This window comes from Azolla caroliniana, unplaced genomic scaffold, assembly GCF_043228905.1.
Source record: "Azolla caroliniana isolate FFs.n. ecotype wild unplaced genomic scaffold, voAzoCaro1.0.p SCAF_2, whole genome shotgun sequence".
Lineage (NCBI taxonomy): Eukaryota > Viridiplantae > Streptophyta > Polypodiopsida > Salviniales > Salviniaceae > Azolla > Azolla caroliniana.
The window spans coordinates 4,780,248-4,837,705 of NW_028230437.1; the positions used below are offsets into that span (position 1 = coordinate 4,780,248).

The window sequence follows — 57,458 nt, forward strand, 5'->3', positions numbered from 1 at the left end:
ATCACCAACCGAGTAAATCGACCTTCCGGCGAAGGCCTCCGCGAACTCGTCTATGGTCGGTCCGATCCCTGCGTTCCGAATGGTCACCCTATTGACCGGTTGCAGGTCCTGAATGAAGCGCAATGATCCGTTTTTCTTTGGTACGGTAAACCACCGGTTTGAATACGGGGCGCTCGACGGCTCGAGAATGCCCATATCAACTTTCTGCTTCAACAGCTCCATCAACTTCGGGATGTGAGCTCTCGGAACCGAAATTGGCTTGAGATTCCACGGTACATGCGGTACCGTGAATATCACCATTGGCTCTACGATCGTCGGGTCTACGCACCCGATTTCCTCCGGTGAGAATGCGAAGGCTTTCCCGTGCCTTCCGAGCATTCTCCGGAACCGGTCTTCCTCCGCCGGCAGTAGGAACCCGCCCCCACCGATCTTCAGCTCGCGGAGCGTCTCGTTGGTGAAGGTGTGCCCTATGCAGGCCCGATCTCGTAAGCTGGGGTCCGATGCACCCCCTTTGATTCGGGATTCGCTGCCCTCCGGTAAGGGCACCGCAACTGGCCTCACCTTCCGGTCCACCGTCTTGTACTTTGTGCTCACTCGGGCCGTCCGTTCCGACTCGAGCCCTCGACCGAAGTCCGCGATGACTTCGTACATTTCTTCGGAACATACCGGTATCGTCCGGTCTTCGTTAAGGTATTCTTCGACTACCTTCCCCAGCATCCCCAAGGTGTCGTCGAAGGAGACTGCCTCCACGGCTCCGTTGATTCCTTCGTCAGGGCCGAGAACTCCGCACGCCCGAAGTCTCCCCTCCGTCTTTGTTTTCTCTCGGCCGGTGATGCCGACCATCGTACATGCTCCGCTGTCGGAGAAGCAAAATTTCCTACCTATTGTACACGGTTTTATCGTACAGATGTGGGGTTTTTCCGGAGCATCCGGACTGTCGCGGCCCCACGCCTTGGCAGTCCTCTCTAAAAATCCTCTCGGTTTTCGGAACCGAGGGAATCGCGGTTACGTTCGTGGTTCGGCCGTACCGTCAGAAACTGGACCGAATGGCGCCCGTCTTGGCTTTTGACCCTTGCGTAGGCCGAACCATTGTCCAGCACTTTGGTCTCCATTCGCGCCGCCGTGATGTACGGCTCTCCCAGAATGACCGGATGCGAAGACGTCTCCTGCACGAAGAAGTGCTGGTCAATCTCGACGTCGCCGATCTTGACTCGCACATTCGGACAGGCCCCGTGCAGTTCCTCGGTGGCGCGCGTTGCTGCCCTTATTTTCCACCCGTGCTTGGTGTTGATCGGCCATTTGCCCTTCTTATAGAAGTCCATGGACATCAAATTGATCTCCGATCCGTGGTCCACCAAAGCTATCACCGGTTCCTGGACATCGCCGATCTTCACCGGGGTTTCCGTGGTCGCTCGGGCCCAGTGTGGTCTCGAATAGTGGCTTTCCGCCCACTCGTCTCCCAGCGCCATGTCGTCTAGGTGCGTCGTCCGCACTTCCACCGGTCTTTCCGGTTCTGTCTCCGTCGACAGCCTCTTCCGTTTCACCAAGTCCACGATGGAGTCGTGGAACTCCTTCTTGGCAATTCCCAGCACCTCTCGTAACGACAGCTCCACCTTGCTGTCGAGGATCCGTTCCTCCAGGACCTTTCGTAAGTCCGTGGTCCTTTCTATCTCCGTCCCCAGACGGTACCCGCCCTTCTGGGGTTTATCTTGCGTACCGGCCCCGCCGGCTTCGTCCCGTCGTGGCCCGGACCGGGTCTCGTATCGTTGTGAGGGCCCGGTCGTCCCGGGTCTCCCCACCCGCTTTTCTTCTACCAGAGCCTCGTAGTTCTGGCAAGCGGCTTCCACGAAGCCCGTCCTTTCCTCGACCGGGTCGCTCCACCCGGTCATCTCCCGTACCCGTTTCTCCGCACGGTCCGATTCCTCCCCTTTAAGCCTTGCACCGGCAAGGCCTTCCAGCATCGTCGGCCAGAATCCGGCTTTGCTTTCCCTTCGGGCCTCGCCGCCCCCGACTCGAATGCCGGCCGACGCCGAGTAGTGAACGGTTTCCGCGTGTCGGGCCGCCGCCTCTTCCATCAACCTTTTCATACCACCTTTTCCGTCGTTTCGGCTTAGGGCCCTTCGGGTGTCGCTGGCATGCACCCGTCCTTCCCACAGGTACACCACCCTGTTCCTCAACGCCTCCGCGAAGTCGCCGCAGTCCTTCCGAATGTGGCCGACCTCATCGCACCACATGCACCTGTTTCCTGCCGCCGGCCGTCGGTCACGAGCCGGTTCGCCTTCTTCCCTTCGGGCCTGCGCGATTTGGAGGTCCTTTATCGCCTTCGTCAATTCCTCCAGCGCCGCTCCTCCGGTTGAGCCTCTGACTACGCCGGTCGAAGCCGAACCGGTATCCAACCACTCTCGGGTCTCTTCCTTTCGCACCTGTGGCGCTGGTTCGAGCTTCCTTGCTGCGACCGAGCCCGACCCGGTTGCACCGTTATCCGCCCATTCTCGCCGTTTGTCGAAACGGCCACAGACCTTCCTGACAGCCGCCCAGTCGGTAGTGAGCCCGTCTTCGGTTTCCAGCAAGAGGCCCACGTGCTCCCGATCCCGTTCGTCGACCGACTTGACAAACAACAAGACCCGGCTCGTGTCCAGGATGGTTCGGTCGAGCGCCGAAAGGCGCGCAAAGTTTTCCTCGAACTCCCGGAGGAGCGCCGACGCGTTTCTTCCCTTCCCCGGGGACTCCACCCATTCCATGAACCTTCGCTTCGAAAGCCGGAGCGCGTCGTCCAGCCCGTATTTCTCTAGGAGCCGACCTTCGAACTCCTCCCAGGTACGGCTCTCCGTCCGCACCTCGAGCACCTCCGCATGGATGCTCGGCATCGCCACTCGGGGAAATCCGGCAAGACGCCTTTCTTCCGGAATGTCCCGCATCAGCATCTCTGCACCGTAGGACGCCAAATACTTCGTGGCATCCTTCCCATCGAACCGGCCGATCGTGCCGACGACCGCCTCAATAGCTCTGTCGAGGGCACCGGTGATCTCGCGCGCGTTTACAATCCGATCCACGGCCGAAGCCATGGCCTCTGCGAGATCCGACCCCCTCATCTTCTGCTCTTCTGCCGCCTCTTTCACGTCGGGTTCACCAAAGATGTCGAGATATTATGCAAGTGCGTGTGGAATCGAGGCGGGACCGCGGGGGTCTCGAACCAAAGAGCAAGCGAGGGAGGAGAAAGAGAGAGTACCGGCTACGCAGGACCGGGGATACACGGGGACACGGCCCTTCAGCACGGAGAACGCGAACAGACACCGACACAGACAGATGCGAATGACTAAATATGTGTATTAACAAAAATGGCTAACACGACTACAACCCTCGATGGGGCACAGGTTGGTTACAACCGAACAGGCCGGCGAACAGATGCCGATGCCTGTTCGCTTCGACGCACAAACGGGGTAGCAGGTCGGAGGTGCTGCCGGAAGCACTCGGGCGTTCCTCGAAACAGCGCGAGCCTCCTCGGAACCCTGCACAGAAAGCTATGGAGCTCAAGAAGGAAGGAAACAGAGAGAGAAGCGTCCAGAAACGGTCCGACAGCACTTCGTCCTCTCCGCGCGAGATCCCTCCAACAGCTCTTTCCTGCTCCTTATATAGCCCGTTGAGCAGGCCGTCTTGTCAGCTTTATTCCCTGTCCCTTTCGAACAGGGATCCGCTCCGTTCTTCACGCATCCGCGTAGTTACGCCGCCGACTCGTACAGTTCCTTCGCTCGCGCGCGCGACCGAAAAGACTGTTCGCGCGGTCTTTGTCTCCACTCGTGTTAGGGCCCGTTCCTGCCGATTATCCTCCTAATTCGCTTCTATGTACAACTTGGAGCGTGCGCGCGTGAAGAACCGGTTCCCACGCCTTGGCGCGCCGATTCCGCCTATGGACGGTTTTCTTCACGACAACGTAACGTTGTAAAGAGATATCACTTGATCATCCTGTACATTGAGTCTCAGAGAGAGAGACAGAGATAGAGAATGTAATAGAGCTTCCATTAAAGCTTCAAATTGTGTATATCTTTGCTTCTTTTTCTCTATTGTGTTCTGAGTACGAACTGAGACAGATCCTCATACATTTCTGCATACACTTACGTTTCAACTGGTATTAGAGTGATTTGTTGCTTGGCGGCAATAGACAACAGTAAAGGCTGAAAGAAAAGACCAGTTTAGTAAATCTCACTTCCGAAAGAATCATGGCATCAACATCCGGTACAGGAGTTGAGATCCGAAAATTCGACGGCAAAAACTTCTCCCTATGGAAGGAGATGATGCAGGATGTATTGATTGTTTGAAGAGAAGCTGAGGCCATTCGACACTCTGAAAAGCCTGCTTCAATGTCAGCCGATGAGTGGAGATCAATAGACGAAATTGCACGCTCCACCATTCGAAGGCACCTAGCTGAAAACATCTACTTCAACATGGCAAAAGAGATGACAATGTTCTCATTATGGGAGAAGCTACAAGCTGTGTATGAGAAAAAATCCTCATCTTCAAAACTAATCTTGATCAAACAACTATTCAACATGAAGATGAGAGAGACCGATCCGGTTACCTCTCACATCAACACCTTCAGTCGGGTGCTTTCAGAACTCTCCTCACAAGGGATCAACTTCGAAGAAGAAGTAAAAGCCCTTGCCCTCCTATTGAGCTTGTTGGCAAGTTGGCAGGTATTCTGCACGACATACGCTAATAGTCGACCGATCCTAAAACTGGATGAGACAATCGGCCAAGTCCTCACCGAGGACATTAGTGAAAATCAATGGGACACACCATCAATCACTTGACTCAGTCGTTCGACTGACAGAGTCGAACGAGAGAACAAGCCGATAGAACTGGTCAGAATACCAATCGATCAAAAACGAGGGGACACTGACAACGGTCGAAGTCAAGAACAGGCCGATCAAGCGAATTCTGCACACATTGCAGAAAAGTTGGCCACAACATTTCCGACTGTTGGTTGATCAAGAGGAAAAAGAGTGGTTGGCAATCCGAGCGAAATCGAGGACAACCCGACACGCACCACTCTCCAGTAGGCAACCAAATCAACGTTGCTAACTCCCGGTTAGGAGAAATCCTTTCTTTAGAGGACTCGATGATCGGAGAAGTCCTCTACACTGCAAAGGATGCACACACATGGTTACTGGATTCCGGTGCCACATTCCACGTGACCCCCAACATTGAGTTGTTTTCGAACTATTCAGCCGACGCCAACGACACAGTTCGATTAGGCAACGGATAGGACTGCACAATCGCAGGGACCAGAGAAGTTTTCATTCGATTTCCAAATTGCAACTTGATCACCCTCCACTGAGTTCGGCACGTACCTAATCTGAAAAGGAGTCTGGTCTCCATCGGCATGCTAGCCAAAGACGGGTACAAAAAGACTCTAAGTGAGTCGGTATGGATGATCAACTGAGGAAACCTGAAGATAGGAGGTGGGAACATGTACAATAACTTGTACCCAATGATGGCGATCAATCCAGAAGGGGCTGTGAACGTAGCCGAAAAGACCGACCCAAACCTATGGCATGGCAGACTTGGCCATATATCTCAAGCCGGACTTGATCGGCTGATGGCGGTCGGCTACATCCCTAAAATCTGAGCAAAGATGGACTTCTACGACCATTGTCGATATGGGAAACAAACCTGAAGTCCGCACGCTCTTCACTACGAGATGATACGAAAGCCCCTAGAGCTCGTGCACACAAATCTTGACGGGAACTGCACGCTCCCTATACGCAACGCTCGCCCACAACCGAGCTTAGAATCATACACAGAAAACGGGAAATAAAGAACGACACGAAGAAGAGACAAGTACGCAGGATGTTTACGTGGAAAACCCAAACTAAGGGAAAAACCACGGCAGCCCACAGGCTGCAAACTATCACTATGTTAGAATGTACAACAGTGAGTTCACGGAGGCAACGACCTCGTGCTCACGATCCTCGCCACAGGCGGCGGTTACAACAGAGACAACGACCTCTTTCTCTCTCTCTCTCTCTCTCTCTCTATACACAGTTACGCACTCTCTCTCTCCTTGCACCAACAAGAATGACAACAACTATATCAAAAGGTTTGCCCTAAGTCATATTTATACTAATATGAATTTTTGGCTATTTACAAATATAGCCACGATGGACTCTTAGAGACATATTTACAAATATGTCTCTTCATCCGAAGAGCACTCCTCACCGGGTCTTCACCATCCGGCTCTTCGTAGCCGGGTAGTCCTCATTCGGTTCTCATCAGGTCTTCACCATCCGGCTCTCCGTAGCCGGGTACTCCTCATCCGGTTCTCATCGGGTCTGCACCATCCGGTCCTTCGTAGCCGGGTACTCCTCATCCGGTTCTCACCGGGTCTGTACCATCCGGCTCTCCGTAGCTGGGTACTCCTCATCCGATTCTCACCGGGTCTGTACCATCCGGCTCTCCGTAGCCGGGTACTCCTCATCCGGTTCTCACCGGGTCTGTACCATCCGGTTCTCCGTAGCCGGGTACTCCTCATCCGGTTCTCACCGGGTCTACACCATCCGGCTCTCCGTAGTCGGGTACTGCTCATCCGGTTTCGGCCTCCGTCTATCGGCCTCGGCCGAGTTTGTTCATCGGCACTGTTCTTCTCACTTCCCATCCGGAGGGACCTGTCTCCCAACAAACTCCCCCTTCACTTCGGCATGGGGTGTCTTACCTGTCCGATTCTCTTCTGGCATGCCTCCAACTTGTCGGGTATCAGCACTTTAGTCAGCATATCTGACTCATTCTCGGCCATGTGGATCTTCATCCACGCGAACTCCTGGTCATCTACTCTTTCCCGGATCCAGTGATACCTTCGCTGGATATGCTTCGTCCGGGAATGGTAGGCCGCATTCTTAGCAAGGTGGATGGCACTTTGACTGTCGCAATAGAGCCGGTATTCATCTTGCCGGATACCGAGCTCTCCGATGAAGTCCTTCATCCATAATATTTCCTTGTTGGCTTCCACAACCGCCATGTACTCCGCCTCCGTGGTTGACAATGCAACTGTCTTCTGCAGCCTCGACTGCCACGAAACAGCTCCCCCTACATATGTCATTACGTACCCGGATGTAGACCGGCTGGTATCCACATCAACCGACATGTCCGAATCGGTGTAACCGTCAAGTTGAGGTTTTCCGGAGCCGAATCGGAGACACATATTTGAAGTGCCCTTCAAGTACCGGAGTATCCATTTGACCGCGTTCCAGTGCTCCTTGTCGGGATTGCTCATAAACAGGCTCACCACTCCGACTGCGTATCCTATATCCGGTCGGGTACAAACCATTGCGTACATTAAGCTCCCGACGGTAGAGGCATATGGAATCTTCATCATATCCGCCTTCTCTACTTTCGTCTTCGGGCTTTGCTTACCGGATAACCTGCAGTTTGCCGGAAGTGTCGATCCGACCGGTTTCGCATCTGACATGTTGAACCGGTGAAGCACCTTTGTCACGTACTTCTCCTGTGACAACCATAATTGCTTCATTGACCGGTTTCGGATAATATGCATCCCCAACATCTGTCTTGCCGGACCCAAATCTTTCATTGAGAAGGTCCAGTTGAGGGCCTTCTTCAGCATCCGTATTTTGACTTGGTCCCGTCCGACGATCATCATGTCGTCCACGTACAGAAGGAGTATCAGGAAGTCGCCTCCTTCGAACTTCTTCACAAACACGCTGTGATCAGCCTGCGTCTTGTGGTACCCTTGATCGGTCATGAAGGAGTCAATCTTCCGGTACCATTGCCGGGGAGCCTGCTTCAGTCCGTACAGGCTCTTCTTCAACCGGCAAACCAAGTGCTCCTTCCCTTTCTCCACGAATCCTTCCGGTTGCTGCATGTAGATCTCCTCTACGAGGTCACCGTGAAGTAATGTCGTCTTCACATCTAGCTGCTCTACCTTGAGGTCCATGCTTGCCGCTATACTCAGCACCGTCCGGATGGAGGTCATCTTTACTACCGGGGCAAATATCTCGTCGAAGTCCACGCCCTTCTTCTGTTGGAACCCCTTCACCACGATCCTGGCTTTATATCTCGAGGGGTTGTTGGCATCTCTCGGTTTCAAATTGTACACCCACTTGTTTTAGAGTGCCCGCTTTCCTTCCGGCAACTTCACCAATTCGTACGTATGGTTCTCATGTAGGGAATCCATCTCATCCTATATGGCACTTAACCATTTGCGGTTGTGGGTGTCATCCTTCACTTCTTTAAAGCTTTCTGGCTCCCCCTCATCGGTTAGCAGCACATGCTCTGCATCCGGAAATCTCCGGGGGGGCCTTCTCTCTCTTAGAGGATATCTCCGTCTCTGGGCTTCAGTAACCGGCTCCTCTATTTGCTCTTTATCCGAATCTGATTCGGGGTATTGGCCGGTTCCGGTTTCAGCTTCCTCTACTTCTTCTTCTGCCGGTTCAATATCCTCACCGTAATCGGCTAGCTCCTCAAATCCTAAACGGTCTCTTACCGGTTGGGTCTGTTCATTGTAGAGTCGATCCTTACCGATCGACTCGGAGTTCATTATCTTCTTCTCCGACTCCCAGTCGGCGAGCGTCTTATCCTCCATGAAGATAATATCTCGACTCCGGAATACCTTCTTGTTGACCAAGTCCCACACTTGGTAGCCGAACTCATCGTCACCGTAACCAAGGAATATGCATGGTCGGGTCTTTGGATCTAACTTTCCTCTCCGGTCCTTAGCTACATGCACGTACGCGAGACACCTGAATATCTTCAGATGCCGGTAGGACACTTCCTTACCGGTCCAGAATCTCTGTGGCGTGTCTCCGTCGAAGGGTACTGAGGGTGATCTGTTTATCACATATGTCGCCGTCGACAGTGCCTCAGCCCAGAACTTCTTGGGTAGTTTTGCATGCGCCAGCATACTCCGGACCCTCTCCATTATGGTCTGGTTCATCCTCACGACCAGCCCGTTTAGCTCTGGCGTCTTCGGCACGGTAAATTCGAGTTGGATTCCCTTCGAGCGGCAGTACTCCTCGAACTGCCCCCGGTATTCTCCTCCGTTATCTGCTCGAACCGCCTTCAGCTTCCGGCCGGTTTCTCTTTCCACTCTCGCGTGGAGCTCTTTGAAGATGGATAGCACCTGATCCTTCGTCTTCAACGGTGTGGCCCACAACTTCCGGCTGTGGTCATCTATGAATGTCACGAAGTACTGCGCTCCGGCATGTGACTTCTTGTCTACTTGACACACATCCGTATGCACCAACTCCAGTGGTGCATTACGTCTCATCGGTGGCCTTGGTCGGAAGGAGGTCCGGTTTTTCTTACCGACCAGACAATCAATGCACTTCTCCAAGTGCACATTCTTCACTGGAATGAGGTTGTCGTCTGCAAGCCTCTTCGTCCCCTTCTCGCTCATATGACACAGCCTCTTGTGCCACAGCTCACCGGCAGTGTCGGATGCCACGTTCACTTCTTCCGGACATAACCGGGCATTCGTCAGGTACAGTGTGTTGCTACATGACATGACACCGTTCCAGATGCTACCCGTGTAGCCTTCATCATCTAGCCGACCGGCTGATATCAGGTTCAGACGAACCTCTAGAACGTGTCGGACATCCTTCAGCAGCAACTTGCATTCGGTTGGTGTTGTCAGCCACACGTCTCCTATGCCGACAATTCGGCATGTACCTTCATTCCCCATCCGGACACAGCCGTGATCACCGGCTGCGTAGAATGAGAAGCATTTCCGGTCCGGGGTAAGGTGGAACGACGCTCCGGAGTCTACCACCCAGGTCATCTCGTCGCCGGCAAGGTTTATCTCACTCTCCTCAGTGATGAGCATCAACTCTTCTTCACTTGCTGCGATTGCCGTTGTTCGCTTCCGGTCCGGCCCCCTCCGGTCTTTTACCATTCCGGTCTGGGGTCCGCTTCGAATCGGTTCCGTCGGTTTCCTTGTCTTTTCGGAAATGCCGACAGTTCTTTTGGAAGTGTCCCAGACTTCTCCCGGTTCTGGGGACTACGGTTTCTATGTCTTCCGCGTTCCGATTCGGTAAGGAGCGCTTTGGAGTCGGAGTTCGTATCTTTATCTTTCCGACGCGCCTCCTCATCTAGCAAGCTCGACTTTACTCTTGCTAGGGATAACCTTTTTCCTTCTGGCCCGACGTTGCCCAAAGTGACAACCAATGTCTCCTAGCTATCCGGGAGGGAACCGAGCAGGAGTAGCGCTAGTAGCTCATCGGCGAGAGGTACTTCCAATGAAGTTGCCTAGTGGATCAGCTCTTTGAAGGCATTCATGTGCTCCGCCATGCTGGAGCCATCTTGGTACCAGAGTCTTACTAACTTCCGGAATACCGAAACCTGATTAACAGCATTTTTGTTTTGAAACATAATGCCGATCTTCTCCCAGAGCTCATGAGCCTTGCTCTCTTCATTGAAGTTGATGTATAGGCTCATGTCGATGAAGCACCGTATGTACGCCGTTGACTTCATGTCGATCACCTCCCATATTGTGGCGTCGATCTTGTCCGGTCTCTTGTTCCCGAACTAAACCGGTAACCAAATATCTTTAACCACGAGCATGTCCCTCATCTTCGACTTCCACACTGAATAGTTGTAGCCGGTGAGCTTGAACATGCCACCAAACGATTCGTCCATTTTCTGTGTCGTTTCGCTCTAATACCACTTGACGGGAACTACACGCTCCCTATACGCAACGCTCGGCCACAACCGAGCTTAGAATCATACACAGAAAACGGGAAATAAAGAACGACACGAAGAAGAGACAAGTACGCAGGATGTTTACGTGGAAAACCCAAACTAAGGGAAAAACCACGGTAGCCCACAGGCTGCAAACTATCACTATGTTAGAATGTACAACAGTGAGTTCACGGAGGCAACGACCTCGTGCTCACGATCCTCACCATAGGCGACGGTTACAACAGAGGCAACGACCTCTTTCTCTCTCTCTCTCTCTGTACACAGTTACGCACTCTCTCTCTCCTTGCACCAACAAGAATGACAACAACTATATCAAAAGGTTTGCCCGAAGTCATATTTATACTAATATGACTTTTCGGCTATTTACAAATATAGCCACGATGGACTCTCAAAGACATATTTACAAATATAGCCACGATGGACTCTCAAAGACATATTTACAAATATGTCTCTTCATCCGGAGAGCACTCCTCACCGGGTCTTCACCATCCGGCTCTCCGTAGCCGGGTACTCCTCATCCGGTTCTCACCGGGTCTTCACCATCCGGCTCTCCATAGCCGGGTACTCCTCATCCGGTTCTCACCAGGTCTGCACCATCCGGTCCTTCGTAGCCGGGTACTCCTCATCCGGTTCTCACCGGGTCTGTACCATCCGGCTCTCCGTAGCCGGGTACTCCTCATCCAGTTCTCACCGGGTCTGTACCATCCGGCTCTCCGTAGCCGGGTACTCCTCATCCGGTTCTCACCGGGTCTACACCATCCGGCTCTCCGTAGCCGGGTACTGCTCAATCGGTTTCGGCCTCGGTCTATCGGCCTCGGCCGAGTTTGTTCATCGGCACTGTTCTTCTCCCTTCCCATTCGGAGGGACCTGTCTCCCAACAACAAATATATATGGGCCCATGCCAGAGCGATCACTAGGAGGCTCCCGGTACTTCATCGCCTTTGTAGATGACTGTACACGGAATGTTTAGGCCTACTCGATCAGGTCCAAAGATGAAGCACTCGATGTCTTCACTCGGTAGACATCTGAAATGGAGAACCGGTTGGGACACAGAGTGAAGACACTCTGATCTGACAACAAAGACGAATATACGTCCAAAGCCTTCAAGCAATAGTTGTCTAACAAAGGGACCCGGCATCAAAAGACCATTCCTTACACACCCATGCAGAATGGAGTAGCAGAACAGATCAACCAAACGATCCAGAAGAGGATGACGACAATGCTCCAACAAGCTCAACTGAAGCAGGAATTCTGGGCTTAAGCATTGCAAACGATCGAAGGCAATCAAGCTCGAAGTGTCATGGGAATTATGGTCAGGCAAATAGCTGACCTATGATAGGCTCCATGTATTTGGATGCGAAGCTTACGCTGTCGAGATATTCCTCGCGGATGCGTGAAATGAGGCGGGACCTCGGGGGTCTTGCACCGAAAAGCAAGAGAGAAAGGAGAAGGGAAGAGACCCACTACGTGCGAGCGTAGATTCTCAGGGACACGGCCCTCCACACAAAGACGCGAGTGGGACACCGACACAGAGAGACACGAATGTATGTATATATATATTAACAAGGACAAACAACAAGAAGCACGAAGTCGGTTACAATCCGAACAGGCCGGCGAACAGATGCCGATGCCTGTTCGTAAACGCACAGAAAGAAGGGAGTAGGTTGGAGCTGCTGCCGGAAGCACTTGGGCATTAGTAAGAGTAGTGCGAGCCTCCCGAAACCTGCACAGAAAGAAGCTATGGAGTTTGGAAGAGAGAGAAGCCTTCGGCCAACAACCCGACACCACTTCGTCCTCTCTAACCGCGATCCCTTCCCCCCTCCTCGTCTCCCTCCTTTTTATAGGCAAGGAAGGAGCCGTTTCCCATTAACTTCCTACCTACCGAATCTACCTACCTAGGATCTTCTATGTACAACATAAGGCGTACGTGCATGAAGAGCCGGTGCACCGATTCCTCTTGTGGACGGTTTTCTTCACGACATCCGCCCCCACCTAACCGCGCATCCACCCGCATGCGCCAAATTGAGTTGGGACGGAGAAAACCCGTCCAGCCTTCATTCCCCTCCCGTCGGTTCTTCCTCGGTTTCGGATCGTTCGTCGTCGCGGTCCAGGTTAACCGGATCCGGCTCGTCGTCACAACGCTTCTTGAACGCTTTGGTCCGCTTCCCAGCTACCGGTATCGCCATTCTCGTGCCGTCGAGTTCTGCCAGATGGTACGTCCCGTTTGTTGAAGACAAAGGCCGTCAATGCGGAAGATCAAATAGCATTCGATTCGTGGTTGAGTACCTGCGTATGACAGTTTCCAAGATCGTGCACAGAGAGAGAGAGAGAGAGAGACACAAAAGGCTTTCTATTCAATATCAACAATAATACAACAACCTTACAAAAAGGTTACAAGGTCACTATATATAGTGACCGACTTAGGGCAACTACCATTTATGCTAATTACACAAATGGCCCAAACTTGATCTATACAGAGGGATAGTGTGAATACGTCCATTATACACTTGTATTCGACACTCCCTTGTAATGGGCGTATACATGGGTTATCTAAGATTACAGGTATAAACCTAGGTTCTCGGACATATCAGTTTTGTTCGAGTCGGCAGGGTCCGAAGGCAGAAAACCGGACTGGTCGGGTCGGAAGAGTTGAAGCCGATCATTAAGGAACTGATGTCGATTGTCTGAGACCATCCTGCGCTGTGTCCGGCTCTAACCGGACTGGTTTGTCGTTACGCCCATTTGATGCCGAAGGGACCGAAAGCGGTCTGCCGAAAGACACTTGGTCATTCCATCTGCGACATTGTCGGTTGTGGATATTTTCTCCAGACCGATTTTCCCTGAAATGACGCAGTCCCGAACGAAGTGATATCGAACGTCGATATGTTTGGAGGCGTTGTGGTGAACCGGATTTCTCGACAAGGCAACAGCACCTTGACTGTCGCTATAGACAACTGGAGCCGAGTCATGGTCGACTTGTCGAAACGTGTGCGCCAGCTGGCCGAGCCACAAAGCTTCTTTTGCAGCGTCGGACGCAGCTACATATTCTGCTTCGGTCTTTGAGGTCGCTGTGCACTCCTGAAGTTTCGACTTCCACGAAATTGCTCCATTGCCGAATTTGAAGCAGTATCCGGTTGTTGATTTCCGACTGTCTATACAGCCGGCGAAGTCCGAGTCGGTGTAACCGACTACGCCTGAGGTTGAGTTCGGACCGAAAAGAATGCCGTGATCTTTTGTGCCAGCCAGATATTTGAACACATGCTTGACTGCGTTCCAATGCGATCGGCCAGGATTGTGCATAAATCTGCTAACGACTCCTACGGCATGAGAAATATCAGGCCGTGTCGCGACCATCAGGTACATAAGGGAGCCGACTGCCGGTGCATACGGTACCGACTTCATATCTTCCCCCTCCGGACCGGATGTCGGGCAGTCTCGCTGAGAGAGCCGAAGATTCAAGGGGAGCGGGGTTGAAGCAGATTTGGCTGATTGCATGTTGAAGCGTTCCAAGACACGTCCGATATAGTCGGTCTGAGACAAAAAAAGATGTCGTTTGTCGCGATGCCGACTAATCTTCATGCCGAGTATGTGTCGTGCCAGACTGAGGTCCTTCATGGCAAACTTCAACCGCAGTTGCCGAATGAGATCGGCAAGTTCGCCCGCGTGGCGTCCAGAAATTAGCATGTCGTCCACGTAGATGATGAGGAAGATGGGTGATCCATCTTGAGCTGTGTTGGTAAAAAGACAATGGTCCTCATCGCTTTTTGAGAAGCCAATCGATTGGATGAAGTCGTCGAACTTCTTGTACCATTGTCGCGGTGCCTGTTTGAGGCCGTATAGACTCTTCCTGAGTCGGCAGACTAGATGTTCTTGGCCAGTTGCCACGAAGCCTTTTGGTTGTTCCATATAAATTTCCTCTTCAAGATCACCATGGAGGAAGGCGGTTTTGACATCTAGCTGAATCAGCTCCAAGTTGTCGGCTGCCACTACGCCGAGTAGAAAACGAAGGGTTGTCATTTTCACCACTGGTGAAAAAATCTCGTCGAAGTCGACGCCATATTCTTGTCGGAAGCCCTTCGCAACTAATCTGGCCTTGTACTTTGGGGTGGTCGAATCAGACGTCTCTTTTAGCCGATAAACCCACTTGCAAGGAAGAGCACGTCGATTCTTAGGTAGTTCGACCAGATCCCAAGTCTTGTTTGCCCGAATGGAGTGCATTTCCGACTCCATCGCCAGATGCCAGGTGGCTGAATCGACAGATGTCGATGCTTCTTCGTAAGACGTCGGTTCACCGGCGTCGGTGAAGAAAATTCCAGGAGAATACCTCTCCGGAGGTTGCGACAGTCTCTCGGATCGTCGAGGTATGATTGGACTGGTCGCATCGGGTATCGAGGTCGGATGGTCCGAAAGCGAATTATTCTGCTGTGCCGAGTCAGAGTTGTCCGAGTCGGTGGTGTAAGGTTCAGCTACCCGTGAAGCTGACCGTGTGTTAAGAGCGGGGCCTTCTTGAAGGGTCGGCACATCGGAAAATGTTACCCTTCGGACTTCGATCGGTTTTTCGACTGATGGATTCATAGCCGACTCGTTGAACACAACGTCCGAACTTCGAACGATTTGTCTGCGTTCGGGGTCCCAGAGTCGGTATCCCATTTCGCCGTCTGATCCATATCCATGGAAAATGCATTTCCTGGACCGAGGTGCAAGTTTTCGGCGATCATCTTTCGGAATAAGGGCGTACGCCTCGCATCCGAAGATCCTCAGCTTGTCGTAATTCGGCTTACTGCCGATCCATAGTTCCTGAGGAATTTGAAGTCCTAGAGGTCTGCTTGGCGACATATTGATTATGTGTACTGCCGTGAGTAGAGCCTCTGCCCAGAAGCCATCCGACAGTCCGGAGTGTTGGAGCATGGAAACTATCCGTTCTTGGATTGTCCGATTCATGCGTTCTGCAATCCCGTTTTGCTCCGGACTGTGTGGTGCCGTAAATTCACGTCGGATGCCGCGTTGTCGGCAGAATTTGACGAATTCTTCTGATTTGAACTCTCCCCCATTGTCGGTCCGAAAGCATTTCAGTTTTTGGTCGGTTTGATTTTCTACCATAGCGAGCCAATCGGAGAAGATCGAGAAGACACGATCTTTGGTGCGAATTGGATAAGCCCACACCTTTCGAGTCGAATCGTCAATAAAACTGACGAAGTAAGAGGCACCACCGAGAGACTGATGCGGCATTGGGCCACAGACGTCCGAGTGGACTAAATCGAGAGGTCTCGTTTCTCTTGGTGCTGATGTCGGGTGTGATGCGGCTGCTTGTTTGCCATACTGGCAATGTTCGCAGAATTGATGGTCCGAGAAGGAGAGTTTGGGGATGTATCCGGCTCTAGATAGGTGCGTAATGCCGGCCTTGCTGAGGTGTCCTAATCTTCTGTGCCATAGTGAGGACACAGGAATATCCACCAAAAACAGGTTACCCTCTCTGAGCGTAACATGTAGCGGATACAGTGAGTGTATCTTGGGTCCTCTAGCAAGCAGGAGGTTCCCCCTGTGGAGTGTCCACCCTCCCGAAGAAAAACCGGCACGAATGCCATCTTCATCTAGTTGTCCGACTGAGATCAATGGCCTTGAGAGCTCGGGTACATGTCGGACATTGTGAAGTACAAGTGTAGAGCCACCTGCAAGGTTGAGCTCTACTGTGCCGATTCCAATGATGTCACAGTGTTGCGAGTTGCCGACTCGAACTGAGTCGGAGTGACGGATCATATATTGCCGAAATTGGGATCGATGAGGAGTCACGTGAAATGACGCGCCCGAATCTAAGAGCCATGTGCTCGATTCTTCAGTCGTGAGCAGAACTTCTGATCCGACTGGATTTTCGATTGATAGTATATTCGGGTCGTTTGGTAGCACATCAGCTGAGAAGCTGACGTAATTGATCTCCTCATGCCGGCCACTCTTCTTGTCTGATTTCTGAGACTTGTCGTTCTTGTTCTTGAGTGCGCGGCAGTCGGCTTTGATGTGTCCGGGTTTCTTGCAATAGTTGCAGATTCGATTGTCCCGTGACTGGCTCCGTCTTCGCTGATTGTTCAGCTACCGTGAGGAATCTCTTCCTCGTATGTTCGATCGGTCTGTCGAACCTTGTACTACATAAGCGTCGTCTGTTGAGTCTTTGGCGAAAGACTTTCTCCGAGCTGCTTCGGTCAGGATTGCGCTCGTGACTTCGGAGTATTTAACAGCTGTGGTTGACGCGTTGCACACGGTTGTGACGAAAGTTTCCCATGATGAGGGAAGGCTACTCATGAGTATCATTGCTCTGAGTTCATCCTCGATTGCCGTCCCCTGAGATGAGATTTGGGAGCTTATGCTTTCGTACTCATTGAGATGTGCTTGAACCGAATCTGATTCTTTCATCCGCAAGTTGTAGAGGCGCCGAATCAGAAACATCTTCGTCGCAGCGACCTTCTTTTCGTAGGTGTCCGACAGTGTTTTCCACAGTTCGAATGCTGTCGTACACGATTGCACCGTAAAGTATACCGATTCCGATAGGTGCATCCGAATCGTGGCGCGGACGATTCTGTCCAGCTTCTGCCACTCAATTGGTTTGTATCCTTCTGGAGGTTCTTCATTTTCGATGGGATCGATTTGCCCCTTGACGATGAGATAGTCCTGCATTTGCTCCTTCCAGAAGTTGAAGTTCGATCCATCGAACTTTCGTAGACTCATTTCTGACGAGCCGGATGTTGATGCCATCAAATTTGGTTTCGGTTGATGAAGCTCGGTTCGGGGTTGACTACGAACCTTGTTGGAGTGCAGCCGGTTGGCTCACCCGATATCGTTCTAGTCGGATTTGAACCCGAGTCGGTTTGGCTTCGGATATATGTATTGTTGAACTTGCTCGAATTGACTCCGGTGACTTGAGGGACAGAACCGACTGGTCTTCCCGAATGTTGCCGAGTCGGAGTGAGCCCGGTTCGCTTCCGAATATATATGCCAAATACCGATTATTGAAACCGATTGTCTGGACCGATTCTGCTTCGGGTGACTGCAGCGACGAGAGAGACGGATCCAACTGATCCTCCCGAATGTCGATCAGCCGGATGAAGCACGAATTTGGGTTGTTGTCTTGAGACCGATCTGCACCGAGTGGTTACAATGAGCGGCGAGCAGCGTTTGATGACCTCTTCGGATGCCGTTTAACCGAGTGGAGCACGATCGTGTCAATGTTGCACAAGGGGATTTCACCTCGAGCGGTTACGATCACAAAGAACAGAGTACAACCTGCTGGCTTACTCCAAGCGAAGATGACCTAACGCGATGAGATGCAAGCCTCGTTTTTCTTCTTCTTCTCTCTTCTTCGAATGACGCAAGAAACCGAATGCTGTGCAGGCTGAGATGACGGCCGACAGCGGGATGAAGGACCGAATACTGTGCAGGCTCTGATACCAGATGTTGAAGACAAAGGCCGTCAATGCGGAAGATCAAATAGCATTCGATTCGTGGTTGAGTACCTGCGTATGACAGTTTCCAAGATCGTGCACAGAGAGAGAGAGAGAGAGAGACACAAAAGGCTTTCTATTCAATATCAACAATAATACAACAACCTTACAAAAAGGTTACAAGGTCACTATATATAGTGACCGACTTAGGGCAACTACCATTTATGCTAATTACACAAATGGCCCAAACTTGATCTATACAGAGGGATAGTGTGAATACGTCCATTATACACTTGTATTTGACACCGTTGTCGTTGGTGCTTTGTACCACGTAAGGCCCGAACCACCTTCTTGTGAACTTCCGTGTCGCTCGGTGCTGGTTGTCGAGGCTGCTGTCATAGACTAGCACCCAGTCGCCTTCCTCGATCTTCTCCGGTCGGAGCCGGTGCGTTCAGTCGAACCGGGCTTTGTTCCTCATCCTTGCATCCCGAAGCTTTCCCGCAGCCTGCTCCATGTCCTCCGGCCTTCGCTCGAGCTGACGTATGCGCGCTGCCAATAGTTCCTCCCGGCTCATCTCGTCTCTCCAGTCCACGGTTGCCCATGAGGAGATCGTACGTTCCATTGGCATGATCGGCTTTTGCCCAAACATGAGCTCTGCCGGCATGAATCCGGTTACCGAACTGTGCGTAGTTCGGTCCGCCCACAACGCGTAAGGCAGCAGCCGCGGCCAATTCCCGACTTGACCTCTGCATGCCTGAACTAATGCCTTGACGATCGGTCCATGTCCGCACTCCACCTTCCCATTCGCCTCCGGATTGTACGCAGTGGTAAGCGAGAGCTTGACTCCTAGCCGGTCGAATAGCTCCTCGGCCTCCTCGGCGTCCAACTCCCCGCGATCAGCCACGATTTTCCCGACGCACCCGTACCGGCATATCACGTCCTCAATCAGGAACCGACATACGGCCGCGGTCGTTTTGTTCTGAAGGGCTCGGCCTTCTACCTGGTTCGTCAGATCTTCTCGAGCCAAGACCAGATACCGCATTTGTCCTACTCCCATCGGCATCGTCACCAGGTCTACCATCCATTTGAAGTGGATGGTCGGAGGGTACGTAGGGTGAAGCTCGTCCCGATGTCGGACTACGGAGTGCATCTGACAGCTCTCGCAAATCGTCACGAACCGATGCACGTCCCGATACAGTCCCGGCCACCAGTACTTCCCCTTTATCTTCTCGAACGTGGCCCACGTTCCTCGGTGTCCAGCCCAAGGGCTGTCGTGGTAGGCCGTCAGCAGCTCCTCATGTTCTTCCTTCATCGCCACCACCCGGAGCGGAACGCCGTTCCTCTTCTTCAGGTGCTTCCATAAGTATCCGTCCCGGAGAACGAATCGGTATGCTTTCTTCCGGATCCGGTTGGCCTCGTCTCTCGTCCATGACGCATCCGGCGTCATTGTCCTCAAGAAACCACCGATCTACAGCCACTCGCCGTCGTACTTGCTCTCGTCGAAGCCGTTAAGTGCCGGAGTGCTCGTCCCATCGGTCGTCACGTACGCTGCCTCGAAGAAGTCCACGCCGACTTCTTCGTCCTCCGAAACCATGCCGCCCTCGTCATCAAACCTCACCCTCGAAAGCATGTCGGCCATGGCGTTGTCCTTTCCGGAAATGTGTCGTATTTCCGAGTCCAGGGACTTAATGTACGCTATCCACCTGAGCATCGCCAGGTCCGGTGTCGCGCATCCGGAAACCATGCCGAGAATTGGCAGGCAATCCGTCTCGATAATCACTTCCGTCCCGATCAGGTAGTCTTTGTCGGCGTTTACTGCCGAAACGATACCCCAGAGTTCGCGTTTAACCTGGGCGTACCCTCGCTGTCGCTCACTGAGGACCTTTGCGCCGAATCGGATCGGGAATGGAATGTCATCCCCGTCTTCTTGGTTGACGACCCATCCGATCCCGGTCGGACTCGTATCCACCGTTATGTATACCGGGGTACCCTTCCCGTAGACAGCCTTCCGGAGCGCCGGTGCTGCCGCAAGAGCTTCCTTCAGCTTCTGGACCGACTCCGTGTGCTCGTCTCGCCACTTGAATTTTCGCCCTTCCTTCAGCAACCCGTATAGCGGTTCCGCAACGTGGGCGTAATGCGGGATCCATATGTGGTAGAATGCACACGCCCCCAGGAACCTCCGAGCTTCCGTAACCGAGCTACAGTCGGTCTGCATCGCGGAGATGGCTTCTACCTTTGCCGGAGACGGCTTCCGGCCATATGGTCCACATAGGTGTCCGACCACCAAGATTTATGATTGCCCGAAGGCCGATTTCTCCCCGGAGAAGGTGAGCCTTGCATCCTCTAACCTTTGTAGCACCTTCTCGCAGTCGTTGATGTGTGTTGTCACGAATCGCCGGCACCCGTCCGGCCCAAGTGTCTCGTCCTTCTCTTCCACCGGGCACCCTTTTATCGGGATGTCGTCTAGAAATGGCATGGTGATGTCCGGGATGCAATCCCTCAGTACCTTGTTCATTGCATTCACCATGTGGGCCACCGAGTTGGTCCCTCCTTGTGGTAGGGTACACATTCGCACTAGGCCGAGGGGAGTTCGCATCGTCGTAATGTCTCTGCTCTCCACGGCTAGCTGGAACTGGTCGTACCCCGAGTACAGATCACCGACCGAATAAATCGACCTTCCGGCGAAGGCCTCCACGAACTCGTCTATGGTCGGTCTGATTCCTGCGTTTCGAATGGTCACTCTGTTGACCGGCTGCAGGTCTTGAATGAAGCGCAATGTTCCGTTTTTCTTTGGTACGGTAAACCATCGGTTCAAGTATGGGGCACTTGACGGTTCGAGAATGCCCATATCGACTTTTTGCCTCAATAGCTCCATCAACTTCGGGATGTGAGCTCTCGGTATTGGAATCGGCTTGAGATTCCACGGTACATGTGGTACCGTGAATATCACCATCGGCTCCACGATTTTCGGGTCTACGCACCCGATCTCTCCCGGTGAGAATGCGAAAGCTTTCCCGTGTCGTCCGAGCATTCTCCGAAACCGGTCTTCCTCCGCCGGCAGTAGGAACCCGCCCCCACCGATTTTGAGCTCCCGGAGCGTCCCGTCGGTGAAGGTGTGTCCTATGCAGACCGGATCTCGTAAACTGGAGTCCGACGCAACCCCTCTGATTCGGGACTCACTGCCCTCCGGTAAGGGTGCCGCGACTGGCCTTACCTTCCGGTCCACAGTCTTGTACTTCGTGCTAACTCGGGCCGTCCGATCCGACCCGAGCCCCTGACTGAAGTTCGTGATGACTTCGTACATCTCTTCGGAACATACCGGTATCGTCCGGTCTTCATTAAGGTCTTCTCCGACTACCTTCCTCAGCATCCCCAAGGTGTCGTCGAAGGAGACCGCCTCCACGGCTCCACTGATTTCCTCGTCCGGGCCGAGAACTCCGCACACTTGAAGTCGCTCCTCCGCCCTTGCCCTTTCTCGGCCAACGATGCCGACTATCATACACCCTTCGTTGTTGGAGAAGCAAAATTTCCTACCTATCGTACAGATGTGGGGTCTTTCCCGAGTGTCCGGACTGTCTCGGCCCCACGCCTTGGCAGCCCTCTCTAAAAATCCTCTCGGTTCTCGCCACTGAGGGATTCGCGGTTTCGCTCGTGGTTCGGCCGCACCGTTAGAAATTGGACCGAATGGCGCCCGTCCTGGCTTTTGACCCTCACGTAGGCCGAACCGTTGTTCAGCACCTTGGTCTCCATTCGCGCCGCCGTGATGTATGGTTCCCCTAATATGACCGGGTGCGAGGACGTCTCCTGTACGAAGAAGTGCTGGTCAATCTCGACGTCGCCGATCTTGACCCGCACGTTCGGGCAGGCCCCGTGCAGTTCCTCGGTGGCGCGCATCGCCGCCCGTATCTTCCACCCGTGCTCGGTGTTGATCGGCCATTTTCGTTTCTTATAGAAGTCCATGGACATCAGGTTTATTACCGAACCGTGGTCCACCAATGCCACCACCGGTTCCTGAACATCTCCGATCTTTACCGGGGTCTCCGTGGTCGCTCGGGCCCAGTGTGGCCTCGAATAGTGGCTCTCCGCCCACTCATCTTCCAGCGCCAAGTCGTCGATGTGCGTCGTCCGCACCTCCACCGGTCTCTCCGGTTCCGTCGACGTCGACAGCCTCTTCCGCTTCACCAAGTCCACAATGGAGTCGTGGAACTCCTTCTTAGTGATCCCTAGCACCTCTCGCAATGACAGCTCCACTTTGCTGTCGAGGATCCGCTCTTCTAGGACCTTTCGTAGGTCCGTGGTCCTTCCTATTTCCGTCCCCAGTCGGTATCCGCCCTTCCTGGGGTTATCTTGCGCGCTGGACCCACCGGCATCGTTCTGTCGTTGCCCGAATCGGGTCTCGTATCGTTGTGAGGGCCCGGCCGCTCCGGCTTTCCCCACTTGTTTGTCTTCCACCAGAGCCTCGTAGTTCCGGCAGGCGGCTTCTACGAAGCCCGTCTTCTCCTCGACCGAGTCGCTCCACCCGGTTATTTCCCGGACCCGTCTCTCAGCGCGGTCCGCTTCATCTTCCCTCAGCCGTGCGCCGGCGAGGCCTTCCAGCATCGCCGACCAGAATCCGTCTTTGCTCTCCTTTCGGGCCTCACTGCCCCCGACCCGAATACCGGCCGACGCCGAGTAGTGGATGGCCTCCACGTGTCGGGCCGCTGCCTCTTCCATCAGTCTCTTCATACCTCCTCGCCCGTCGTTTCGGTTTAGGGCCCTTCTGGTATCGCCGGCATGCACCCGGCCTTCCCACAGGTACACCACCCGGTTCCTCAACGCCTCTGCGAAATCGCCGCAGTCCTTCCGAATGTGGCCGACCTCGTCGCACCACATGCACCTGTTCCCTGCTGCCGGTCGTCGGTCACGAGCCGGTTCGCCGCCTTCCCTTCGAGTCCGGGCGATCTGGAGATCCTTTATCGCCCGCGTCAACTCCTCTAGCGCTGCTCCTCCGGATGAGTCATTGACCATGCCGGTCGAAGCCGAACCGGTTTCGAGCCACTCCCGGGTCTCTGCCCTTCGCCCTTGTGGTGCCGGCTCAAGCCTCCTTGCTGTGACAGAGCCCGCTCCGGTCGCCTCGTTGTCAGCCCATTCTCGCCGTTTGTCAAAACGGCCACAGACTCTCTTAACCGCAGCCCAGTCGGTCGTCAGCCCGTCTTCGGTTTCCAGCAAGGAGCCGACTTGATCCCGGTCCCGCTCGTCCACCGACTTGACGAATAGTAGGACCCGGCTCGTATCCAGAACGGTTCGGTCAAGCGCCGAAAGGCGCGCAAAGCGTTCCTCAAACTCCCGGAGGAGTGCCGACGCGTTTCTTCCCTTGCCGGGGGACTCCACCCATTCCACGAAGTCCCGTTTCGAAAGCCGGAGCGCGTCGTCCAGCCCGTATTTCTCTAGGAGTCGGCCTTCGAACTCCTCCCAGGTACGGCTCTCCGCCCGTACCCCGAGCACCTCCGCATGGATGCTCGGCATCGCCACTCGAGGGAACCCGACAAGACGCCTCTCTTCCGGAATGTCCCGCATCAACATTTCTGCCCCGTAGGACGCCAAATACTTCGTGGCATCCTTTCCGCTGAACCGGCCGATCGTACCGACGACCACCTCAATGGCTCTGTCGAGGGCGTCGGTGCCCTCGCGTGCACTCAATATCCGATCCACGGCCGACGCCATGGCCTCCGCAAGATCTGACCCCTTCATCTTCTGCTCTTCTGCCGCCTCCTTCACGTCGGGTTCACCAAGATGTCGAGATATTCCTCGCGGATGCGTGAAATGAGGCGGGACATCGGGGGTCTTGCACCGAAAAGCAAGAGAGAAAGGAGAAGGGAAGAGACCCACTACGTGCGAGCATAGATTCTCAGGGACACGGCCCTCGACACAAAGACGCGAGTGGGACACCGACGCAGAGAGACACGAATGTATGTATATATATATTAACAAGGACAAACAACAAGAAGCACGAAGTCGGTTACAATCCGAACAGGCCGGCGAACAGATGCCGATGCCTGTTCGTAAACGCACAGAAAGAAGGGAGTAGGTTGGAGGTGCTGCCGGAAGCAGTCGGGCATTCCTCAGAGCAGCGCGAGCCTCCCGAAACCTGCACAGAAAGAAGCTATGGAGTTTGGAAGAGAGAGAAGCCTTCGGCCGACAACCCGACAACACTTCTTCCTCTCTAACCGCGATCCCTTCCCCCCTCCTCGTCTCCCTCCTTTTTATAGGCAAGGAAGGAGCCGTTTCCCATTAACTTCCTACCTACCGAATCTACCTACCTAGGATCTTCTATGTACAACATAAGGCGTACGTGCATGAAGAGCCGGTTCCTACGCTCCGGTGCACCGATTCCGCTTGTGGACGGTTTTCTTCACGACAACGCGTTCATCCCCAGGGAGAAAAGGACATGGTTGGCACCCCATGCAACGAAATGCATATTTCTCGGTTATGGAACCAATGGGGATTTTGGCTACCGAAATGCATGCAATAGAGAAGGGCCTTACCGAGCGGAGCAGGAGGCCATCGGAATCAAGCTCGAAGATGACGACGGAGCAAAGGGCCTTACCGAGGATTGGTCGAAAGTCGAACGAGTATGCCATCTATTGGATGAGGAGAGGTCCGCGAAAGGAAAAGGCAAGATGACGCGTGACGGTGCCTCATCACAGTAGGGAGTGATCGCGCAACGAGACGGAATGGCGAAGATCTCGATGTCGAGGCCCTGGTTTGGTAAGCGTATAAGGCTCTGAAGGTGATGACCACCTACGCCACCAAGGAGTTGGTGGCTATGGACAAGTCATCGGAGGGCGAACATACAAAATCATTCTCCGCACCGTTTCCGAAGACTTCGGTAGTTCGGATGCCATGGCAACCTAAGATCGGAGAGATGGAAGATGGTGGCGGGAACGCCAAGGAGAAGGACGACGACAAGTCGGAGGTCACACGGAGAGATCCCTCCACACCGTTTCCGGAGACTTCTGTAGTTTGGCCAACGTGTCTCACGTCGGCTCAATCTCCAGGTTAATTGTGAGGAGAGAACGATGGTGGCGGTGAGAGAACGGGGTTCTGCAATGCGGAGAAGTGCTGACGAAGCGGTTCCCCCACACCAGATCTGGAGATTTCGGCAGTTGAGCTCGTGTGCCGAAGTGAGACCGGAGAGATGGAAGGTGGTGGCGAGAGGACATGGCCCGAGGTCAACGTGCACGAAAGAAAGGATGAGACCGGCGAGGCGGCCAAAGATGAGACCACGGCGGGTGCAAAAGACGAAATCGAGCGAGTCTGATCCGAACAAGTGACGAGTGGACCCAAGTAGAGGTGGATGCAACAAGGGCCTTTAAGCCCAGACAAAGACAGATGTGGAGATCGACAGTCGAGAACGGAGAGATGGAAGGCAGCATCGAGGATTCCTAGCACGATGCCAACGCAGATCGATTGGAGATGGCCTGCGAGGAGGCCAAGGATGGAGCTGCGATGGAGAGAAATGTAGAGGCAAGAGGCGGGACCGAAAGAAGTGGAGTCGGAAGTCCCGTCCAACCGGGAATTCAATCCCATCGGCGTTTCATTTCGGATGGGGCACGATCTGGGCATGGATCGTTCGATCGAAACCGGGCCGAAATGCAAAGAACAACGAGGCCAAGTGGGTCAATCGGGCGAAGAAGGTGTTCTTCGAAGCAGAGGGGACCGACTCGGGAGTCAGGGGAAATGTGTGCTGACCCGAAGAGGTACACAATGAAGAGCGGAACGAGATGTGTTCAATGTGGCTGTTTAAGGGCTTAGTAGCGAGCACAGAGGGGATCTGTTACAGTTATGATTTAATGTAAGTATATGATAAGGATATAAGAAATAACAAATAAGAAAGGATAGAGAGAAAGAAGGGTGTTGATTCACTCGACCACCCCCGAGGGAAGGGATCGATACAGGCTCGAGCCTCGATCAGTGTCCCATACCACTGTCGTGGCGTCGAGTCGTACCTAGTGCTAGCACGCTCACTACAAGAGTTGACCCACCACGAAACAGAGCCTCTACATAGTCAAGAGATTATGAAATGAGGGTAGCTAGGCCTCATATTTATAGCCAGACCGAAGGGCCCCATGCAAGTTCACAATTGGCCTAATGGGTTGTCTCAATCCTAAGGATTAAAAGTAATCCTCCCCTTCTTTATACTCTCGTTTAACCCTCACACTTTATCCAGATGTATAGAATACTACGGTAAATTCTCACCATGGGATATTATATGGTCATGGCCGTAACATATGAGGAGAAATGCACGGAATATCGCTCGGCCACAACCAAGTAGTAAATCACTTCTATAAGAATCAAACACAGAAATGGGAAGTGGGGAGTACACAAGAAAATGACACAAGATGTTTACGTGGAAAACTCCAATAGGGAAAAACCACGGGAACCCACAGACTCCGAACTATCACTATGAAGAGAAGGGGTACAACCAAAGACTTGGAGGCAATGACCTGGATCTCAGTTTCTTCGCACAGTGGCAGTTGCAACAGATTATCGTTATGTATCTCTCTCTCTCTCTCCCTCTCTCTCTGTACAACAGCTACAACAATATGACAACACTGTCATACAATCATACATTTAAAGTGATTAAAATGACACAAGATCTTTACATGGAAAACCCTAATAGGGAAAAACCACGGGAGCCCACAGACTCCGAACTATCACTATGAAGAGAAGGAGTACAACCAGAGACTTGGAGGCAACGACCTCGAGCTCAGCTTCTTCGCATAGTGGCGGTTGCAACAGAGTATCGCTCTGTATCTCTCTCTCTCTCTCTCCCTCTCTCTGTACAACAGTTACAACAATATGACAACAACACTCTCACACAATCGTACATTTAAAGTGATTGCCCTAAGTCATATTTATAGTTATATGAACTTAGGGCTATTTACAAATATAGCCTCAATGGGCTTATTCAAGACATATTTACAAAACTGTCTTCTCTTCCGGTTCTCATCGGGTCCACTGATCCGATTTCCAGATCTCCTCCGGTTCTCACCGGGTCCTCTTTATTCATCACCGGATCCCATTCGGAGAGACCGATTTCCCAACAATCTCCCCCTTCACTCCGGTATGGGATGTCTTGTAAGTCTGATCCGCTTTCAGCATGTGTCCAGCTTGTCGGGTGTCAGCACCTTGGTCAGCATATCCGACCCATTCTCCTCCGTGTGGATCTTCGTCAGCACGAACTCTCCATCTTCAACTTGCTCTCGGATCCAGTGGTACCTATGCTGGATGTGCTTCATTCTGGAATGGTATGTCACGTTCTTTGCAAGGTGGATGGCACTTTGACTATCGCAGTAGAGCCGGTATTCCTCTTGCCGGATCTCTAGCTCTCCGATGAAGTCCTTCATCCATAATATTTCCTTGTCGGCTTCCACGACTGCCATGTACTCCGCCTCTGTGATTGACAACGCAACCATCTTTTGCAACCTCGACTGCCACGAAACGGCTCCCCCTGCATAGGTCATGACATATCCGGAAGTTGATCGGTTGGTGTCCACATCAGCCGACATATCCGAATCGGTAAAGCCTTCCATGAGGGGTTTATCGAAGCCGAATCGGAGGCACATACTCAAAGTGCCCTTCAAGTACCGGAGTATCCATTTTACCGCATTCGAGTGCTCTTTTCCAGGGTTGGTCATGAACTGACTCACCACTCTGACTGCGTATCGAATATCCGGTCGAGTACACATCATTTCATACATCAAGCTCCCGACCGTAGAGGCATATGGAATCTTCATCATATCCGCCTTCTCTGTCTTTGTCTTCAGGCTTTGCTTACCGGATAGTCTGCAGTTTGCCGGGAGTGTCGATCCGACCGGTTTTGCTTCTAACATGTTAAACCGCTAAAGGACCTTGTCACATACTTTTCTTGTGACAGCCACAATTGCTTCTTCGACCGGTCCCGAATGATGTGCATTCCTAGTATCTGTCTTGCCGGACCCAAGTCTTTCATTGAGAAGGTCCGGTTAAGGGCGTTCTTCAGCATCCGTATCTTGACTTGGTCTCGTCCAACGATCAGCATGTCTTCCACATATAGGAGCAATATCAGGAAATCTCCTCCGTCAAATTTCTTCACAAACATGCAATGATCGGCCTTCGTCTTGTGGTACCCTTGATCGGTCATGAAGGAGTCAAACTTCCGGTACCATTGCCAGGGAGCTTGCTTCAGTCCGTATAAGCTCTTCTTCAGCCAGCACACCAGGTGCTCTTCCCTTTCTTCTCAAATCCTTCCGGTTGATGCATGTAGATCTCTTATTCGAGGTCTCCATGTAGGAATGTCGTCTTGACGTCCAGTTGCTCTACCTCGAGGTCCATGCTTGCTGGTATGCCCAAGACCGTCCGGATGGATGTTATCTTTACTACCGGGGCAAATATCTCATCGAAGTCCACTCCTTGCTTTTGCTGGAAGCCCTTCATCACGATTCTGGCCTTATACCTTGGTGGATTTCCGGTGTCCCCCGGTCTCAGCTTGTACACCCACTTGTTCCGGAGTGCCCTCTTTCCTTTCGGCAACTCCACCAATTCATATGTGTGGTTCTCATGTAGGGAAACCATCTCATCCTGCATGGCACTCAACCACTTGCGGCTGTGGGTGTCTCCCCTTGCTTCTTCAAAGCTTTCCGGCTCCCCCTCATCGGTTAGCAACACATGCTCTGCATCTGGAAATCTTTAGGGGGCTCTTCTCTCCATGAGGGGATATCTCCATCCTTGGTTTCTGACTGTCGGTTCCTCTCCTTGTTCCTCATCCTCATCCGATTCGGGATCTTGTCCGGTTTCGGTGTCTTCTTCTTCTGCTTCTTCTTCGGTCGGTTCGGTTTCCTGTCCGTATCCGGCCGGTTCGTCAAGTGTCATCCGGTTACCCGCTAACATCCGGTTTTCAACCGGGTATATCCTTTTGTCCTCAAGCCGGTTTCAATGGATGATCCAGAGTTCGTTACCTTCTTCTTCGACTCCCAGTCGGCAATGGTCTTGTCTTCCATGAAGACTATATCCCGACTCCGGAACACCTTTCTATCGACCAGATCCCACACCCGGTAACCAAACTCATCATCGCCATATCCAAGGAATATGCATGGACGGGACTTCGCATCCAGCTTTTCTCTCTTGTCCTTTGCCACATGCACGTATGCAAGACACCTGAACACCTTCAAATGCCGGTAAGACACATCCTTACCGGTCCATACTTTCTGCGGTGAGTCTCCGTCCAAGGGTACTTAGGGTGATCTGTTTATCACATAGGTCGTCGTCGTCAGCGCCTCAACCCAAAATATCTTGGGTAATTTTGCATGTGCCAGCATGCTCCAGACTGTCTCCATCATGGTCTGGTTCATCCGTTCGGCCAACCCATTTAGTTCCGGCATCTTTGGCATGGTGAAGTTGAGCCGGATTCTCTTCGACCAACAGTACTCCTCGAATTGCCCCCGATATTCTCCTTCGTTATCTGCTCGAACTGCCTTCAGCTTCCGGCCGGTTTCTCTTTCCACGCTCGCGTGGAGCTCCTTGAAGACGGATAGCACCTGATCCTTCATCTTCAATGGAGAGACCCACAACTTCCGGCTATGGTCATCTATGAACGTCACGAACTACTGCGATCCAGCATGAGACTTTTTGTCCACTTTACACACATCGTTATGCACCAGCTCTAGTGGTGCATTCCGTCTCATCAGTGGTCTTGATCGGAAGGACGTTCGGTTTAGCTTGCTAGCCAAGCAATCGGTGCACTTCTCAAGTTGCACGTCCTTCACCGGAATGAGGTTGTCTTCGGCAAGCCTCTTCATCCCCTTCTCACTCATGTGACACTGTCTTTTGTGCCACAGCTCACCGGCAGTGTCAGATGCTACGTTCACTTCTTCCCGACATATCCGGGCCTTCATCAAGTGCAGTGTGTTGACCTTCCGAGCTCGAGCCACTATTAAGCTCCCTTTGCAGAACTTCATGACACCGTTCCGGATGCTACCTGTGTAGTCTTCATCATCTAGCCGACCGATTGATATCAAGTTTAGTCGAACCTCCGGAACATGTTGGACATCCTTCAACAGTAACTTGCATCCGGTTGATGTCGTCAACAACACATCTCCTATGCCGATAATTCGGCATGTCCCTTCATTCGCCATCCGGACACAACCGTGCTCACCGGCTGTGTAGGATGAGAAGCATTTCCAGTTCGAGGTAAGGTGGAACGACGCTCCGGAATCGACAACCCACGTTGTCTCGTCGACAACAAGGTTCAACTCACTCTCCTCGATGATGAGCATTAGTTCTTCTTCACTTGTTGCGATCATCGTCGTTCCCTTCCCCCTTGCCGATCCGAACCGTTTCGGTCCGGGGACTTCTTCAAATCGGTATTGTCGGTTCCCTTGTCTTTCCGGAAATGCCGACAGATCTTCTGGAAGTGCCCCGGTTTGCCGCAATAGAAGCAAGTGGGCCTCCCCCTTGACTTTGACTATGTCCCTGACTTTTCTCGGTTCTGGGGACTCCGATTCCTTTGTCTTCCGCGTTCCAATTTGGTAAGGAGGGCTTTGGCGTCGGAGATCACCTCCTTGTCTTTCCAACGCGCCTCCTCATCTAGCAAGCTCGACTTGACCCTTGCTAGGGATAGTTGTTTTCCTTCCAGCCCTGCGTTGCCCAACGTGACAACTAACATCTCCCAGCTATCTGGGAGGGAACCGAATAGGAGTAGAGCAAGTACCTCATCAGCGAGAGGTACTTCCAACGAGGTTGCTTGGTGTATCAGCCCTTGGAAGGCATTCATGTGCACCGCCATACTAGAGCCGTCTTGGTACCGGAGCCTCACTAGGTTCCGAAATACCGAAACCCGATTAACAACATTCTTGTTCTGGAACATGATGCTGATCTTCTCCTAGAGTTCATGAGCCTTGCTCTCTTCATTGAAGTTGTTGTACAGGCTCATGTCGATGAAGCATCGGATGTACGTCATCGTCTTCATGTGCATCATCGACATCAACATTCAACCAAAGACCTTTAACCACCAGCATGTCCCTCATCTTTGATTTCCACACTGAGTTGTTGGAGCCGGTGAGCTTGAACATGCTGTCGTAAGATTCTTCCATTTTCTGTGTTGCTCACTCTGATACCAGTTTGTGGAGAAACGCACGGAATATCGCTCGGCCACAACCGAGTAGTAAATCACTTCTATAAGAATCAAACACAGAAATGGGAAGTGGGGAGTACACAAGAAAATGACACAAGATGTTTATGTGGAAAACCCTCATAGGGAAAAACCACGGGAGCCCACAGACTCCGAACTATCACTATGAAGAGAAGGGGTACAACCAAAGACTTGGAGGCAACGACCTAGAGCTCAGTTTCTTCGCACAGTGGCAGTTGCAACAGATTATCGCTCTGTATCTCCCTCTCTCTCCCTCTCTCTCTGTACAACAGTTACAACAATATGACAACAACACTCTCACACAATCATACATCTAAAGTGATTGCCCTAAGTCATATTTATAGTTATATGAATTTAGGGCTATTTACAAATATAGCCTCAATGGGCTTATTCAAGAAATATTTACAAAACTGTCTTCTCTTCTAGTTCTCACCGGGTCCACTGATCCGATTTCCGGATCTTGTCTGGTTCTCACCGGCTCTCTTCTGGTTCTCACCAGGTCCTCTTTATTCATCATCGGATCCCATCTGGAGAGACCGATTTCCCAACAACATACTCCCCCTCTTTAAAACATTGCACTCTTGCAATGGAAAGTTAGGGAAGTTAGTTGTAAGAGTATTTTCGCATTCCCATGTGGCATCTTTGATAGATTTATCCATCCATTTAATTTTAAATTCTTGGATTTTAGGCGTCTAATATGACCTGTTTACATCCACGTACCACTCGCAGATGAATGGCCTCACTGAACACCTCAACAAGACCCTCAAGCAAGAGATCGCCGCTTCTAGGATCAAATATTGCCATTCATTATCCATGCCTACAACATGTCCATATAGGGGCATCAACCAAGATCAACCCTTTTCGGGCATTCTATGGGTGTGACCCTCGCCTCCCACCGAAGTCGTCCATTCTAGACCTACCAACATGGATGGTGCCACTTGGGGGATCTATCTCCAACAAATGCTCCCACTACTTCGACATGCCAGCTCCTGAAATCTACAGGTTGCACAACGCCATAAGCGGCACTACAATTTGGGTCGAATTACCCCAATTTATTCTAAGGTAAACAATGTCCTTGTTTACTTCCCAGTTTGGCGGTGTGGCCTTAGTGAATCCATCATGCACCGCTAGATCGTCCCGTTCACCATAGATCACGCCATCAAATCCACTATTTACCTACTCTAACGCGATTCCAAGGGCCGTGTCACCTCCACCCACATTGCTCGCATCAAGCCCTATGCCACCTCGAGCCCATATACTTGCACCCCTCCTTTCACCATGCTGTAAAACTCCTTGTTTTTCTCAACTTGGTGGAATGTGGTGTACCTTTTGAGCAAGCACATGCCTTCATGTTGTGGTGTACATTCACCACCTTTTTAGCACGCATGTAATCAAACCAACCCAAATGGGTATCTATGTATCAACTATAAATTGAGCAAGAAGTAAGAAGAAAGGCAAGCTAGTTTGGATTCTCTCTATGTGCATTTCACAATACCATGTTAAGAATATTATACATATGATGTATGAGTAATCAATATATTTACCTTTAGCTTCTCATTGGTCTCTCTTTGAAGGGACACACATTTAGTTGTTTTTACTATTACAATTGAACCATCTCTATAATTATTAAAAAAAGGAAAGAGAAAAGGGTAACCTAAATTGAGAAGTGCATTTGATGAAAAAAAGAGAAAAAGAAAAAAGACTTGAAGCCAATGCAAGTGAAAAATGAAATCTTATCATTCCAACAAATGAAAAGAATAATTTAATAGGGTGCCTACAAGCTCGTTTAGAATATCCATAATGTTTCATAAGAAATAATTGCCCATTGTTTATTATGATGAAACTTCATTATATCTATTAAATGAAAAAATTGACTTGATGTGAAGGCAAGCATTGGCAACTTGTTATTAATTGAGAGAAGATACGTAGATAGCTAGTTAGGTTTAAAATTTTAAGACCAATTTGGACAAAAAAACATCGCGGGTAAGATAACCTTTAGTGAAATCATACAAAAGAGAGGCTAGCATGTACTGAAAGTAGTAGATAGATACATTTGATGTTGTCTTGATAGCCCTAGAGAAAGGTGGTAGATAAATAAGGTTGATATATCGACAAACAAACAAATAAATGTTTGCGAAATTTTGTTAGATGATAGATACATTTGTATGGTGTCTTGATAGCCCTAGAGAAAGGTGGTAGATAAATAAATTTGACAGATACATAAACAAACAAATAAAGAGATGCTTGCAAAATGTTGCAGGATGATTCAATCATTGTCCTTTCCAAATATTTATGAGTTTTACCTTCTCTATTGTACTTTTGTGGTGCTATGGTTTATACTATCATTTATTAGTTTATATGCTTGTTTCTCTACAGTTTCAAAATATAGGTCTTAAAGGACCAAAAGTTTAAAGGGGAAATAGGAAAGAGAGAGAGAGAGGACAATCAAATGCAAGCCCAAGGACATCTAGCATAGTGGTGAGAGTGTGAGTGTCAGTAAATGGGTTAGTAAAAGTATTTTGGCTTACCACTATCATATAACCTAAAATGCTGAGAAAGAAAAAATTACTACTCAAAGTAGAAAGGTTGAATGTTGAAGCCTATAAGGGGAAGCCATGTAAGACCTAAAAATTGACTCGTGACTGTATAACAGTAGAGTATAAAAGTATTTTGGGTTAAAGAAAAGGGGGGTGTGACTATTTGTGTGTGTCTGTGTGTGTGTGTGTGAACTAAAATTGACTTGTGAGGGTATAAAAGTATAGTATAAGCTCAAATTTGGGAGGCAGGGAGAGGTTGGCTATTTGTGTGTGTGTGTGTGTGTGTTGTGTAAGTGATAGAGAAGATGGCGTTGAGGAAAAGGGATGGAGAAGAGGAGGAGAAGAAGAGAGAGCCTGATCAGTCTCCATTAGTGGGTCTAGTGGGCATGATCATAAAGAATGTGATGTTCAATAAGCTCCGTCAACCTGGGATTTTTGGATTTGATTCATATGCTACGGCTGAGGAAGTCACCGAAGGTGTCCAAGCCTCCCACCTCACAGCCATAATTACAGGTAACTAAATTATGTTAAAGAAAATCAATTGATTTTAGTTCTCTCTCTTTCTTTATCATAATTAGCTTACTTTATTGGTAAGTTGTTACACTATAAGCCATTACGTCTTGGGTTTGAAACTCAATTTTATTCACCTCTCTATTATATACTTCATAGACTCTTAATTCACTAGATGCCACTCTGGAATGTAGGGGTTGAACCCATGACCACCTGGTCTCCATTGGGCAACCTTACCAATTGAATCTGGGCTCTCTCTCTCTCTCTCTCTCTCTCTCTCTCTCTCTCTCTCTCTTAATTCCATGCTCCATTTTAAATGAAAAACATAAGAGAACAAGTTTCTTTAATCCTAGAAAGAAAAATTACCTCTAATTTCTCAAATATTTGCCTCGTACTTGTAATTGCATGCTCAAATTTTAAATGAAAAACATAAGAAAACAAGAAGTTTCTTTAATACGAGAAAGAAATATTGTGTCTAATTTCTCGATTTATGATATCTCGAGAGTTTGCAAGCTCACATGGATGATAACCATATCATGGATCTCGAGATGTATTGGGGTGGGGTACTAGGCTCATAAAAGTGGAGGGAGGTTGACATAGCCTTGCTTGTTAAGCTTCCCTTGTAGACACTTATCATGCTTCATGTTATGGGAAACAAATCTCTTTCCTATATGCCCAAAATGACTTGTGGTGGAACTATCTCAACATATATGTTTTAAACATTATTTAATCATGGCCTCCCTAAACCTAATTAGAAGTTTGGCAATGTCTACAATTGTGGTATATTTGTTTTATGTCAACAAGTTTTTCTTTGTTCATCCAAACACATCTAGAATTATCTGGAAAGGCATGTTGGATATAGCATACATGGACACACACATGTGCATGTAAATACACATGCATACATAGATACATACATTCCCACATACACACTAGTTAACAAATGTATACAAGACAATAACAGCAACAATAACATCAATAAATGGTCACCTTGGCACTTTTAATTGCTTCTCATTTACCTTTACTGATTGTACAGTTACTATACACAACGAGAATCTACTCAAATCCATCATAATGAAACTTTTTCAACTTTGCTTTAATGCACGGATATTGTTTTCCCTTGGGTTCTGGATTATGAGTTATAAAGCCCTAATTTTGGAGGCAATCGCTAGGGTATATGATCTCAAAACTAAAAAACACAATGAACTTTAATATTGTTAGGAACCATGAATCTATATATTTTTATTAAACATTGATTGAATCTTAAACTCACAACCATAAGACATTGTAAGAATTTCAACACTAAATTGTTACATTAAATTAGTCAGGTTGCCTTAAGGTTCATGTAAAGGCAATGAACTCACATTGTGTGTTAGTGTGAGATGTCACTTGCATTAGATTCAAAATTCAATTTCCCAACAAATTCATTTTGCTTAAGTATGTCATAATTTTATCGTTAATTAGATCATTTATAACTTGATCCATTTCCTAACAAAGTAGTGTTCATTATCTTGTGATTACAATGATCCTTTCAATGAGTTGCAAACTCACAAGTACAATACTTGCATAAAAATAGTTGTGTATTACAATTTGGGCAAAGCCTCCAACAAAATTTCAAATTAGAATAATGAAATAGTCATTGGCATTTCGGATACCCACCACCACCACATGAATAACATTATAATATGTGTTACCAAAACATGCATAAAAGGAATATATTTGAAATGCAGGTGCATCAAGTGGAATAGGCCTTGAAACCACACGTGTGTTGGCCTTGCGAGGTGTACATGTTGTGATGGCAGTCAGAAATGTTGAAGCAGGTGAGAATGCAAAAAGGTTAATCCAAACAAAGATAAAAGATGCTAAACTCCAAGTTATGCAAATGGATGTTAGCTCTCTACAATCAGTGCACGACTTTTGCAACAACTTCATGTCGATGGGAACTCCTTTGAATATATTAATGTATGTATATACTTTACTTTGTCTAGCCAATTCAAATAATTCCATCATGTTGTCTACTTTATTTGCAACAACATTTAACATCATGATCCCCACACATTCCATTAAATAGCATTCATCTTGTTGTCCAGAATTTATTCTATCTCATTACTTTCATCTTATACTACAGTTTATAAACCAACAGTTGTCATCGAGAACTACCATACATTTCCATCTTTGCTTTTTGGCATATCTTTTGCTTACCTACCTATATCCATGATTCTATTAATTCTCTCTCTCTCTCTCTCTCTCTCTCTCTCCACACACACACACACACACACACAAGACAAAAAAAAAGGATAGCACATCACCAACAAATTAGGGGATAATCATCCTAAGCTTGATATATTGCATCCACAAAAAGGGAACGATGCTAGAATATTGGAAAACACAAACCATGATAGAATGCTACACCATAATTGATTTTTGTAAGGTTTTAACAATCCCAACTTAATCATCTATCATGGGTAGTGACATGTTAACTAAACATTCCATGTACATTGATTCTTAAGGGACAATTAGCATAAGCACATTAGCCGATTCTTTTAACCCCTGCCTGCATGACAACTCCAATTATTGTATATGTTTTAGGAATTGAACTAGCTTGCACTTCAAGCATAGTGGTATCTTAAAGGGAACCATTGTTACATATCATCTATAGTCTATTTTCCTCTTATGAGCCTACAGAACAACAATTAGAACTAGAAAAGCTAGGGAAAAGTTTCATTCCTATTTCAAAATTTGGAGAACAAAAAACTGCAATGCCTTGATCATATGAGATCTGAAGTGTTAAGAAATACTACAATGGGAATTGAGGTTGATATGTCCTTTCTCATGGCCTATGAGACTAGAACAATGTATGCGTTGTCACATGCTTACTTCTAAAAGTCTCCACATGTGTGACATATCTATATTTTCTTTATTTTGTGACAAATTTTTACTATCGAGTGCCTAACAAGTTCACAATACATTAAAAAGTAACAATGCAGGTATGATGGGTGGTCCATTCAAACTCTCTCGTGATGGCATAGAGTTAAATTTTGCAACTAATTATCTAGGTACAACATGAAAACTTGAGATCATTATCAATACTATTATTTCATGAGAAGATACCTTTGTAACTCGAGTACATATTTCATGAAGGTCACTTCCTTTTAACAAAACTTTTGCTTCCAACAATGATCACCACGGCAAAGGATTCTGGAATTGAGGGTCGAATTGTAAATGTATCGTCTGAATCTCATTACTATGGATTCTTGGATCTACAATCATTAAATGAAAAATCAAGGTTCGTGTTGAATACTATTGCACACTCCTCATTTTCTATCATCTTTAACTCGTAGAGTTACATTTTCTAATTGTTCATTTCATAAGTAGAACCAAGTTTGCAATAAGCTATTATATATCAACTACCACAAAAACTACATACATACATACATACATACATACGATTGATGAAATTATCATCAAAAGAATATTAATTAAATTATTCTACCAATATGTAATTGTCAATCTATATTTCATTCATTCTCTTATAGATATTGGTCCTACCTTGCGTATGCGAGATCAAAACTAGCAACTATATTGCATGCAAATGAGCTTGCCACGCGATTAGAGGTATGTGCATAATAAAATACTATATTAAATGGAAAATCGATTATAAATGTTTACCTAAAGTTTTCTATATGATGACCATATTTGTTTGTTAGGAAGAAGGTGTCAATGTGACAATAAACTCTCTTCATCCTGGGATCATATATACAAACCTTGTGAACAATAGTCGATTTTTAAAAGGTACTATATTTCAAGTTTCAACACACACTTAAAAGTGTGAATCAACTATGCTAATCCAATTGGCTAACTTCATTAGGGCTAGCTTTTAAGGGGCAATGTTATCCATTCATCTCATAGACTTCAATCCATAGCAAAAAACAACTTTAGCACTACATCATCCTAAAACATTATATAAACAAATTGTCTTGCTGGATTGAATTGCCTCTAATAATTAAGCTATATACATATATATAGGAGTTGCTTGCTTCTCTTATAAACAACATTATTTACTTTGCTACACTTAATCATTCATTTTTGTTATTGAGCTTCGGTCATTTCTCCTATTATTGTAAACACTTGTACATGTTGGTAGATTCTTTTTAATTGCTTTGTCTAATCTAATCATCGTGGCAGTTCTCGTAACATACTTGGAAGCACTTGCACTGAAGTTGTTCCTGAAGACTATTCCACAAGTAAGTAGTACTTTAATTGGTTTTCCTCTAACTAACCTTGGTTTAAGAAAGTATTTATATCCTAAGAGTTTTCCATTCAAACTATAAATGATTCTTAGTATAAAATTATGTTAAATAATTTTAAGGATCTTGATTGTGTTTATATCTCAAAAGGATAGTGGAGCAATGTTGCCATTATTTAATATTTGCCTTCTTTGTTTCTTCTTCTTTTTTTCCAAAAAAAAACTCCTTCCATTAGTTAAAATTTTTTACAGTTGAGAGTATTATATACAAATCCCTGTAGGGACATGATAGTTCCATCTTATGTGAATGCCCACAGACTCAAGAAAAGGAGATGATGACCATTGTTGGATAAAGGCTAGTCGTTGTCTTTCAACTTCATCGGAGCTGCCCTTGAAGCCATTGTATTGGCTCTTTAGAGTGGCTACAACTTCACTCCATATCTCTTGCATTAACATTATTGGATGTGCGGTTTGGTTGGAGAAGACCCGTCTACACTGTTGTTTCCGTAGAATCCAAAGTGTTATTGGGTTGACCAATCCCAACACAACTTGAGATTTGGCATTAATAGGAGTTGAGTGGATATTGCCGATGGTGGAAAAACAAAACTCTTGTGCTTTATCACCAGAGTCATCCCCTCCTGATGCTCGTACCTATCAACTAGGGTCTGCCATGATAACCAACATACATTTCCCCACTTGATTGTGCCTTGCACTTGCATAACCGCAATAGGTGGCCAACCCCCAGCCATATTCGATGGGTCTCTGGGTAGTCCCATAGAGCGTGTCGGATTGATTCTATTGCATTTGGGCACACTACACAATTAGGAGAGCTAAGGTTCCCACACTACCATGCTCCAACCGGTAGTGACTTATGTATTAATAGTCACTGGAATGTGGCAATTCGCCTAGCGTGTTGTTGTTTCTATATTTTTTGCCAAAACATGGTGATAATTGTGTGAGGAACATGATATGTGTGCCAGACCTTTGCAACAGTTGGCTCTCGGGTAGTTTGAGCGGCTAGAATGTGGCGACCCAATCTAGTCGTGAATTAGAAGAAAGGGATGATTGTGCTTCCTTGACCTGCATAAGGATCGTGCCATGTCCATTGCAAAGGGTCCCAACTGACTCTACGTATCCATGTGTTTTCATATGTACATATGTGCCATTCTGGTTGTACTATGATCAGATCGGGATCTACAATTCATTTATGACCAATATATGCGAGTACTCGAATTGCCCTATTCAATGTTAGTATCTCATTGTCTCGCAATTTAGAGCCTTCGATCTTGTTTGGTGTTTCCCTACCTCTTGGGATCAAAGAGCCCTCCTCCTCATAGCCGATCCATTTCTCCATTGTCTTCCTTTGATTAACAACTTCCCTAAGCAGTAGAGTGTTAATGATTTTAGATCTCCTAGTCCATCCGCACTTGATTCCATGGAGTATGTTGGCTTGATCTTGTATTGGCAATGACATAAACCGTCTCTAGCCTTCTATACTTTTGCTTGGACCTTTTGCAATGTATCCCCATGATAACCCCTTACTTGATCCAATTAGTTGATAAGATTCATCTCTGATACATGGGTTCCATAAGATACGTTAATTGAGCCAAGTAGGTTCGGAGTTAGGTTGATCGCATTTGAGCCCTCGACTAATGTCACACCACGGCTTACACATGGATGCTCTGAATCTATCCTCCAATTGGTGTGAGAAACTAGGTTTGAGATCCATGTTTAGAATCCAACTCGTTTGGGGGGCCCAATTAGCCCCTTTTAGTGGTCTAAAGAAAGCGAAACATAACCGCAATAACATTTTCCAATAGTCATCCCCTGGTTGGAGTCCTCACACCACAAATTTGGCGAGTAAGGCTTTGGATTGTGAGAGGGGATCAATAAGACCCAATCCTCCTCTTGACTTAGGTGATAATGCCACCTTGGCCTGAGCTGCATGATCTTCTTTACCAAACCAAATGTAGTTGTGTACTAGTTGTTGAATTTGGTGTATACTTTTCTTGGAGATTGTCCAACACAATAGGCTATACCATGTTATTGTGAGTAAGACCTGGTTTGCCACTATGATGGGACCCACTAGCGAGAGTTTTTTCGAAGTCTAATGTATCAACTTTTGTTGAATGGAGTGAATAACTGGTGCAATCATAGTCTCCGGAGGAATGTTGAATCCAATTTGGAAACCTAAATATTTGGTGCTCACTCCCTAATTGATCCACTTGAAAGCGGGATGCGGGTGCCACGCAGGATGTGCTTCATGAGAAAGCCATATTGTATAAGATTTGTGCCAATTGATCAATGATGGCATTCGATCTCTTGCATATACGGCCAATTCACTTCCTCATAGGTTTATATGCCGCGAGTTGAGAAAGCTAGAGATTGATTCAGCATATAATAGAAATAAGGATGGAGCTAATGGGCATCCTTGATGTACAGGTCATGATATTTGGAAGAAGGGGCCCCTTTCACCTGCTATTGAAACGTAATTGTTGGTGTTCCGATAAAGTCCTACCGTGCCTTTGATCCATGCCTCTTGAAAGTCGAGTTTCCCCATCACACTTTCTAGAAATTTCCAGCATACCCTACAATATGTTTTCTCAAATTCTAGGAGAACCATGACTACCTTGTTGTTGGTACACTTGGGAAGGGCTATTACTTCCCAAAATGAGAAAAGGTTGTCTAGGATGCTCCGATTTCTAATGAAACCTGTCTAGGATGGATGAATAGTTGAGGCAGAAGTGGTGCTAAGCAGCGTGCCACGATTTTTGCGAGCAGCTTATAGATAGTATTTAGAAGAGTTATGGGCCGACACTTACTAATGTCGTTGGCACTCCCACCACTTTTAGGAATGAGATGTATCATCCCCTATCCAGATTCCTCCAGTATGTTTCCAGAAGTGATGATCTCCTCATATGCCTGGAGGAGGTCTTCTTTAATAGTGTCCCAAAGGCTCGTGAAGAAGTGAGGAGTGAGGCCATCGATTCCAGGGCAACTATCTGCATCCAAATTGGGGAGGGCCTCCCATATCTCGATGAATGACAAGGGACGCGTGAGTCATGTATTCATTCCGTTGTGACTTTCTAGGGTATGCTCTGGAGGATAATATCTTCTCTTGTGTATTCCCCTGTGGCCATACCATCTTCGGTAAGTAGTCGCTTACAGTAGGTTGTGGCGATATTCCTCATTTCTTCGCCATCCTTAGTGTTCATTCCATCCTCTCAGTTGAGGCTGCGCATCACTATTCTAGCGTGTCTCGATCCCTTGGATCGGAAGAATTCCTTCGTGCTTTTGTCCCCTACTCGAATCTAGCGAGCCATGCTTCCATGAAATTCCATGTCATAGATTGCCATTTCTGCCATGATGAGTTCTTGTTTGACCATGGCAACATGTCCCCCGACCCAACTACATGACGGGTATCTCTTGGAGTCGTTGTAAGGCTATTAGTCCCCGTTTTTTCCTCTATTTCTTTTCCTGAGCATCCTTACTTCTGGTCTTGACGATCTCCTGTAATAGATTTGAAGATCTTGTTAGTTTAAGTAGAAGTTTGTCGGATGTTGATGAGTCATTGACGGGTAATGAACATTGGGTGGTGAGTTGTTCCTTGACCTCTATAACTGTGTAAATAGTGTGTGGGATTCGAGGCTGGAATGGACCCCACTATCGGTGCAATTGAAAATGGTCGATTATCGGGTAATGGTCGAAGAAAGTCATGCCTGGAGTTATGCGACACCATCCTCCCTTCTCTTCTAACGCCTCACCTACATCAATACGGCCGATGTGAGATAGGGTGGGTCCACTATTCCACCCATCTTATTGGGAAAATAAGAGAGAGTCCCTTTTTTGTTGCAAGTTGGCTGAATGCCATATATCTCGCAGGTTAAGGTGGACACATAACTTCTCCCATTGTTTACGTTCCCTTCCTTGGAGAACTATGGGATTATTGTTAGAGCTATCATGAAGGGATTCGTTCATATTAAAATCCCCTCCAATGCACCACTCCTCCTCACCCGCTACTTGTAGGTGGATGCACTTCCAAAATGTTGCCCTTTCTGTTATGCTATTTGGAGCATAAACATTCATGAAATTCCAGCATTGCCCTTGGATGGTCAACATGCAAAAATGAGCCCTACCAAGTATAAGTGATTCCTAGTGTATTTCGCCTTGGGCTAGATGTTCCCAAATCAAAGTGCAAACACCACCCTGATTTCCATCCTCCCCTATTGCTAGCTCCCAAATTGTTCACCACGATCCTAGTAGAAGGTCTCCAACTTCCTTTGAACAGATACTATCAAGGTAGTGTTCCTGCAACACGATGATGTCGGCAGCACCCCCTAATCAGTTTCCATCTGTTTTGCTGGTCTAGTCGACTCCTAAGCCCTTGCACGTTTTGTGTTACAACATTCATAATCATGGAATGGGGTGGGAGATTTTCAAGTGTTCATGATGCTTTGCACAATAGGTCGCGAGTGGGGAGCACGCACGATTTAGACATCCATTCATTTTCACTGATGGAATGATGGTCCAAATCCATGAGTGGAATTTGTAACAATCATGCTATAGTTCACATTGTTCTTTGATCACTCTGACAGTACCACCAAAAGCTACCTCGAACAAATATTTCATTATGACAAACCTCAGCAAACACAACATCATTTATGACTTGAATGCCCTCTACATTTACCCAAATTATGACATTAGATATGGCTCTCCCATGTGGACTTAAGAGGTTTGATATGAACTCCTTGTACAAGTCTAGGTGATGTGTGGTCCTTAGAAATGCCTAGGTCATGCAAATAAAGTCCTAAATTACAATATAGATGGAGTTTAGTCATGAGACTAAGGATAGTTATAACAACTTCTAGCAAATAAAAGTTCATATTTAGACCATTTAGATAATCATATCAACAAGTGAATGTCGATATGCATAATAAACCATTCTAACTTTAAACTTTGTGTTTCTTGACTAATGTTATTACTACAAGTTTTTCCTCTTTAAAACGAATGTACGTGAATTACTAAAAAAAATACACTCGTGTGTAACCTTACTTTACTCAACATTATAGGGAGCAGCAACACAATGTTTTCTAGCTCTACACCCAGCAGTGAAAGGCGTTAATGGAAAGTACTTTCAAAATTGTGCTTATTCAAAACGTTCTAAGTCGTCCAGAAGTCCTCAACTCGGACGCAAATTGTGGGATTTTACTGAGAACTTGTTGAATGAAATTGACTCATAAAACATACAATAAAAGCATCACCTTTTATCTTCAAATTCATACAAGTAAATAAACTAACAAGACATTACTTGTTAATACACATTCTATTGATATGCCCATAGACCGTTTCATTAATATTTGGATATGTAATTAAACATGAGTACATTTTTGGAACTCATTGCCTCTTTAAGAAGGCATAGCATTATTATTTCAAGACACCAACTTTATGTAAAGCTTCTTTTTTCCAAAAAGCTATTATAAAGTCTAGATTTGAAAATGTAAACATATTTGCTTCTTTTGCTAAATATAAGCCAATACTTTATTGCTTTGATCGATCAACTTTATTTAAAGCTATTATAAAGTCGATATTTGAAAATGTAAACATATTTGCTTCTTTTGCTAAATATAAGCGATACTTTATTGCTTTGATCTATCAACATACAAAATGATAATCCATGTTTATGTTACACAATGGTAATTCTTTAAAATGACAATCTCATTCTAGTCCATTTAACCAACTACCTTCTCTGTTGCTCCACCGTCTTTTGCCATTGTGGGGGAATATTGAGAGTGCTCAAATCTACATGGGAAATACTTTCTTTTTGAAAGTATTTATTATGCTACAACCAAAATAAGCTTAAGAAAGCTAAATCTGAGTAGAAACAATAGTGCAAAATACAATAAGCTTAGGAATGGGAAAATACAACTAATATCTAATCATTTGAAATGATACTCATTAGAAGCCTATGGTGTTGAGATAGCTACCTAAAGTTGCCAGTCTAGATGCTTGTAATAGAATTGTGTGGGTGGATTCTCCCCAAGTTTCTATTGTACCATTCAAAATGAATGGAGTAGGGAACATAAACAAGCACATTGTTCATTACTAAAAACATTTTGTTTTGGCAATAAAGATATTTGCTTATGAATAGGCCCATTAAATTGCCATCCATGTGTCTATAAATGAGGATATATGTTGGTTGCTAAGGAGAAGTGTTTTGGCATGGCTCCTTCGATACTAGTTGGTGCCTTTGTGTGAATTCCTTTAAAAAATGAACTCCTAAGGTACCAAAATATTTAGACTACAGAAACGTTCAATGTATTTTTCATCTTACTCTTGAGGAAAATTTATTTCTTCAAATTAAACTTTCTTTTACAATTTCACAAAATTCTTGTCTCTAAAGTCAAAAACTAAATATAGGAGATAGTTGGGCTCGCCATGTTTGTTCCGCGATGGGTGTAACCTAAAGTATCTTTTATGTAAAGTATAAAAACATGAATATAATTTTATTTTTGTATTATGTTTCAGCATGTGTTGTCACATTGTCGTGAAATTAGCTTGCATGTGTGTGAAAGCTAAGTGGGACCATTAGGTACCTGAAAAAGAGAAGAATATGTCCTTGACAAAGCTAGTGTGGATTATTGATATTCCACTTGAATTGTGTGGGAGCACTTGGGGGTTTCATTTTTGGAAATGTAAGGTGCAATGGATAACAACCCTTTAGGGATATCAATCGGAATATCCATTAATTTTGTCTTGTGTACTACTTCGCATTAGTTACCAAACAAAGTACATCAAAGAACAACAAATATCTACAAAACTCACTTTGGTCTTCTCATCAAAGTGATCTTAGTCCTCACCCCCTCATTTACAACAAAACTATCCCATCAACTCTTTTAACATGGTAACTAACTTGTAACACAACTATACATATTTACAGCTCTTGGTCACTAATGGAAGCCATTGGTGGAAACAACCATCTAGGTACTTGGTAGATCCCAGTAGGGCCTGATGATGATCTAACCACCATAGGAGAACTGCCCCATTTGAACAAAAACCTTTGACCGAGCTCTTTTTGCTTCATCCAATTCCAGTTGAATCGAGTCGTACCATCCCCACAACCAAGATACTAGCTCGAACCAAATGTTTAACAACACCTCACCACTTGGGAGCTTTTGTTGTTGAAAAACAAACTTACAACGTCTGGTCCAAATGTGCCAGACTGTTAAGAAAGCCACCATCATCCATATCTCCTCAAAAAATTCAAAGTTTATGCCAGGTCGAACTCTAGCACATTGAAACACATTGCCACCCTGCACTATAAATCCATGACCATGGTGGTTTAATTGTTTCGCCTAGCCTTCCCCTGTTAACTTCAACCCCTGTAAGGACCCCCATACAACTCTCCCATTCACACCACATGCTGCCACAATCTTGAGACTTCTACCCCAAATTCTAATCTCCTCCGTGCAATTCCAAAAACAGTGAGGAATCGATTCCAAAGAGTGTCCACATATCTTGCAACCAGCCTCCCCACCACGACACCTTCCCCCACAAGTATCACCTTATGGCTAAGTAGCCACAACCAAAGCTTTATTTTTTCTAGCATATCGAACACCAATAGTCTCCTCCGAAACGACTTCAACCAATCATCAGATATAGCTTTATCCCTTCGGCTATTGCGAGTTTGAGTAGTGCCCATTGATTTGGAGCCAATGATGTATTGTACTCGAAAAACCTTTCCAGTTTGTTCATTCCCGGTTTTTGTCACCATACCTCGTGGATCCCACTCGAAATCACATAAGGGCTTGTGTCATGATATGGCAAGACTCGAACCCATGACCTTATGCTACATGGGTCGTGCTCTTGACCATTAAACCACACATTATAATACGTAAAATAATATTTTCATTTATGTTTTATTATAGAAAATTGATGTATATTCTAGATTTCTCTAGAACATTCTAGAAACTTCAGGAGTACTCCTGAGAACACTATAAAAGGAGGCATAAGGCATTATTTCGAACCAAATCGGTTCAACGCCAGTCTTAAGCCTCCTAGCTACTATTGTATACTCTCTTTACATAATATATATCTTTTATTATCATTCTCTCACCCTTTCTCTCTCTCTATCTCTCTCTCTCTCTCGCTCACTCTTTCCTTCTCTCAAGAGTTCTACACCTCTCTTAGTACTAATCCTCATCATTTAGTACTAATTCCTTCTCTGTCTTAGTACTGATCCTGACAGTTTGAACCGATTTTGCGTCCTCCTTCCGTCTCCTCCTTTCCTCCTCTTCCTTTTATCTTCTTACATATCCCCTTTTTCCGGTCTTCTTTTCTGTTTCCCTCATCTTCTTACCCCTTTCTTCCTTTCATACTAATCCTCTTATCCTCCCTAGTAAAATGGAAACTATTAGCGCTCAGGAATACCAATCTATTTTCTTGGAGCTCCAGTGCTTAAAGGAGAAATTTGTAGCACTAGAACAAGAAAATCACCGTTTGTTGGGGGATCTTCAACAAATAGCGCTGGAAAAACAACAACACGGGGAGCTGGCGTTACGTGTGCAACAACTCGAAGCAACCATCGTAGCGATGCAACAAGGACCCGGAACACAAGCGATTCACAAAGAACCTAAGATCGGCCTTCCCATGAAATTCGATGGAACGCGATCGCAGTTTAGAGGGTTCCTTAATCAGGTATGACTAGTTATTCAAATGCATCCTTCTCGATATCCCACCGATGCATCACGAGTGGGTTTAGTAGGCACGTTGTTAAGTGGCTCAGCGTTGGCATGGTTCGCTCCGCTGTTAGAAAAAGAATCTCCATTACTAAACAATTTTGAAGAATTTCTAAGTGAGTTTAAAGCCTGTTTTGGAGATACTGACAACATAAGGACAACGATCAACAAAATCCGACAACTACGTCAAGGCGATCGTCCAGCCTCCGCATACGCTACAGATTTTCGTCTACTCGGCTCCGATATCCCTTGGGATGATCAAGCATTAATGGAGCAATTTCGTTATGGTCTACGTAACGATGTCAAAGATTTACTCTTGACATTTCCCGAAGAACCAAAGTCATTAACAAAAGCAATCAGTTGCCCAGTGAGATGCGACAATCGCCTCTTTGAACGGCGTTTGGAATGTCAGTTCCAAATGCCAAGGGCAAGATCTGAGCCTACCTACGCCTCAGTGGTAGCGAAACCTTTTTCAAGGGAGTCATATAATGCGCCTCTAGTAAGTACTCCAACTCCGATGGAAATTGACACTGCACGTCGTCGTGGACCGCTATCGGAAGAAGAAAAGCAACGACACCGAGCAAACCGACTATGTCTTTATTGCGGTGGACCAGGGCATATCGTGGTAAACTGTCCCCATAGGCCAAGAAGGTAGGTAAATCAAATAGTTGCTAGTTCTGATTGTACTAAACCCGAGTCTATTTCAATAGGGATATCTGATAGTCCTAATAGTACTAATAGCCCAAATCTAGCGAACAAATTTGATGTCCTTAGTCAATTAGAAGAAGAGTTAAACGACTAAGTCCAGCCAAAATAGGAGCCGTTTGGTTGGACAGCCCTAGATCTGTGCAGCCCATTAGTGGTTCCATTCCCTCTAAGCAAGTTAGCAATGTGTTCGTAGCCCAAGTAACAGTTAGTACTAAAAGTACCCCTCCAGTACATGTCTTAGCACTTCTAGATTCCAGAGCTAATTCTTGCTTCATGGATAGGAACTTTGCCCAAGCTCATCAGATATCTGTCAGAAAACTTCCGTGTCCAGCCTCTATAGTAGTCATTGATGGTCGTCCCATTGCTTCTGAAAATATCATAGAAGAGTTAGAACCCGTTAATATTGTCCTAGATAATCTAGCATGTGTAGTATCATTTAATATAATTAGCATCCCAAAACACCCCATTGTTTTAGGATTACCATGGTTCGAATTACATAACCTAGACATAGATTGGAGAACAAGAGAAATCCGGTATCGAAAAACCCGAGGGTCTACTCATGAGATTGCAACCATTTCGCTACATCAGTTGCGGGAAGAAGGACACAAGGAGGAAATGTTTCTCTTCACAATATCGGCAAAGCCCTTAGACACCATTAAAGGGGAGTCCATCGTTCAACTTCCAAAGAAGTATCATCATTATGCCGATGTGTTCGATAAAGTACAAGCCAATACACTTTCTCACCATCGATCGTATGATTGCCCCATCGATTTACACCGGGGAAAGAGCCACCATGGGGACCAATCTACAATTTGTCACCAACCGAGCTAGAAGTCCTGCGAGCCTATATAGAGGAGAATTTGGAAAATGGTTTCATTCGGCATTCGAAATCTCCAGCCGGCGCACCCATTTTCTTCGTCAAGAAAAAGGATGGATCACTTCGTCTCGTTGTAGATTACCGTGGCTTGAATAAGGTTACAATCAGAAATAGGTATGCACTTCCCCTTATCTCAAGTCTTTTAGAACAGATCAATGGTGCAAGGTTCTTCACGAAGATCGACTTACGGGGAGCCTATAACCTCGTACGGATCCGACCAGGAGATGAATGGAAGACCGCGTTTCGCACCAGATATGGGCACTTCGAGTATACGGTCATGTCGTTCGGCCTCACTAATGCGCCAACAGTCTTCCAACACATGGCAAATGATATATTCTGAGATCTCTTGGATGTTTGTTTGATCATCTATTTGGATGATCTAGTGGTTAATTCGAAGACCCAAGAAGAGCATGATTCTCATGTACTGTTAGTATTAAAACGACTTCGAGAACATGGTCTTTATGCAAAGCTGGAAAAATGTAGTTTTGGGTGCAACCAGGTGGAATTTCTGGGCTATGTCATTTCCTCAGAATGCATGTCCATGGACCTAGCTAAGGTCAAAACTGTGGTAGAGTGGCAGACTCCGCGTTCGGTGCGAGATGTGCAATGCTTTTTAGGCTTTGCCAATTTTTACCAGAAGTTCATACAAGATTACTCAAAGCTCGTTCTGCCTCTCACATAGCTTACCAGGTAGGGACAATCGTTCGTTTGGTCTGAAGAAGCGGACATGGCTTTCGAGAGTCTTAAAAAGGCATTTACATCGGCTCCAATTCTAGCTCATGTCGATCCGGAAAAACCATTCATTATCGAAGCAAACACATCGGATTTCGCATTGAGGAGCATTCTGTCACAATGGGGTAATGATGAGAAGCTACATCCTGTGTCTTTTCACTCACGCAAGTTTGACGCCGCCGAAATCAACTACAAAATTCATGATAAGGAGCTATTGGCAATAGTGGACTCTTTTACGCAATGGAGGAATTTTCTAGAGGGATCCTCTCATCAAGTCACCGTATTCAGTGACCACAAAAACCTTGTCTACTTTCAAGACGCTCGTGTGTTAAATCGATGTCAAGCTCGGTGGGCCCACTTCCTCACGCGTTCGGACTTGTGATACATGCTGCAGAGTGAAAATGCCAAGGCATCATCCATATGGTTTATTAGAACCATTACCAATTCCAAGCAAGCCGTGGCAATCCATTGCTCTAGACTTCATCACAGATCTTCCAGTCTCTAAGGGGTTCAATGCGATTCTAACAGTTGTAGATCGATATATGAATATGGCTCATTTCTTGCTATGTCGGCATCATGGCCTTCTTGATAGTATCATTAGCGACCGTGGACCCCAGTTCGTATCAAAATTCTGGAAGCACCTTTTTAAAATGCTCAAGGTCACTTGTAACCTCACCTCCGGCTACCACCCACAAACCGATGGCCAAGCAGAACGAACAAATCAAACGCTGGAGCAGTATCTTCGGTGCTTTCTAAGTTATCATTAGGATGACTGGGCAAATATTCTCCACTTCGCCGAATTTGCCTATAATAACTTTGTCCACGCATCGACTAAAGTTACACCATTTTATGCTTATACAAGTTGTCAGCCCCAGTGGTGTGTATTTGAAACCCCAGAGTTGTCCACAAATCCTTGCGCAGAGGATCGTTTAGAGCGGTTACGCAAGATACAAGCCGATTTATCTACTCATCTCCAACAAGCTCAACAAACACACAAGGTTTACACGGATCGTCATCGACTTCCATCTAGTTTTAACATTGGAGATCGGGTATGGCTACTATGACGACACATCAAGACTACTCACCCATGCAAGAAGTTGAGTTATCGGCGATTAGGTCCTTTCCGTATTATAGGAAAGATTAATGATGTCGCTTTTCGTCTCGATCTACCTTCGCAACTTCGGATACATTCAATGTTTCATAGTTCTCTCCTCGAACCCTATCAAGAGAGCACCATCCCAAGACATATTACACAGCCTCCACCCTCGATCGAGCTTAAAGATGGACCTGAGTACGAGGTTGCAGCCATCCTTGATTCCAAGATTGTTCGCAACAAGCTCTACTATCTACTCGATTGGCTAGGATATAGTCCCAACGAGCGTACTTAGGAACCGATAGAGAATGTGACCAATGCTCGTGCTCTTCTTGACGACTTCCATCATCAATATCCAGACAAACCGGGTCCTCAATCCAAAACGACTCGTGACACTTGTCGTTTTAAAGGGGGGATAGTGTCATGATATGGCAAGACTCGAACCCATGACCTTATACTACATGGGTCGAGCTCTTAACCATTAGACCACACATTGTAATATGTAAAATATTATTTTCATTTATATTTTATTATAAAAAATTGATGTATATTCCAGATTTCTTTGGAACATTCTAGAAACTTCAGGAGTACTCCTGAGAACACTATAAAAGGAGGCACAAGGCATTATTTCGAACCAAATCGGTTCAACGCCAGTCTTAAGCCTCTTAGCTACTATTGTATACTCTCTTCACATAATATATATCTTTTATCATCATTCTCTCACCCTTTCTCTCTCTCTCTCTCTCTCTCTCTTTCCTTCTCTCGAGAGTTCTACACCTCTCTTAGTACTAATCCTCATCTTTTAGTACTAATTCCTTCTCTGTCTTAGTACTGATCCTGACAGCTTGTATGTTTGTATTTGTGTTAATGTCTATATGTATATTTGTGTTTAGTTACATAAGTGTAAATAAATGATCAAGACATATGATGTGTGTGTATTTTTGTATAGAATTTATTGATTTACAAGTAGATTAGTATAATTGTATGTGGATTGGTATGAAAATGTGTCACAACAAAGGGACATGAAATACATAGTTGGTGAGGATTGAACCTACAGCCTCACATCAACAAGATGTCATACTCAACCATTTTGATATGAGCATGCATTTGTATATAATGATTTAGTATTCTATAGTCTAACATAAAATACATTTCAGAATCAGAATATTCTAGTCATTAGTATATTCTAGAAATATTGTACAATATATTCTAGAGATATTTCTCGAGTATATTCTAGATATATTCAATCTCGGAACTTGTATAAATACTTGTAACACCCTTGGTCCCTTTCAAGGGATTCAACACCAGCCATTGACACATCAATCGAGTATTCTCGTTTCATTCCATCTTGTCTCCTTCTTCATCATTGTCTTCATGCTCTCATGTTGCTCAAGCCCCATCATCCGTGCTCCATCCCTGTCCGCTCTTGGTGTGTCTATGACAATGTGTATATGTATATAAATAAGAGAATGAATGTTTAAACACGTTTGCAGCCTTTTCTTCCACATATAGTACACAAGACTCAAATAGGCTTTATACAGGAAATGAGTATATTTGATAATATCTTTGTGTTTTGGGGTATGATAGCAATAGCGCAAGAAACAAAACAAGACTTAACAATATTGTTTTTTGGATTTTGAGAAAGCTTATGACAAAGTTTATTGGAATATTTTATATGAGGTTATGGGTTGTCTAGGTCTTCCAATCGTAGGAGAAGCCTTTAGTGCATTCTTGAATAAGAACAGTTTATCTATTAAGGGTATTTTGTGGCCAAGTGTGGAGGAGGATGTGTTAGGCTTTGAATTTGCAAATCACACAACATTGTATGTTGTAGGAGGTGACAGAAATCTCTGTAATGTGCAAACTATGATCCATGATTTCTGTGACACTTCATGTGTTATTATTAATTGGCATAAATCAATGGGATTTTGACTTGGGGAAGGTTTTACTGCTTATTGGTGTTGAGGTGTTGGATTTCGTTGGATGCCAAAGGGATCTCCTATGAGATATTTAGGGTGTCAAGTGAGAATTAATCTTCCCCTAGAACCTCATGTCCAACTCTTACTACTTTCTTTGAGGAAGAAGTTTATCTTTTGGAGTTCTACGAATTTTTCATTTGCAAGGAGGCTTGTTGTTTCTGATCAAGTATTACTCTCCTCAATGTGGTATATTCTGTCCTCCTAGTTATTCTCCAGATCTTTGTTATCAAAGTTACAAAGGTTGATTAGCAATTTATTATGGGGTTCTACTAATTTTAAGTATGTTAGACCAAAGGTAGCTTGGAAAACTATTATCACACCTACTTCTCAAGGGGGTTTAGGTTTGAACACGTTCGCGTTCACAAGTGGAAGGATTGCACATTCCACTTGTAGAATCTTCTTGAAACGAAGCAAATACACCCTCTCTACAAAAATTGGATGCACTAGTATCACATGTTCCTCAACTTGATGAGAATTTGCAAATATAAAAATACATGATAGGTTTACGAGTGGAGATCATTAGAAATCATGCAAGTTTGGACGTGTTGATAAGTTAATGTAGGCATAATAAAGTTCAACAATGGCTCAATATGTCACTATTGTGCGACAAGGGAAACACTAAGTTAAAGACTTATATTAATTAGGTAAGTTTTACAAAAATATGAGGTGTACTTATATCCATACTAATAAAATGAGTTATAATTTATACTTTGACCTATACGTGCATGTATATAATTGTGGACAATGTAGGATAGTGAACTTTAGGATAATGTGATTGGAATAACTAACTTATTAAAATATTCAATACTTGTATTTAAAGTTGATCTAATCTATTCCTCAGTTTGTTCGTATGGGATCAAACCATATGTCTATAGCTGTGGACAATGTAAGGCAGTGAACTTTAGGATAATGTCGTGGAAATAACAAACCTATTAAGGCTTTCATACCTGTATTTAAAATTGATCTACTCTATTGCTTAGGTGATTCACACAGGATCAAACTCCGAACGATAACGCAAGTGGAACTACAAGCGTATAAAAACATGCGGATAACGCTAGTGGAACCATTATCAACACACTACACAATCTAAGCAGCAATGGAATAGAAACATAATAGTTTTAACAATAGAAGACAAAGATCCATAATAACAACATGGACAGTCATGGCAACAATTGTAGGGCCATGTTATGTTAAGGTTAGCTTGGACCAAAATCAGCCTCAATTTAAACTAATTCATGTTTCTCCATAAATTTGGTAGTCAGCTATGCACGCGGTGAAACCAATGTCATAAATCTCCTAGCCAAGTATATAAAAATAAAATTGAAACATATAGAAGATTATAAAGAATAGAATCCACTAGGTAAAACCCAAAATTTGTATTAATAATGTGAAATCCAAACAAATCGTCAGTGTCATTTTCTTCATAGAGTCTATTACATAGCAATCAATTCATCAACGTCATTTTCTTCATCATCTTGTGTAGAACTCTCTTCGGCTATACGTGTATTGGCTTCCCCTGTTAGCCGAGCCAACGAAATATCTTCTATAAGCTCATCATCAAGCTCTATTAGCTCCCCCGGTTCGCCGGCTAACGGAGGAATAGGCTCTCGCGAAGCAGGTTGAAACCTTTCTGTATTAGCGAGGTTCTTTGCACCGACCTCCTCATCCTGGTCTGGGCACTCCCACAAAGCCTTAATCCGCATATTAATAAATATAACCTGCTCCTCGTCCTTCTCCAATGCAACTGTATTTCTAAAGAGCTTCAATGCACATGCAGACGTCGTTCCTATGAAGTAAGTAACAAGAAGATTTAGTTGTCAAACAAAAAAGATTCGGTATTGGTTTCAAGATCGTTACCCTAGTTCGAGGAATACCTGTGCTAGAAAAGAGATCTAATATCCAGTCTCCTTCGATAGAAAACATCTCGATCAAGCGCAACATAAGTCGTTGAGGTTTTTGATATGGGTTGACAAGTCCCCGTTCTGTCGTGGTGACATGTCGCAATTTCCATGTCACTGCTGGATATACCAATAGATTTGAACCTCTCGCTTCATTAGAATGCTCCTTGATTCTCTGTTTCTTAATTTCATCGAAGTAGCCAATCGTGATGTATTCAATGGCATTAACAAACCGAAAAGTTGGCCCTCTATTTACATTGGTCTTGATCCTATAAAAAATAATACATCGAGTTAAGAATAGATTGAACAACCTTAAGAAATGCAATATAGTGAAAGACACCTATAAATAATCCTTACCATGCAAGGTTCTCGATGCCATGGCAATGAGATCTCAAAGCTTGAGCTACCGAGTACCCTTGGTCCATACTATGAAAGACAACTATTCGCCACAAGGATGCAGTCGTTTGCTCAGCGAAATCCTTGACCATCTTCTCCAATTGTTTAAACCTAAACGGTTCATCGTCGTATGATGACCCAACCATTCGAAATCCGTAAGGAATATCCGCAATCATTAGCGTATATTCCTTCTTTGGCACCTTTTGGATCAAGTCGACGACATCACCGCAAACCACATTGTAGTAAAGATCTCTCGTAATATCTTTTTTGTGGCTAAATTTTTTAAAGGAGCCATCTTCCTCCATTTCATACGCCTTGACTAAGCGACGATCCTTTTCTTTTCTGGCTTGCTCGAGATGTGCAAGGAAGGATGTAGGGAAATCATGTATATCCTTAACTTCTCCTTGTTTCTTGCCTCGACACAGTTTCTAATAGAAGCAATAGGACATCAAGTATTATTATACAAGCTCTACATATGATGAAAGGGTAATGAAAAACCATCAATACTAACCCAATCCTTGAATGCAATAAAATACTCTGATAACGCCTTATATGAAGACGTTAGAGGATAATCCTCGGTCACTTGTTCCCAAGTTATACATCCAAGTTGTTTCATCATAACTTCTTGGATCTTCATGTACACCTTATGACTATAAAATTAGAAATCAAGATTAGAACTTTGAATTACACCATATAGACTACAATTTCAGTATTTGAAAGACTTACTTATTGAACTCAGTGACCATTTCTTCAAGGCTTAAATCTTTCGCCACAACCCTTGACAAAACAGACACAAGAAGTTGCTCGTCCTTAATACCTTGCATCGCTCTCCACAGAGATAGCTTCATGTCATCTGCCGCTTCTTCAATTGTCAAGTCAATTTTCTTGGTGGCTTGTGACTTTAACTCTAGTTGAGGGTCAACCTTACATTTCTTTTGTCGTTGATCCTTTACCTCCTTATTCTCCCACATTGAGAAGATTTGATCTTGTAGGTCCCATACTTCTCCATCTCTAAACGCCAATTAAAACCAAGACTCATATTTTCAAAGACCATCGGACTTAACATTATCATCTACAACAATGCTGACTTCATGTAGACATTGACGTCATAGGCCTCGATGTAACTTCACACCAAACTTTTGTTTCACGTCCAAATAATCGTGGTGGAAGAACCGTATACACTCAATGGACGACATTTTCTGCCTATAGTCATTATCATTATTATGGTCCCATGCCAACAGCTTAGCCTCTTCGGTTGTGAGCCCAACATAAATTTTGCACTCGGCATACTTGAAGAAGAAAGTCGTTGGATGTTCTCTCACAAGTTGCCGACGTGCCTCCGTTGAATGCGATCCACCAATGACAAAGTAATTATATTGATCATGCTTTCTAATATCAAAATCTTCAATGGTTTCACATTCTTCAGGATCTACCATAACAATAAAAGTCACCACAGTGACATGAGGATTAATTTTCATTTTTTTCTTGAGATTTTGAATATGCATGCGGTGTGGCTCTCTAATCTCAAGTGGTCGTCGACCTGTTTTTTCATCAATAGGGGGCCGATGGATGTGTATTATAGGCAGATTAAACATTTGCCCTTTCCTCACCAATTTACGTTGCATTAACTCTCTCCTTAGCTTATTCTGCTCGGATGACAAAACACTCGATGCCAGCTCAGCTCCTGTTGTCCCCTTATTGTCCTCCTCTTCGTTTTCACTTGTTGAATCGGAGTCTGACATTTTGGTTGTCTTCTTCTTTGGTGGTCTTGACTGGACTTTGGATACCCTTTTTGTGGCCTTCAATGGGGAGGGCACTTCATCTCTTAGAGTTACATGGCCTTGTATATAAGGCCTCAAGGTAACAATAAAGTTTTGTGAGCTTTCAAGATCTTTTTTGAACGCTTTTGGCCCACAAGATTCCTTTACTAAAAGATCTTCTGAAAGGAACACTTTACGTACCCCCTTGGAGCACTCTATCATTACCAGTATGTTGGCCGAATCTGCAACTTCATAGTCAAATCGTAGAATACGGCCATACATAAATGGGGTTTCCTTTCCAAGCTGCCCCTCCCCCTTCTTCTTTGTTGTATACAATACGACTTTTTTCTTTGAGTCAACATATTGCATACACCATTCCTTGTCCGTTAGATCACGGTCAAGAAGGTCTTCACCTCCAGTAGCGGCTACAAGTTTCTTTTGGCTAACGTCAATGTGTGGTTGAGATTTTGTCTCCTCGTTCAAGAGAAGATTTTTTCCTCTCTTCATGGACTCAGGAGCTACCTTGGTCTAGGCTTCGATTGGAGAACCCTGTATGCGAAGCTTTATTTTCTTCACAGGTCGGTCTGACAGGTTCTCAAACGACTTATTTAAGAAAGTACATGCAAAAACATAAGTTAGGTGGTCACGTAGATTAAGGTTATATATTAAAATATAAATA

General features: G+C 46.3%; 1 protein-coding gene across 1 annotated transcript; it reads left to right on the forward strand.

Moving 5' to 3' along the window:
• The first annotated feature begins 34,023 nt into the window (after positions 1–34,023).
• LOC147867176 (short-chain dehydrogenase TIC 32, chloroplastic-like) lies at positions 34,024–44,038 on the forward strand. The gene is made up of 8 exons (XM_087314960.1): positions 34,024–34,358; positions 36,086–36,317; positions 37,332–37,411; positions 37,497–37,641; positions 37,892–37,970; positions 38,063–38,147; positions 38,541–38,599; positions 43,671–44,038. The coding sequence occupies exons 1-8, from the start codon at positions 34,151–34,153 to the stop codon at positions 43,839–43,841; spliced, it is 1,059 nt and encodes a 352-aa protein (XP_087171086.1). The 5' UTR covers positions 34,024–34,150; the 3' UTR covers positions 43,842–44,038.
• The last annotated feature ends 13,420 nt before the right edge of the window (positions 44,039–57,458 follow it).

What these genes read in the sequence shown, in the direction of transcription:
- LOC147867176 (XM_087314960.1), top strand. Translation starts at nt 34,151, where the DNA reads ATGGCGTTGAGGAAAAGGGATGGAGAAGAGGAGGAGAAGAAGAGAGAG. An exon ending in AGCTTGCCACGCGATTAGAG is followed by an intron (nt 37,971 to 38,062) that starts GTATGTGCATAA and finishes TTTGTTTGTTAG; the next exon opens with GAAGAAGGTGTCAATGTGAC. An exon ending in CAATAGTCGATTTTTAAAAG is followed by an intron (nt 38,148 to 38,540) that starts GTACTATATTTC and finishes TCATCGTGGCAG; the next exon opens with TTCTCGTAACATACTTGGAA.